The sequence below is a fragment of the Schistocerca piceifrons genome, chromosome 6 (assembly GCF_021461385.2).
Source record: "Schistocerca piceifrons isolate TAMUIC-IGC-003096 chromosome 6, iqSchPice1.1, whole genome shotgun sequence".
Classification (NCBI taxonomy): domain Eukaryota; kingdom Metazoa; phylum Arthropoda; class Insecta; order Orthoptera; family Acrididae; genus Schistocerca; species Schistocerca piceifrons.
The window spans coordinates 572,081,757-572,153,845 of NC_060143.1; positions in this window are offsets into that span (position 1 = coordinate 572,081,757).

Genomic DNA, 72,089 nt, shown 5'->3' on the forward strand with positions numbered 1-72,089 from the left:
CTGTGACTGGCGACCTGCCGCATCACATCAGCAACGACTCCTCACGATGCGGCAGGCCTGTGAATCGTTATCCAAGCCAAACACCACCGGCATTCACTACCATTGCTCGCCCGCCAATGGAGAACCTTTTTTCTAGTCGACACCGAGCAACGAGGCCGTGCGGGATTCGCGGGAAGGATTGCCATTTAGAGTTGGGTGAAGCTGATTTTAAAATTTTACACCAAGGTTAGAGCCGACCACCTTGGCTACTATAGGGGACCAGAACTATTTTAGACTTGGCGAATTATAAGAAAGGTTGCACTCCATATTTTACCTTTCAATCTGTTTCTTAACATTTTAGATTTTTAATGTTGCATACGCTGACTTTTTAAACAGGGGGATTCAATTGGTTGTTCAGTAATATTCCTCTACCGTGTCTTAAATATTCGGTTTCTTCGCGGATATACTGTATTTACTGCAGAGCTCCATGCGGTCCTGAACGCCCTGTAGAAGATGAGGTGTCTTCAGGGCAAACAGTTTATCGTTTGCTACTATTTCCTTAGTGCCCTACAATCTCTGCACCACACGTAGCCAGTAGAGAAAATGGTTCAGTTAATACATGACCGTATTTACTTCCTTCGGCAGTCGAGGAAGCAGGTTTCACTCTGCTGGGTACCGGGGCATATGGGAATTTGAAGAAACGTACAAGACGATCGAACTGCCAAGGCCGCCTGCAGGGAACCCGATGTGCCGTTCTCCTGCTGGCTGCCATTTCCTTGGTGAGTGAGAGATCCGTGCAAAGTATAGGAGGAAGAGTGGCTGGCAAGGACGGAAAGGAAGCTGCTGATGGTGAAGCCAACTGTCCGGCTGTGCCGTCCCCCTGCCGGTCACTAAGGCGGGCTGAAGTGAGCCTGACCCGCCTTCGAACTGCGCACTGTCCCATAACGCATGGCTTCTCATTCCACCGCGAGCACACCCTGGTCTGTGATGCGTGTGGGGTTGTCATCTTCTGACATAGGCGGGAGAGGGAAAAAGGGCTTACTGGTCAGTCTGCGTTCCCGAGCGGTACAGAGCAGAAGGCAGAAGGACAATTCACATTGAAGGCATTTGATTGTTTTCTTCTATCTGAGTCAACACTGGTGCAGGCCTTTACTAGAAATGCAGGTGGTGAGACTCGGTAGGGAACTCGTTGTGGCGACTCTTGGACAAAGAGGGTTTTGAAATAGTTGTTTATGCCAGACAGGACTAACTAATACACTGAAGGCTACTTCTAGGGTTAGAAAAAGCATGAATAACACTGTTACAACAGAAGCCAGTGCAGAAGTCCCAGGAGTGGATGCTAACCACAGTAGCAAACACTAGCAGCATCTTAAGGCAACAAATTAGTTGCAAAACAAAACATACTGAATGTGACACTGTTCACTGAGGCACTCCAAGTGAGAGACAGCAGACTTACGCGGAACTGGACCGAGGTTGGAGTCGACGGACTCGGATTCGACGTCCAGATCGTCTGACTGAGAACTCTGCCAAAATGCGGAATCTAGGGGTTTTAAATAGTCGTGTGGGGGCACTGTTTTTCCCACTTACAGCCACCCAGCCAATCCCGTAGGTCTCTTGCAGGTGCCTGCCAATCACGGTTTAGCTAGGTCTGCTCCTAAGGCGGGGATATTAATGCAATTGCACTAAGTCCGTATTTGGTACCAACATTGTTCAGCTGAAAGCTAAACTTACCTACTCTGCCAAATAAGGCTCGCAACATTATTGCTATACGTCGTTTAGCCCCGCCCCTCGGGCTCTCCGGAGTAGGAACTGCTAGGTCAACAATTTTTGGCGTTTTCGCTCTCTTTCTAACCCTTGTGAGCCTACTGACGTTGTTGTTCTCAGGGCTGGTATCAAGCTGGCTTTATACGCTAGTACGTGCCTGTTGGTTACAAAGTTCTACGGTGGCAACCTGCTACAGCGTCTAGACGACATATGAAGTTACATGTTAATTCCTTGAAGAGTAACTAACGCCCTGGGACCGCTTCTGGGGGCGCCTGCATTTTCGCAAGGCTCTCCCCTTACGGTTTGCTTCTCGTAACAATATCTCTCCTAGTTTCGTCTGCCCTCAGCATCGTCTCTGCTTCCGCGCCTTGGAACGCTTGTCCTCCTTTCTCACAGCTTCAAGATAACACCACAGTAGCAAGGAATAATCTATATATTACAGCGTGCCACATTTTAACTGGCTGCATTTCGTGTTATGATGAGTAGGCAAAAGCGAATTTCGGTGGGCATCTGCTCTCTGCTTTAGCTGTCCACGAGACGAGTGTGGTAAAGATTTCAAAGTTTTTTGATGTGCCTTGGTGAAATATGCCAGGGCGTAACAATTAGCAAATGCCAATCTTCATTTCTCGGCAATCTCCCATGCTGCAGTAGCTGCAAAAGAATTTTCAAGTATCTGTTCCATCAAAATTTTGCTGCTACTTGCTCAATTCTCGACAGTGTAGCTAGTGATTTCATAGTGCTAAGAGAGATTTCAAGTATTTCAGGTTGACACAAATCGTCTTTTTAAATCAAATGTTTATTGCGTAACTGGCTCACAAAAACTGTCGGAAAACTGATAGACAAATGGCTGATTCGCCATTTAGCTGCCATTCAGTAACAATTACTGCCTACGTCATCCGTTATTAGAAACAGAAAATTTGTTGACTACAATCAAAATCTTGCTAGTGTACACACTCTCGTCATTCAGTTACGCATTTTTTAATTCGTTCCTCTCACATCGCATCATAAAGAGGCTTTTAGTCTTGAAGTTCGTAAAACATATTCGCTATCAAATTTTTTTTTTTGGAGTTACTTATATCATGAAGATTATCGGTTGGAAAATGTTCCTAACATTTCTGTGAGTTTATGACACAAATACAAACGGAATGCTAATTTCACTCCTTGCAAAAGCTGTCCTGCAATTACAAGAAAAGAATTGTTTTCATGTTCAAGTACCGGTTAGTAACAGTCGAACCAGCGCAGAGCTATGTGTATGCTTGCTAAAGTCGGAATGAAATTAATGACAGAATATGAATCAATTTAATAAGTTGAATTCTAAATGACCAGATAACGGAAATAAAGTTGTTAGTAAATCTATATAAGCCTGCAAATGTGGCAGCCTGACACCTGAGGTCAACACTTCATGTCATACTTAGCCTAACGATCATATATTAGTACGTTTCATGGGCTTCCGACCTAAGCTTTTAGGTTGGAGATTTTAGTGTGCTGAAGAGTGGCTGGCCCATGCTTTGTGTCCCACTGATCAGCCAGCCAAAGCTCTTTCCTGTTTTACCTCAGTCCCCTCCCCTGATTTTACTTTTTATTATCTGTTCTGAGTCTGATCACGCACGTGATGCCCATTACACACTCGTCCCATACTATTTTAGTGGTGGCCCTAAGACCCTGCTGTACTGCACCAACACACCAATCATCATGAACATAGTCTTGAGCCTTTCCAAAGTTTTTGTGGGTAGACGGCCCACAGTTAATCAGAGGACCCAATTTCAATAAAATAGAACGTGGTGCAAATTCACTAGTAAATACAATGTTTAATTCCTTCCGCAAGAGCTTCTCATAGTCCTACATATCTTTCTGGAAGATTTTAAAATTTTAACCATTATAGTCCACCGAATGTACACTTCAGTGCCACCGGACCAGTCACGGTTGTTGTTGTGGTCTTTAGTCTGATTTTATGCTACTCTATCTTGTGCGAGCCTCTTAATCTCCGAATAACTATTGCAGCGTACATCGTTCAGGATCTGCTAAGTATATTCATCTCTTGGTCTCCCTCTATGATTTTTACCCCCGACACTTCCCTCCAGTACTAAACTGGTGATCCCTTGATGTCTCAGAATGTGTCCTACCAACCGATACCTTCTTTTGGTCAAATTGTGCCAAAAGCTTCTTGTCTCCCCAGTTCATTCGATACCTCTTCATTATCCTCATTAGTTACGTGATCTACCCACCTTATCTTCAGCAGTCTTCCGTAGCACCACATTTTGAAAGCTTCTATTCTCTTTTTGTCTAAACTTTGTATCGTCCACGTTCCACTTCCATATATGGTTATACTCCATACAAATACTTTAAGAAAGGACTTCTTAACACTTAAATCCGTATTCGATGTTAGCAAATTTCTCTTCTCCAGAAACACTTTTCTTGCCATTGACAGTCTACATTTTCTGTCCTCTAAACTTCGGCCACCATCAGTTATTTTGCTGCCCAAACTGCTAAACTAATCTGCAGTTTTCTTTCTTTATCTAGTTCCCTCAGTATCACCTGATTTATTTCGACTATATTCCATTATCCTTGTTTTGCTTTTATTGGTTTTCATCATATATCCTCCTTTCAAGACAAGAGGTTTTTTCTTTTTTTGGGCGGGGGGGGGGGGGGGGGGGGGCGCACGACAGCAAGGTCTTCAGCGCTTTCAAGACAATGCCCATTCTGTGCAACTGCTCTGCCTCTGACAGAATTACGGTGTAGTCGGAGGACCTCAGAGTTTTTATTTCTTCTCCCTGAACTTTAATTGCTCTTCCACGTTTTTCTTTGTTTCCTTTACAGCTTCCTCAGTGTACAGATTGAGTAACATCGGAGATAGGCTAGAACCCTGAAACCCTGCCTGCCTCACTCCCTTCTGAACCACAGCTTGCCTTTTATCCATTTCGATACTTAAGACTGCCGTCTGGTTTCTGTACAAGTTGTAAATAGCCTTTCGCTCTCTGTATTTTACCCCTTCTACCTTCAGAATTTTTTCTAAGTCTACAGATGCTATAAACGTCGGTTTGTCTTTGCTTAACATATCTTTTAAGATAATTCGGAGGATCATTATTGCCTCGCGTGTTCCTTCATTTATAAGGAATCCTAACTGATCTTCTCCGATGTCGGCTTCTACTACCTTTTCCATTCTTCTGTAAAGAATTCATATTAGTATTTTACAACCAGGACTTACTAAACGCATAGTTTGCTAATTCTGACACCTGTCAGCAACCATTTTCTTTGGAATTGCAATTATTACATTCTTCTTGAAGTTTGAGGATATTTAGCCTGTCTCATACATTTTTCATGCCAGATGGAAGAGTTTTGTCGTGGATGGCTCTCCCAAGGCTATCAGTAGTTCTGACGGAATATCGTTTATTCCCAGGGCCTTTATGTTACTTAGATGACACATTTCTTCAGTCTCTTCATCATCTGCGGAGCTAGTTGACATATAAACTATTACTACTGTGGTGGGCTTCGTATGTACGTTGGCTACAATAATGCTTTCGCTATGCTGTTCGTAGTAGCTTACCCGCATTTCTATTTTTTTCATTTTTAAATCTACTCCTGCCTTGTCCCTACTTAATTTTGTATTGATAGCCCATATTCACCTGACCAGAAGTCCTGTTCCTCCTGCCACCGAACTTCGCTAATTCCCACTATATCTAACTACAGGCGGTCCATTTCCCTTCTTAAATGTTCTAACCTACCTTCCCGGTTAGGGATCTAACATTCCATGATCCGATTCATAGAACGCTAGTTTTGCTTCTTCTGATAACGACATCCTCCTGAGTTGTCTCTGCCCATAAATCTGAATGGGGGACTACCTTACCTCCGGATGCTATCATCATTTAACTATACAGTAGAGCTGCATGCCCTCGGGAAAAATTCAGGCTGTAGTATCCCCTTGCTTTCAGCCGTTCGCAGTACCAGCACAGCAAGACCGTTTTGATGATGTTACAAGGCCAAATCAAGACTGTTACCCCTGCAATTACTGAAACGGCTGTTGCCCCTGTTCAGGAAAGACACATTTGTCTGGCTTCTCAGCATAGACCCCTCAGTTGTGGTTTCACCTACGGTACGGCTGTTTATATCACTGAGGCACTTAAGCCACTCAACCGACGGCAAGATCCCTGGTTCAATCAGACTAGCAATCGGAAAAGAAAAGCTATAGTTTCGACAGTAAAGCAATTCGTTACGATTATTTATATTCCTCTCCCCTACCACTCCCACAACCATCCCATTGCCGCTGTTACAGCTGCTAAGCCTTAAAATCAAACTTCGTCTCTATCCAAACAGTAAGTCGTAAGTGTGTAAATTTGTCTGAAATTTTCGGTGAACAGCACTGCACAGTGCAAGGCGAGGGTACTTTGTACCAATATTATCGATTGCTTTTCCTGTTCTATTCGCGTATTGAGGGACGGAAGAAAATCTGTCTACACAGCCCCGTGTGCCCTAATCTCTTACAACATTCTCATCATCCCTTCACTGGGTATGAGATGGTGGAACCAGAATAGCCACATAGTATTGACTGTGTATAGGTTCTTCAAATTTAACCAATACGGTTGGTGAGAACTACAGTCCAAGGATTCCAGTGGAAGTTGCACAAGCATTGCCCTTAATATTTCCATATGGAAAAGACAGGCCTTAATGGCTGTAGCAACGGCTCCATTTGCACTGTCCATTCACATTAACGTGACTACCTGTCAAAAACCTCAATAACCACCTCTCGCAGCGTGAGACGTTCAAGAAGTCAGTGAGGTTCTGGGAGGTACCGACAGGGATGTGGAGCCATGCCGATTCCGGTGCTGTGGCCAGGTTTGTCGGCTGAGTATCAGGGCCGCAAACAGGCCGATCGAGGTGGTCCCACAGATTCTCGATTGGATTCTAATCCGGAGAGTTTCGTGGCCAGTGGCATACGCTGGGCGACGTGTTGTATTGTCCTGCTGTTAGATGGCATCGTGCCGAGGAAAAACAAAGTGCATGTAGGGTTGGACATAGCCCCCACGGATAGATGGATACTTGTTGATTCATCGTACCTTCTAGAATGACGATATCGCCCAGGGAATACCACGTTAACATTCCCCAGACCATAATGCCCCCTCATCCAGCCTGGACACTTCTGACGATTGTTTCAATGTGTTTGCTTTCCGAGTTTTCACGCCATGAAGGTCAACAGCTATCTATTCTGTGCTGGCGTAAGCTGTCGCCAGTACACCGGTCGGCAAAGAGGTTGCAAGAAGATCGATAATAGGCCCTGAATAAAGCGCTCCTATCAGGAGAGAGGCCAATGACACTCATACAAAACGTGCCGCCAACGTCGTCTCGACCGCAAGTATTTAGATCGCCGCCGTGGGGCTCAGTCAGTCACAGACACCCAGCCCAGTCAGAGTTCCAGGCAGTCACCCAGTCAGTCGCAATCGCAGTCAGCTCAGCTACTAGCTCAGTCACTATTCTAGTTGGCGTCTGTCAGTTCACGTCATCGGCTACGAGAGTGTAGTGTGTGTAGTGGGATTTGTACTTCAGCAGCAGTGAGGCTATTACGGAAGAGCTTGTACCACAACAACTTGGGTAAAGGTAAGTAGCTTCCTGTTCTTATGAACAAAGAACCCTGTTAATACATGCGTGCCGTTGTGTTGTGGAAAGTGTATACCGGCCACCTAAGAACATGTTCTTCTTTGTTCCCATTGTGCAAGACTACAGTGGGAACGACGACACAAAATGTTCGGTGGAAGTCCAGCTGCGATAATGGCATGCAAATACCAACCTTCGTCGCTGGCGAACTTCAGTCAGCATGGGAGGACGAACCAAGTGCCTGCTGCTGAGGGCCAAACGCACCAACGCTCACTGAACGGCCGTCGAGGAGACACTGTTGGTAGCCCCTTGGTTCGTCTGTGCGGTCAGTTACTCGACAGCTGGACGTCTATTCGCCCGTACACATCTCGTCAGCCGTCATCCACCCCTGTCATATGTGGCCCGTGGTGCACCGTAGTCGTCTCGACGCCTTTTTGCCATGTGTGGTATGCTTTAACGACGGCGGCCAGCGAACAGTTTACGAACTTAACCGTTCCGGAAATGCTTCCATTCTAGACCTGAAATCCAATGATCATTCCCGACTGGACGTCAAAGAGCTCCGTTTTCGCATTGCGTCAACGACTGTAGTGTTTTCCTCCTTCCCCAGACACGCTTTGTATGCCCTCCACTTTAACTGCCGCAACCTGCCGTCTATGAGCGGTTATTGCACGTTGATGTCGAACGTATACGGTGGTCACATTAATATCACTGACCTATTTATTTTGTCACGCTCACTTGATAAGGACTTCAAACACTAGAACAATACTCTAGAACTGGTCGCACTAGCGTCTTCTATGAGGTATCCTTTACAGACGCACTGCACTTTCCTATAACCTTCCTAACAAGTCTGTTTTTCATATGCCTTCCCTAATGTTCGCGTTCGTCTCATTTCATAACGCATTTTAGTGGTACCCCAAAATACCTAAACGATTCGACGTGCTCAAGGCATTTCGTCACTAAATTGTCCGATACTGTCAAGTTCTTGCTCTTTGTCCAGCAAATATCGAACAGTGTTACTTGAAATGTGCTCAAACTTGAGCATGCGTACCTCACAAGCTTCGTCCTTCTTTCAGGCCCACATACTGTGGCTTTTCTGGGAGTTAAGAACTCCAAGTAGTAGAGTGGGCTGTTTGTGAGTCGCAGGCCTCCTCAGCCAATATTTCAGTAGGCTGGCACTGCGGCAGATGAAGTTGTAATACTTTGTATTTGGTATTCGCCTCTTCAAGGGGAACAGCCCAAAAACCTTGGTCGGAACCGGAGGATTAGAATTATTTTGTTATCCAACGTTCCAGACAAAACTGAAGTGTGTGTGTGTGTGTGTGTGTGTGTGTGTGTGTGTGTGTGTGTGTGTGTGTGTGTGTGTGAGAGAGAGAGAGAGAGAGAGAGAGAGAGAGAGAGAGAGAGAGAGTCACTGTATTTTTCAGTGAATAGTCTCTACCAACTTTGCTGCAAAAACATACGGATAGTTAATAAGACGCGCTGATGACCGCAGCCCACAATAAAAGAGAGCAATTGAGTCAACGCCAGCAGTAAAACAGATCGATATTGCATAGAACACAATGGGCAATAAAATGCAGATACTCAGCGTTAAGGGACTATGCCGTACAGCGTCCTCGCCCTACTGGCAACGTGACTTCTTTCCACAATTTAAACTGGCCAAGTCAGGCACACTCGCCCGAACGATGTAGGTTCGCCCTGAACGCAATCATCAAGACATCTTTTAACCGTCGTAGACAATCACGTGCCGCGGCTAATGACAGCTTGTGTTCTTGCAGCAGAGGTGTACAGATTCTCCTCCCAGCCAGCCTGCCTGCCCCAATCTCCACTGCAACCATTAAAGCAGCTCGACCTCGGCAACGGAGACACAATAGTACATGTGTACTGGAAAATGGAAATGAGCGTTTGGCGTCATTGGCCGGGAGGCCCCTCGCGGGGCAGGTCCGGCCGCCATATCGCAGGTCTTATTACATTCGGCGCCACATTGGGCGACCTGCACGCCGGATGGGGATGAAATGATGAGGAACACAACACAACACCCAGTCCCTGAGCGGAGAAAATCTCCGACCCAGCCGGGAATCGAACCCGGGCCCAGAGGACGGCAATCCGTCACGCTGACCACTCAGCTACTGGGGCGGACTACATGTGTACTGAAGCACAGTGGTTACAGCAGGCCAGCTTGGGTTTCCGCAGGCCTAGCGAGCCTCATCCAGCTGTATCTGACAGCAGGTTGGGTTATCAGGCGAACGTGAGTTAGCAGGTGTATGTCTGCGTAGGAATTCTCATTGCGTCATAGTGGTGAGAGCAGCAAAATAAACAAATCAAATTTAAAGGAGACTGAGAAGAAATTAAGATTTGGAGAATATATACCAGTCACGAAACAGAGCGCAAGTCTAGCAGGGGAAAAATTGTCGTGTGCTTGAGGCAGTTCCAAATAAATCCGTAGGTGCCCCGCAATGCAGATTGTGTAAAAAGTTGCTAAATACTCATTCGGGATCCTCAAGTAAGTTATAAAACGTTTGTAAATTTGAATAGCAGTTTCCTCATTCCAAAAGTATTTTGAAAGAGAACAAAACCTCAGTGGCTGAGAAGTGTGTGGAAAAGTGTGCTAGGGACTTGGAAACTTGTAGTAGTTTATTATCTTTCTAAATTTAGGGCAAACATTGACTGAAATAGGAAAAAAAAATGGTTCCGTAAATACTAAAAAAAAAAAAAAAAAAAAAAAAGTCCGTTGGTATGCAATCCAGTGCAAAGAAAGCTTAGTATGAAAAATAAGCTTCTTCTTTCAATCATCTACTTTGTAGGTTAACATGATATAGAGAACGAATTTCGTGTTTGCTAAAATGCATTTGAGGAATTTATAGTGAACTATTTTCGTCACTTAGAATCAATTCAGCTAACCTGCAACAAACATCCTGGAAAAAGGAATTAAAAATGTATAACTGATGTCATATTTGGGTAGAACAACTAAGGTTACAGAAACTACGCTTCCAAAAGCTTACTGTAGTTGGAGTTGTAGTACAATAGACTTCTTTAGGTTCTTACGTGTATAGGTTCTCTACTTTCAGAGATAGTTCTATCACTACAGACAATATGTCTTAGAGGTGATCTGATGATGGATCCAATTGAGAACAACCAGTGCTTGTCGAAAGAGAGTGAAGTTGCGGTGGAAACAGTTCATATCGTCCGATATACGCCGTAACGGAAAAAAGGGACAAATAAAATCCATCGTTTTCTGGCATTCAGTGACCCAAAATGAATATATATTTCATTAGGCCTCGTCTTGTGATACTCGGTTACTTTCACCAACTTCCGAACCCTACTTGTAACACTTCAGTGAAACCGTAGCGTAACACAACGGGAAGATGGGCAGGCAAGCGAGACTCCTATAGCCTGCTAGGGTTCGGCACACCTCGTCTTGCTTGGGAGTAAGGCGGCTTGCTGGCGGCCAGCACATCAATTGCAACTCGCCTTTGTTTCCGTCGAACCACTCCATCACACTCCTGGCCTTGTGACATGGCGCATTATCTTGTTGAAAGATGCCACTGCCGTCGGAAAATGTGATCGTCATGAAGGGTGTACGTGGTGTGCAACCAGTGTACGGTACTTCTTGGCCGTCATGGTGTCTTGCACGAGCTCCACTGGACCTAAGGATGCCCACGTCAATCTTCCCCAGAGCATAATGGAGCCGCCGCCAACTTGTCTCCGTCCTGGAGTACAAGTGTGATGTAACTGTTTCCCTGGAAGGCAAAGGATTGGCGCCCTCCCATCGGCGTGATGAAGAAGGTATCGGGATTCATTAGACACTGGAACGCTCTGTCACCGCGCCAACGTCCTGTGCCGATGATCACGTGGCCATTTCAGTCGTATCTGCCGAAGTCGTGGTGTCAACATTGGCACGTGGATGGGTCGTCGGCTGCACACAGTCGTCGTTAGGACGCACCCAGGGATGGAACGCACTGCCGCCTTGCTGTCTTCGGAGGTCCAAAGTGATTTTAAGCTTGACGCAGTACCCGAAACATTTTCGTCTATTTTAAGTATGTACCATAGTTTTATCGTTATTTATACAGATGCGTCCCAGCAGGGGAATGCTCTCGGTTGTTCTGTGGTTTTCCCTGATAGGGTTTTTAAAGTGCGCCTTCCAGAACAATTTACAAATTATGATGCGGAGTTATATGGCATTCTAATGGCACTGGAGAGGGTTCACAGACATCACCGTACGAGTCTTCTTGTCTGTTCCGACTCTCTTAGTGCACTGCAAGCGCTTCACCAAATGTATCCGGTAGACCCGCTGATTCAGCTGGTCCATGACTGTTTACAGCGGCTCCAACGCCGTGGCAAGGAGGTGATCTTCTGCTGGGTACCTGGCCACGTTGGGCTACAGGGTAGCGACATGGCTGATAAAGCTGCCAAGGAAGCGGTTTGGGGTGATGCTGTCCATCAGTGTCCCATCCCGTTGCACGCCATTATCTCATTTTCTGACAGATGCATCATGCTTCAGTGGGAATGGTTGCAGGTGTCGGACAACAAACTGTGGTCACTCAAACCGACCACAAAAGCTTGGCGGACTTCGTGTCAGCCTCACCGCTGGAAGGAGGTTTTGCTTACCAGACTGCGCATCGGACATAGCCCTTTCACACATGGCTTCCTCCTCCGGGGGGAGGATCCACATTTCTGTGAAGTTCGTGGCGTGCCTCTTGCGTGCATATTGCGGCTACGTGTCTCCTGTATACTGATAATAGGGCAGTCCTTGGTCTCGCTGGAGATCTGCCCACCGTCCTCGCAGATACCGATACCAGTGTTCAAAGAGTGGTGGAATTTTGTGAACTGTCAGGCCTCATCCCTAAACTGGTGGGGAAGGGCGGCAGACTTTAGTACGTTTTAAACTGCTCTGCGTGTGGGGACAGCCTTCGTCCCCACCCATGAGATTTCGTGTTGATTTTTCGTCAGGGCGCTGATGAGCGTGGTGTCGAGCACCCCCTCATTCTAACTCGTCATCATCATCGTTAGGAGTGTTCGGTGCACTGTGTGTTCAGACGCAACGTACTCTGCCCAGTATTAAAGTCTGATGATGTTAGTTCCGCCCTAGTTCGCTGCCTGTCCTTGTCTACCAGTCTGCCCAGCCTACGACGCCCGAAATCTGTCTTGAGGGGTGGCTGGCCAACCCCACGACGTCTGGACGTGGTTTCACCTCGATTTCGCCACGTGTTGAGGACATTCACCAAAGCACTTCTCTAGTACCCGGCAAGTCGTGCAGTTTCCGAAATGCTCGTACCTAGCCTCCGAGCCACCACAATCTGCCCTCACTCAAACTCAGACAAATGGTTCAAATGGCTCTGAGCACTATGGGACTCAACTTCGGAGGTCAGTAGTCCCCTAGAACTTAGAACTAGTTAAACCTAACTAACCTAAGGACATCACACACATCCATGCCCGAGGCAGGATTCGAACCTGCGACCGTAGCGGTCGCGCGGTTCCAGACTGAAGCGCATAGAACCGCTCGGCCACACCGGCCGGCAAACTCAGACAGATCGCGCGCCTTACCCATTCTACAGTCGAACAGCACGCTGACTGATACTATATGCGCCGTGCGTGTGCCTGATTTAGGAGACATTCCTCGCCGGGTGACGCTGCTATCACTTGGCCGGGTTTATATTGATAGTAGGTCGATGGTTATAATGTTCTTGCTGATCAGTGTACGTGTGCGTGAGGTTGAAATATTACGCACTGATATTACTATTTTCCGCATACAATAATCTATGTTCTCGAAGAAGTCTTCAAAATAAATGGGCAATGTGTCCACTTTTCCTTGTCTTCAACATCCCGCGAAAGGAGGACTCTTGTTTTCACTCCACGATACAGTACTTGGCGCTCGGGTATTAGGCGGCTGCAGTGGGGCAAGGTGAGTGACAGACAACCGGTGAGCTCAAGGATTTAAAAGCTATACTTTCAGGAGGTCGTAACTGCTTACTATCAGAATTATGGGCCACATGTTCTCCCGTGATGGATTACTGAATCTGATACCTTGCGAGTGTTGCTTTTTCTCCTTAAAATGTGAGGTGGACTTGGTGATGTTTGCTTGTTAGACACTCGCTAGCTGTCGTGTCATCTTGCTGGCTGTCCACTGCAGCGTCCCACTGGTGACGACAGCGGCCGTCCAGTCCTAACCCAACCGGCCGCTATTACCGGCTGACCCTACGGGCCAGCCACTCCTTCACGCGAATAAGACGGGACGGCGCTCGTCCCGTGGCCCGGCACCTCACGCGCAGCCTCGCCCGTTGCTGCCCACGGGCCCCGGCACTGCTCCAGGCTGATGTCGTCCGTACACCAGACTTATACTCTCTGTGGCAGCACGCGGCGGGGCGGCAAGCGAATAGGACTATGCCGTGAATCGTTAATTCGTGGCACACAGTTTCAGTGTACGAGGAGCCTTTGTAACACCCACAGAGTGAAAGAGTCACCGTTCAGACTGCACAAGTTCGTCTCTCGGTGGACGCAGGTGAGATCCGCAACCGGGAACCGAAGGGAAGGCTCGAGGTTGGTTCTAGTGGAGCACGGAGCTAGCTAGCTTCGGCCTGGAGCGGGCTGTCGGGGCCGGCGGCCGTGGCCTAGGTCGCGCTGAACGGCGCCGGCGGCCGGAGCAGGTGCCCGGCGTGTGCGTTGTTCTCCTTGTAGGGCGCGGCGCCGTCCCCCGTGTGGGGGTCGCGATGCCACCTTGAGGCGCTAGGCGAGCAGGCCACGTGGAATGCTGCCGCAACTGGGCCACGCGGCGCGCTGCGCTAACGTAACCGGATTTGCTTGCGTCACCGCTCGAGGATGGCCGCACCTGGCTCTGCTCGGCTAGGCTCTGAAACCGCGTGTGGCCGCACCGACGACGAAAGACTTCGTTCCGACCCATTTCACTCTGCCGACGCAATTCACATTTTGACTGAATAAACTGGCATTGCGGTAAAGGTGTGTATAATTCTAATCGAAGACACACTTTGACACTTGCTGACAGTTTCAAACTGACTGCCGGACTGGGTCACGAACCCAGAACATTGCTTTTCCTGACCAGTTGAGTTGTACGTGCACGCCTCGGGACACACTCGGACAGCTACATTTCTGCCAGTATTGCGCTGCTTCAGGAAGTTGTCAAGAGGTCTCCTCAAATACCTCTGTAAGAAAGGCTGTTCCCGAGAACTGGTTAACCCCCAACCTACGATTTTCTCCAGGAATAATCTCCTCCCAAATCAGAGCCAAGTGTCTCGGACAATGTGCAGCCTAACTCGGTCTCGACTCAGCCTAAAGGCGACGTTCCGCGTTCTGGTGCAACACGGGCTAATCGAGCCCGACCGACCGCCGTGTTCATCAGCGCACCAGTATTCCTGTCGCTGTCGGGTTTCTTGCAACCGCCACCAGTGGGTCGAGCAGCTCCTTAGTTGGCCTCACGAGGCTAAGTGAACCCCGTGGCAGTCGTTCCGTCAAGGAAAAATAGCTGGTGGTGCCGGGAGTCGAGCCGTGATCCCCCGTCACACTGATGGAGTCGGCGATGCAGAGTGAACCGTCAGTTCTGAAATCGCGTATCTTGTGCCTCGCAGCTTCACTCTTAAGAGGTTAAAGAAGCGTAACAGACTGACAGAAAAAATTTCGCAACTTCACGAAGGAGTTGTGCGACATAAACGGAAGTTCGTAGACGTTTTACTACGTATGAAAGATGTCCATTCAAATTTCGCGCCAGTCGCATAAGAGTGGCGCTGTTGGTGCCACTACGCGGATGCAAATCACGTTTGATTTTGTAACGTATTACTATCTTTGCGACGTTTCTCATCGAGCCATATATGTTATCTCTCATTTTTAGCTGCTTCTCTCACACAAATGATAAAGTTTCAGAAATTCAGGGTCGCCACCAGCCCAAGTCCTTTCTAACCATTTAGAAAAAAACGGAGCTGAAAAATTATTAGTTTAATTACTTTAATAATTTAATTACAAATATCCAAATTTCTTTAAGTAGCCAGATAAATAGGACTCCATGTCGTGCATGCAGGATTGGAAATCGGAGTAAGTGGGTAAGATCAACGCCACAGAATTTATCTTTCACGTAGATTATTTATTGTATCTAAGTATCTGGTTGCACATCCTAACTAAACATAACTGGTGCCTGAGTAGAAATATTTAAGTAAGAATTACGTGAGAATGTAACAGAGCACAATTGAACTACAGCAAGAAGAAACACAGAAAACGGGGATGGGAGACAATGATACTTGTGGTGTCACCGCCAGACACCACACTTGCTAGGTGGTAGCTTTAAATCGGCCGCGGTCCATTTAGTACATGTCGGACCCGCGTGTCGCCACTGTGTGATCGCAGACCTAGCGCCACCACAAGGCAGGTCTCGAGATACGGACGAGCACTCGCCCCAGTTGTACGGACGACATTGCTAGCGACTACACTGACGAAGCCTCGCTCCTTTGCCGAGCAGATAGTTAGAATAGCCTTCAGCTAAGTCAATGGCTACGACCTAGCAAGGCACCATTAGTAACATTGCATGTATCTAAAGAGTCTCACTTGTATCGCCACAATCTCCAGATGTACCAAAAGGATGGATTAAAGTTAAGTATTCCAGAAGCTACGTACTTTTCTTTATAGCATTCATTACGTATCCTGTTTCAGACCTCACGCCTTCCTGCTCTAGCTTATCGCGTGCCTTTCGGCTTCCTCTCATTGTGTCTAGGCTGTCTTGTCTAGACACAACAATACTATCATCTCCTTTGCATTCATACCATAAAAATATTGAGATTCGCATTACGATTCTACTCATGCACTGTTCTGGACAGAAGTTTAACCAATGCACGGGGTTGTGCGATAATTATTCAACATATTAACTGCGTCTGCTGCTTGCAAACGGCCGAACTAGAGCACGTGGTGCATTCCGAATCAAACTGTTGTGCTGCTTTGTAGAAAGCGCACGAGAGAACAGATATTCTTGCAGAAATTATAGCTCATTAAACAGAAAACTGTTGAAATAAACCCTATTGCGGTGCCGTGGTGGACCAGAAGGATCATTGATTACCAAACACGAGGCACAAAATCGACACACAAAGACAAAAGCAACTTCCACAAAATATAAGATTAAAAATCATACTCGCTTCGACACAGTATTACACTGACGTACGGTTGAAGCGATCCTAACTAGGTTTTCCTAATCAGATTTACCGTTTGAAATTCTACTTCATCGTTGAACTTCCACATTTTTAACTCAAACACCCAAAATCGCCTATTTAAAGCAATATAATTATGGCACATTCGTAAAAATAACTCGCTTCAGTTAAGTTGAAGTTCTTAAGTATTTTAACAGTTAAACATAACGAAGTCCTAACTCAACCTGCTTCGTATCACCTGAAACCCCCCCTTAAGAGCTACGATCCGTACTCACCAAGCGTTCACCGAAGAGTGCCGCTTTCTCTTTCGAGATTATCTAGCTCCCCGTGCAGCGGAAGCTACCACAGGGGTAGGCCTCCGTCACCAACCTCACACACAAAAACAGCCTTCGACACAGCCTTCGACTAAGATGGGTAAACCTCTGTGTTCAGGTATTGGAAACCTACGGAATTCGACAAGCGTCTTATGAAAAGACTTCAGAGACGTTTCACTTTAAACACACGCTGTAATGGTCGTCAGCCTTGTTTACCTTTAGATTAGACGTGATGCGTTGTTGTTAGTCAAGAATGCCTTTAAGGCGACAAACACGCCGTTATCAGCACTTCTCTGAATTTGAAAGAGATCTGTAATATAATAGGACTACAAGAAACTGCATATTCCTTTTGCGATACTCCAGAATGCATTGATAGGAATGTGACCACTGTGCACGATCGCTGACACCGGTGGCCACGGGAAGGTACGGTCGCAGGAAGACTGGGCTCCGGACGCCCACGTAACACTAGCGATAGGGAAGACCATCGCCATTGGTGTATGGCTCTGATGCATCGCACTACATCAGCAGCAGCAGTTCAAGCAGCAATTGGAAAAAAAATTGGAAATTTGTGGTAAGGACTATGGGACGAAACTGCTGAGGTCATCGGTCCCTAGGCTTACGCACTACTTAGTCCAATTTAAACTAACTTGCGCTAAGCACAACGCACCCACACCCATGCTCGAGGGAGCTCTCGAACCTCCGACAGGGGGAGCCGCGCGAATCGTGACACAACGCCCTAGACCGCACGGCTACCTCGCGCTGCACAGCAGTTGGCTGCAGTGGCACGACGGACTGTTACAGATCGGTTACTTCAAGACAGCCCTGTAGTGTGCATTCCACTGACCCCAAGTCACCACTGTTCTCGACCTGAGTAGCGTCAAGCCAGGGCTCACTGGAGGGCGGGAAGGAGATCTGTTATTTCCTAATGAAATGTGGTTGTGCCTCGGTGCCAGTGATAGCTTCGTGCTGTTGCTGTGTGCCTGTTATGACGAGGCCAGCTAAGGGCCTGCGGTCAACCCGTCTGCGTGCTGGACACACTGGACCTACATCTGGAGTTACGGCCTGCGGTGCGACATCGCTTGATAGCAGGAGCACTCTCGTAGTTACCCCAAGCGCTCTGACTGCAAATTTGTACGTCAGTCTGATGATTCGAACTGTTGTGCTGTCATTCATGAACTGCGTTCCGTGGTGCATTTTCGTACAGGATAACGCTCACCCACGTACCCCTGTTTTACCCCAACATGCTGTACTGAGTGCCGACAAGTTGCCTCGGCCTGCTCAATCACCAGATCTGCCACCGATCGAGCACGTGTGTGACGTCATCGGACGACAACTCCAGCGTCATCCACAACCAGCATTAACCGTCCCTGTACCGACCGACCAAGTCCAACAGTCGCCCCACAAACTGACATCCGGCAGCTGTGCAACACACTGCATTCCAAGTTTGCGTGCTTGTATGCAACATTCTGGTGGGCACACCGCTTATTATTGTAGCACCATTTCATATTTACAATGGCTTGTCTCGAGCTAACATTAACCTGTGATTTTGGACTGTTAATCTGAAGCGTTGTTGCTTTAATTTGTGTCGCCAGCGGTGCTGATAGCCAATAAAAGCGGGTTAAAAGCTGTAAGCTGTCTGGGGAAGTTAACCTTGCATTACTGAGCAACTGTTTTTTTTATCACGCATCCAGTATAGCTTACCGAATTCCCAACCAGACTATCATTAATTATAATTTTTTAATAGTCATACGACAACTGGTGATATATATATAAAAGAGAACTTAAACAAAAAGAAATAAATCAGTTTATATTTGGAAATTTATTTTAAGATTGATCATTGAAATTTCAGCATATTAAATTTGATTCATAAATAAACTGGTGCCTTATTTAGGATTGAGAAAATGTGAGATTGCAATCTTACGGAACACATCAAATATGGAGGCAAGATCGGGAGACTGCATACAACACTGCATTCATAAAACAACCCACAAAGAACGTTGAAACGTATACAAGAGAAAGTTAACTACTACCAACAGATTCAAATTTTCACCCAAAGAAGATACGTTCATAGCACAATCCTGTCCGTCATGTAATTACCACACACTGGTATACTAAATTCATATTAACTCTTTGTGAAATCTTCGCGAAAAGAATAGCTGAGGACCACTTTGATGATTACACCACATGCTTCACGTGGTCAACTTGGTTTACACAAAGAGTGTAACTCCACAATAATTTTGATAATTAAAATAAATTAGATCGAAAAGCAATTTACAAAAGAAAAACCTCGAACTGGTTACTAACGTCTTACTGTTAACCCGACGGGTCAAACAGTTATATAAGCACGTGGTACTGGTCTCGCAAAGTACACCCCACGTGGGTTGAACATAAAGAAAAGTTGCTATATTGAAAAATATTGTCAAGACGAAACGTTATAATCACACAAGCATTCGCATTTAAGATTGATCTTAGTTAGAGTTACTGATTAACACGTGGTTCCACTTTACTCATAAAGTAGTGACAAAGCAACTACCGGAAAATAATCTGAACTTCACACGAGAATTACACTGCGCTGTAATTTTAGATAACATTAGATATTTTAGAGCTAAACCTGAAATAAAGGTGATTAAATTTTCAGTTAGGCTGAACTTAAGAAATCCATTGTGCTACGGACTTACCAGACACGCGCTTAGCCGGAGATCTTACCACTTCAGACGCTCGCCACCGATCAACTGACCTGGTCCCTTTCTGAGGGTGGCTCACAAATACAAATGGAAGTGGACAGAGGGGCAGCTTCCTATACCAACATGACAACGGACGGACAGAACCATACTAAGGATAGAAACCTCTCTGCTTTTAGAAAGCGTAGCTACCTGTTCCGACGTTGGTCCTACTGTTCTCTAGCAGACAGCCTTGTCTGCTACCCTCAAGCATGCAACTAGAAATACATTTGCTCATTCATCCTCTCACACAGAAGGGAAGGGGGATGACAGTATCTTATCATATACAGTATATAAAAGAAAGCGGATGTAGGTTCCGTATGAGACTGTGTGGCATGAATTACATATAAACTGTGTTTTAAAGTGTAGTAGTGTGACAGATCGTTCTTGTTGATGTGTAAAAGTAACACGTTCCACTACTCAGTCTCCTCCCAGATAGTCAAAAACGCCACAGTAAATTTAGAAGAGGAATTTATTCCATAAATGACAACAGATTTAAGAAATCAAACATGAAAGGAATCCAACAGAGACCTTTGAAATCAATTAAATATGTTACCTAAAGAAATGTATTCTCGAAATTTGATTACTCTGCATTAATTATTTTTTGGTGTAGTGATTTTTTGCGTCAGTATAAAATTTCGGTAGCAAGCATTGTTTCATGTCGAAAGATTGCAAATCCATACTTTACGTACTAGAAATAAGTTTACAAATGGTACTTATTTCACGTGCGAGCCGTAAGAGTTTTTTAAAAGTGTGACTTTACTCACGATAATGGCAGGGGATCTGGCAAGGTGGTACGACGAGTAGCGTTTTACTGTCACGCTCGTTTCGATGGTGTCATAACCAGTCTTTCTACTTTCTGCTCCGGTGCATTATGCGAACCCATTTAACCCACTGAACTTCAACTTTTTTCACAGTGCAAACATTAATGTGTGATTATTTTAATTACGTCTTAGTAAAAAAATAACTATGTGAAAAAAATAATTCCCGCCATTTCGTTTCCAACGCGGGGAAGCGTGGTTAAGTACTCCATTATGAATAAGCTGCTTCGGGGTTTCAGAAGACGAGTGCGCAAGAATTAAGACTTACGGAAAACAGACAACATCTTTGGCTAAATCATCTCTCCAATTTTCTAATCCAAACTACGGGTGCCGTTCGTGCCTCGGCAAACGCAATACGTACGTGCATTACAACGGCACGTATTATTCGAGAAGGCCAGACAGTAGATCTGTTCAGTGGACTGCCTATCTGCAGGCGCCAACTAATTCCATGCGACAATATGAGGCGGACGATTTCTCTAAAAGTCCTGACATGCCTGCCCCCTTCATGCAACTACGCCACGGCGCATGGTACTACGAATCGAAACCTGCAGAGTTGCTGTACATAAGAGGTGAATGTTGGTGTCTTATGAGTCTGGTAGTTTCAGCACAGTCGTCTTATGAAATCACATACATACGAATATTTGATATTCAGTGTATTATTCTCAATGACAGACTGTTCAGCATTACGTGCACATTCTAGCTTCTCGTGTGATTGTCGCATCAATACTTGTCATGGATGTGAAACAGTTTTTACACAAAGCAATTTCACACGAGGTATATAAGATCTTTGCTCTAGTTTTCTTCTTTCTTTTAGCACATCCTGCCCATCTCGTTTCACCTGCAGTCGGCATATGGTTCGCAACGTTCATTATAGGTTTGTACGCAGCAGTGCTGTGCCCAGTAGCGCTTTTCCATTTGACAATCGCGTCTTTCTTTCCTAAAGCAATCGTTTATTCTGTATCTGGGTTAAGAAAGTCCATCAAGGGCATTGTGTTTTTATGACGAGGCATCTAGTGAGGAGAGAGTTAACAATGAAACTTGAATACAGCACAACCTACAGGCGCAATCTGTAATTATGAGGGGTCAGCAAACCATTATCGGGATTCCAGAATGAGATTTTCACTCTGCAGCGGAGTGTGAGCTGATATGAAACTTTCTGGCAGATTAAAACTGTGTGCCGGACCGAGACTCGAACTTGGGACCTTTGCCTTTCACGGGCAAGTGCTCTACCAACTGAGCTACCCAAGCACGACTCACGCCCCGTCCTCACAGCTTTACTTCTGCCAGTACCTCGTCTCCTACCTTCAAAACTTTACAGAAGCTCTCCTGCGAACCGCACACAGTTTTAATCTGCCAGAAAGTTTCATTATCGTGATTCCCTTTACCAGAGGGACATTAACACACAGCAATAACATAGAGCCAATTCTCACTGGTTCTCTGATAACTTGCTCTGGGACACGTACGTCCCAACGGCAGTGCTATGGTTAAGCCATTGAAACTCATACAACAAGTAAATAGTCTACTTTTTAGGGTCAGAAATTTTAAATGTATAAATTATGATTTTGTAATAACATAACAGTGAATACAGTGACTTCCGATCTCACGGTCCCGTCAAACCTGAGGAGAAAATTGAATAGAACTGCAAACAGCAACGGGCTAATTGCAGCGACCTGATCCCTGAACGAAACGGGGCGCTTAATGCCCATAGCGTTTCCCATCAGTCGAGACGAGGCGGCCTGATTTCAGCCCACAGCCGAGTGCGCGCTCTCTACAGTCAGACGAGAACCTTCATCCACAGAAGCAGTGGCTGTTTGAAGGTCCTAGTTGAGGTTCGGGGAGTAGAGTGGTAGGGTAGCATTTTCAGGAGCATTGCCTCTCAGAAAGATTCTGGCAGAGATACCTGACCTGTTCCTGCCTGGCATTCTGCGGGAAGATTGGAAAGAGAGAGAGAGAGAGAGAGAGAGAGAGAGAGAGAGAGAGAGAGAAGAGCTACAAGATTCGTTACAGGTTTGTCAGAAAGGAACACAGATTACTGTTTAATATCCCGTCGGCAACGAAATCATTACAGTCGGAGCACAAACTCGAATTAAGGACGGGGAAGGAAGTCGGCCCTGCCCTTTTCACAGGAACCACCCCGACATTTATCATAAAGAGATTCAGGGAAATCACGGGAGACCCAAATCTGGATGACCGGACGAGGATTTCAGCCGTTCGTCCTCCCGAATGAGAATCCAGTGTGCTGAGCACTACGCCTCTTCACTCGGTAAAGTTTCTTGGGTTTCTCTGGCCAGCGTAACGGCGGCACAGAACTGTTGAATCTTGCCAGTAGGCTCTGCTTCTGGAAGAAAGCTGCCCACCAGTTACCTGCATTTAAAATTCAGAGGGTGTTCTGTACCAAACGAAACATTCTTTACACCCACACACATGTCATGTAATGTCAATAAAATTGGAAACTGAAAAATAATGGAAAAAATATTTCCCGCAGTTTTGTTTCCAACGCGGGGAAGCGTGGTAAGTACTCATTATGAATAGGTTGCTTCAGGGTTTCAGAAGACGACTGCCCAAAAAGTATCTGCCACCCTAGCACAGGTATAGTGATTGTTTTAAATTAGTTGGATTTTGCTGTAGTGGTCTAGCGATCATTCATTGCTACTACGGAACGGAATATAAATGATACAGAATTCACGCGGGTCATCCCGTACTAGTCGTCATTGTCTGGAAACGGCGCACGACGGAGGAGCAAGAGGGAGACTGCGTAAAGGGTTAGAACACGAGAATTTCTCTTGTTTGGTATCCCAAACGAAGCTCACAGAGGTTTACTTAAGAAGTGAGCGCTTTGCAGTTACAATAAGCCTCAGAATTTTTCACATGCACGTGTTTTCCTGCTGTCTCTAAAATATATGTATTTGACGTGTACTTCATGCGTACATGAATATTTTCTTATTGACGATTCTTAGCGTTTTCCAACCGCACTCACGCTACACAGATTTAGCATGAGCACGGAAAACCCCGCTGGCGCACGTGCAGACCGTCTTTTGTCAGAGCATTTCCGTGGTCCACTGGTAAGCGTTCCTAGCCAGCGGCGCGGAGATTCCGGGTTCGGTATCCGATGGACACTCTTCATTTTACTGAACTCGGATTATTTTAGCCGCGTAAGAAAAGAAGAGAAGCCGCTTGAACAAATATACGAAATTGCAAGGCAAGCCACCGAAATGCCGTGAAACAGAAGGGCACGCAATCTGCGAGGAGCTGCACGTCATTAATTTATTTACCTTGGTCGCCTTTGTAGCATGCGGTTTTGGCACTGTATTCGCACTGGTGTAGTTTCGTACGGAAATGTTTTTCTAGAATTACGTGTTGGCTTTCAGACTACCATTTAGTGCAATTCGACCAAAATCTCTGGTTCATCAATTCATTAAATTTTCATATTTTCTCAAATTGTCAAGCGAACCTCGCGTAGCATGTTGTGTCGTCTGAAGGCATGAGCTTCCCGTCGCTCCTGCTCTCGTGCTAAGAGATGGATCTCCACACTTCAAAAAACGCCCTTTTGTGTGTGTGTGTGTGTGTGTGGGGGGGGGGGGGTGGATATTCTCCTCTGCCCGCAACATATCTTGACACGAATTCTCCGTTTCCTCTGCCTCGCTCATTCATTCTGCTGGCTTTGTTCGACAGAACAATGAATGTACCGCCAAGCCAGACATTGTCGGTGTGCGCACGGCTTCTCTGTAATGAAAGCGCCACAGTCCTCACCATCCAACCCCACTCACGAGACTACACGTCAGTATGCACCACGCTCCTATTACTCTCTTCCCACTTCGTTTCCAAGAAAGTATTGTCCCTAAATTTAAAACAAATTGAATATAAGTACTGAAACTTCCTGAAAGGTTAATGCATACCTGTCAGACACAACCTCGACAGAAAGCGGTCTGGCGGAGCGGTTCAAACCGCGGCGGCTGGCAGCATCTTCGAGCGGCGAGGAACCGATTCTCACAGAGCAGCTGATAGCGGTACACGAAAAAAACGCTTTCCGAATTTCATCATCTAAAAACAATACTGTGTGTAAATGAAGGAAAGCTGCGTACACTCCTGTAGTTAGTTTTTTGGTAGGAATTCTCTTCTTTTAAAAATTAGAAACTACAGCTTTCCGTTTTACGTGTTTTCGTCGCTGTAAAATAGTTCTCATTCAATTCTCAAGAAACTAATTGGCACAAAAGTTAATATTTGCAGATATTATAGTTCCACCTTTTAGCTTGATGATGAAGTCTCTATTCTGTCGATGTTGGATATAGTTACTCTGATACCTACTTTCCAGGTATTATGTAGCATACATTTTGAACGGTTTGCAGCGAAGAAGGTGGTCACTGGCTGTTTTACGTTTCGTTCGTTTTAGGTGATACGTTGCTGCGAACGAAATGTACCTAATATATCGAAATAGTTTTTAAATTTGAAATCAAAGCCATATGTCAGTACACGGCCAAGTACCGTGGCCTCCATCGCAGTCGTCAACATTTCGTGGAAATAGACGCACGTTTTTCACATTAGTGATGTAGAATTATTATTGTACTTACTGCTGGGAGAAAATGACGACCATGAAGATGAAGAAGAAAGAACAAGGAAAAGAAGACGTTCTACTTCAACAGTTGCTTAATGGAAAAGTTAAAACATGTCCTCCCTTTTATAACACAAGGCTTGACAAAAATTTCGTTTTCGAGACTTACCAATCGTCATTTATTAAACGAGAACAAAGTCCTGTGAGTTCTTCACGTTAAATATTTCCCTGTTTAACTATTCCGTAGGTCGGGTCAAAGAAGCTTTCGTGAAGAATTCATCAAAAAGCTATTTGTATCTGATAACACATGACGCGAAATTAGTCGTAACACAAAAGCAAGAAAACTCGAAGTTCATTGAACACTACAGTAGTTTATTTACCGTTAATTCTGTTGCAAATGGTGTTTCTCCGTATACCTCGCAAATACGAACTAAAAAACAGTCGCGTCTTCACTTCAAGTACAACACTCCACAATTTTCAAGACAGTAAAGTAAGTTTTCTTTAAAATGTGGCATGTTTTGCACAACTACATAGCAAAAAATAAGTTTCACCGCCTCTCTGCCTGCTGTAATTAGTCTAACCTTGTCCACACGATCCACATGGGAGAGATACGTAGGGGGTTATGGTGTATTGCTACAGCCATCATTTAAATCCGGTTCTTGAAACTTCGTAAGTAGGCTTCCTCGGGCTAGTTTACGTGTGCCTTCAGTTATGTGTCGGTTCAGTTCTTTCAACACCTCAGTGACACTCTCCCGCAGGTGACCATTCGTGCTGCCCTTCTCTGTATATTTTCGATATCATCTGTTAGTCCTGCACTTGAGCAATATTTTATGATGCATGAGACGAGTGATTTCTAACCAGTCGTCTTTGTAGACTGATTACATTTTCCCGGAATTCTCCCAATAAACCGAAGCATCATACCCGAGCTGCCCTACCCGTGACTGGGCCTATGTGATCCTTTCATTTCATATCCCTACAAGGTATTATAATCTGGTATTTGTACTACTTGGTTGCTTACAACTGTGACTCTTTGATTTTGCAGTCCTATGATACTTCGTTTTTTCATTTTGTGGAGAGCACAATTTTTCATTTCTGAACATTTAAAGCTAGCTGCTAATGTTTGCACCAAACTGAAATTTCAGCATTACCTCAATTAATATGACGTGGCCAAACAAATGCGATAACAGTTTCAGAAACAAGGCCAAGGGAACCTTGGAACGAATAGGCAAGGTTCGGGGAAAACACCTTTCACCCTTTTGTCTTGTTTAAATAAAGTGTGTAAACTAAAGATTTTTCAATTAAAAACATTCCCAGTATTTTAAGAGATATAAATAAAAACACGTAGCATAACGCACAGACCAAGTCAAGCGGTTGAGGAAGGTTCACAATTACGCATTTCTTAAGAGAAATGTCAACCATCAAATTTAAACTTTGTTCTCAGTTAATAGCAATAGCTTTTTTTTTTTAAAAAAAAGGGTTTCACCATTTAAGAAAAACAACCATTTAAGGGACACCGACAACATATACTTGCAAGGCAAGCTTTGAATTATGTATGATTCCTTTAAAATATTAAAGTCTATATGATTTCACCACACTTCATAAAATCTCACAATTTCTTTCAGTTAAGAAACAACAGAAAACTCTTCACGTATTAATCATTTAATAAAAAGCGAGAAAAGAACATTTGAGAGCCCCCATCCAAAGTACACCTTCCAGGCAAACTCTCAGTTGTGTATAATTGCTTTATATAACTCTTGATTCGGTGAGCCGTCTGCCGAGCCGCCGTCGCCCGGTTGTCGCAGGTGCGGGCTTCAGGCAGGCGGCGTCTTCTACAAGGCGCGGCCCCTCACACCGGCAAAACTACGACCCACCAAGGCGTGTGTTAACGGACGTTTCAGGATCACTAGTCGAGAAGTAGTCAATAAACAAACACGGGAGAGAAATATGTCTGATGCGAAATAGGACAATGCGTTCGTAAAACTAGTACAGAAACACCGAACTATCAGGGGCTGAAAACGTAACTGCAGAATCAAAGGCCCGCAACTTCACGAGGCGGTATCGAACCAAAATACCAAAGAGATGTTACAGATATCCAGAACAACTCAAGAGGTGGCCGACAAATGCAAAGGTTGAAGCAAACAACCGCCCAACTTATGTCCTTCGGAGGAGGCAGCAACATCCACAGTTCAATTTTGGAGTTAATGATACATACACATTACCCAGAAGATGACGGCAAGTATGGAGAATAGAACACTGGGTACTCCTTTAAGATTAAATGGATAAATACAACGAAACCGCCAGCAAGGGGACACTGTCCAGGCTCATTCTTTCAGGAATTCACATAAACAAACAGCTAAGTCATAAGTGAGGGTTTGTAAGTAGGATCAGAATTTGTCCGGAATCACAGCACTATAGTCACTCCACCAGATATCGGAAGTAAAGGAAGGTCCCTAAATAGTGGAAAAACTACCGGAGCTGGTGACGATCCCATTCAATTGGACGCAAACACCTGTGACCCTCTCGTTCTGAAAGACAATGGGGCGGTCTCCAGTCTATTATGGAGGTCGCGTCCTAACTCCTGCTGCCATCTCCGTCCGGCCAGACTAGAGTCGCTCCATCCGACTGCCCTGCATCGATCGGCCCGTCCTCCGTACTGTAGATCGCGCCCTTTCGCGACCACCACGCTGAAATCGAGATGCCGCCGCGAAGCGAGAGCTTCCACCAGAACAGGAACATCTCAGAAGCGAACAAACAAAGAACATAAATTCGAAGGAAGCTCAGAACATTAATGCTGATTCTTTCATCAGCATTCACAACAGATAATTACATGAAATGCAAAAATCTGAGGCTATTATTGATACTATCCGTAACGCTATAAACACACTTCCAGAGGTACACCTGAATTTACGTCAGCATCCCTTGATGACACTCCTTCCTAGGTAGCTCGCTGCGTCTTCGCTAGCCAGTCACAAATTTCACTTGATACTCCTTCAATCATACTTCTGATAATAAGCATAGGTGTGGTGCTGAGTCAAATGCTTTTCGGAAATTGAGAAATACTACATATAACTGACTGCCTTCAGTTATGGCATTCAGTATGTCATGTGAGAAAAGTGAGATTTAGATTTTACGTGATCGATATTTTCGATATCCGTGCTGGTTGGCATGGAGGAGGTCATTCCCTTCGAGGTACCCCTTATGTTTGAGCTAAGAATGTGTTCCAAGATCCAACAAATTTACGTGAAGGATATTGGACAGCAGTTTTGTGGATCACTTCTGCTACCCTCCTTGTAGATGGATGTGATCTATGCTTCCTTCAAATTAATAGGCACGGTCTTTTGTTAGAGGGATGTACGACAGGCCATAGATAGGAGGTATTGCTTGAAATTGTGTTATGAAACAAGAATACGGAATAATATCTTCGGCTGTTAGTGTTAGAAACAAACTCGGAAATAATTCGTTTTGACATCAGAAATACCATGTGAGGCTAGACAATTATTTTCGTTTAAATGTGACATGTAACTGTCTTACATGAAGTTAGATTGTGCACGTGTTGCTTTCCGTTTTGATCACATAGTTGCTTACTTACGTTCTGTAATATCTTTCAAATGCCTTAAGAGTAGTACACACTGATCTCCAGTAGTTAACATTGTACTGTACGTCATTTTATGTAACTCACTGCATGTGTGAAAACTAAGACTTTTGCAAAATATTTACCATTTTGCATCAGTTTAGCAGCTGCATCCCTCCATGCTTCGGGATACTTCAAAACGTTCTTATAATCTGCATCGCCTGTATCATACAAGAAGTCGTATTTGGTCACCTGTTCAATGAGTTTTTCTGTTTACCTGATTTCCACTGAGTGCACTGCACGTTCACCGATATGCCAGACCTGCTGCCTCACCGTGTGTGTGAAAATAGGGCAGAAAATACTGTAGCATGCGCTCACAGCCACCGACCGCGGCGGTGAATGTGTATTTTGAGACAGACCCGCCGCGGCGCAAGACCGCCCTCTTTGTGACCGACACGACGCAACGACGCGGCCTGCCCGCCGCGGCTCGACGTCGCAGACCGCGCCCTGTGTCACCAGACACTGCTCTGTGTTCGAATTCCGATCCGGCAAATTGCGTCAGTTTGTTTCGTAGTGCTTAAAAAATGATGGATCTCTGCGTGCTACAGAGTGAAACCTTAATTCTCCAATGATACTGCCGTTTTACTGGAGGAATAAATGTTGCCCATTTTTTAATGCAGTTGTACTCTTCAAAAAACACACATTCGTCAGGTGTTATGTTTTTAGACTGAAGCGCCAAACAAACTGGTATAGGCAAGCGTATTCAAATACAGCGATATGTAAAGTGGCAGAATACGTCGCTGCGGTCAGCAACGCCTATACAAGACAACAGCTGTCTGGCGCAGTTTTTAGGTCGGTTACTGCTGCTACAATGGCAGGTTATCAAGATTTAAATTTGTCTGTACGTGGTTTTATAGTCGGCGCACGAGCGATGGGACACAACATCTCCGAGGTTGCGATGAAGCGAGGATTTTCCCGTAGGACCATTTCACGAGTGTACCTTGAATATCAGGAATCCGGTAAAATATCAAATCTTCGACATCGCTGCTGCCAGAAAAAGATCCTGCAAGAAAGGGACCAACGACGACTGAAGAGAATCGTTCGACGTGACAGAAATGCAACACTTCCGCATATTGCTGCAGATTTAAATGCTGAGCCGTCAACAAGTTTCAGCGTGCGAACCATCCCACGAAACATCATCGATGTAGGCTTTCGGAGCCAAAGGCCTTTTCGTGTATCCATGATGAATGCAAGATACTAAGCTTTACTCCACGCCTGGGCCCGTCAACATCGACATCGGACTATTGATGAATGGAAACACGTTGCGTGGTCGGAAGAGTCTCGTTTCAAATTGTGTCTGACGGTTGGACGTGTACGTGTATGGAGACAACCTCATGAATCCATGGATTCCGTATGTCAGCAGGTGGAGGCTCTGTAATGGTGTGGTGCATGTGCAGCTGGAGTGATATGGGACCCCTGATACGCCTGGGTACCAGTCTGACAGGTCAAACGTACGTAAGCATCTTCTCTGATCACCTACATCCATTAACGTCCATTGCGCATTCCGATGGACTTAGGCAGTTCCAGCAAGACAATGCGACACCCCACGCATCCAGAAATGGTACAGAGTGGCTCCAGGAACAGTCTTCTGAGTTCACTTCCGCTGACCGCCAAACTCCCCAGACATGAACATTTATTGAGCATGTCTGGGAAGCCTTGCAACGTGCTGTTCAGAAGAGATCTCCACCGCCTCGTACTCTTACGGATTTATGGACAGCCGTGCAGGATCCATGGTGTCAGTTCCCGCCAGCATTACGTCAGACATTAGTCGAGTCCAAGCCAAGTCGTGTTGCGGCATTTCTGCGTGCTCGTGGGGGCCGTATACGACATGTGCCAGGTGTACTAGTTTATTTGGATTTTAAGTGTATACAGATAGCTAATTTTTTCTTATTGCCCTGTTGCAGTGAAATGTAACCCTCCGATTTGTTACGAAATATTAACGTAGTTTCATAGCTGCTACGCATCCTTTCTGCGTATTTTGTTTTTAGGAAGAAAATGGTAAGATGGTAAATATGCGAAATTGGTACGAGGCCGCCCTATGAGTGTTTTCTAGAAACGCTGCCCTCGCACTCAACTACATCTGCAAGTAAGTGCCTGGCAGACGTTTCATCGAACCACTTTCACTCTGCCGTTCCACTGTCGAGCATGGCGCGGGAAAAACGAACAATTAAATCTTCTTGTACGAGTTCTGATGTCTCTTATTTTATTGTCTTTTTTCGCTTTGTAGGTGTCAACAAAATAGTTAACTAAACCTTACGTCGCAGGCCCAGCGATTCTGCCAATGAAAACAGATGTTGGATCTGATTGGTGTAAGGCTGTAGCTACTACCAGTAACAAAACTGGCGCAACACGCAGAGATATTAGGTAGAAAACAGTATTTCCTGTTGCTAACTCATTTCAGGTATGGAACTGACTCAGTTCTGGATGCTGTTTCAGATCATAAATATTGTATATTCACGGATAACAACAGATTTCCAAGTGGAGCTGCTGCAGCCCGCACATATACGTAGAATACTGGAGCTGAACTCAAAGCTGTGAAAGTTCGGTGGTAGCGCTGTTGTTGAGCACTCCATTACTTTTGTTTCCATCTGTATGACAGATTCCGACAAGCTTTTTAATGGGTGAGTGGTATTTAAATTTTACGTACTTCGGTCTTTATTCTGAAAGAATACAGTACACTGAAAAAGAGTTTGATCAATATTAACGAGTTATCACAACGAAAAAATCTCCCACGTTGGTTGGCGCTTTCTTCAGTGCTCGTTATTGGAAGTTAGTGGTAATTTCCATTGCGCAGAAAATTAGTTACATTTAGAAGAGCTGCTTTCTTTTTAGAAGTTCGCACTTGATTCCCTGTATTACATTTGAAACGTATACATAGTTGCTTTGACCCCTGCCATGTAGGTAGCACAAATAGCTTCTGCGCTGAGGTGTTGCCTCTACTCGCAGGCGTACCGAAATACGCGAGATGGCTAACGTCCGTCGCTCCTGTATCAGAACGGAGGTTTAATCGAATTTTGTAAACAAAGGAATAATAGTAACAACATTCCTTTGTCACTTTACGTAAAATATGACATTTCTCTAAGGAACCTACTTTAAGCTAATCTGCAAGACGAATATCCATGCGTAATAAGTTTCAGTAGGTGCTGAGCCACTGTCATAAAGCATTTTTTGAAGGAATGCACCGCCATCTGACTGTATATTTGTGTATATTTTCTTTCTACAATCTAGAGTGCGGCTTTCACCCCGTTATCGAGTTCAATGTTGTGGTCTAAGACCACTGTAATCGATAATGACGTGAAAGCTGAAATGTAGATTCTACAAAGGAAATATACAGAAATGCAGTCCTTGCGTAATATTGCCTACTCTTCCGCCATTTCAAAACGTTTAGAGACAGGATTTATGAAAATTAGAGAAAAGTTAAGATGATGGTTTTAATGCTTCAGGTGGGGGCAGTCTGCTTTCAGTCGAGTGCGATGCACAGAACTTTTATGCAATCATGTGAAACTATCAGAAAAATCCTTCTTTGGGATGCTATTCAACTCGTGCGTCTCATTGCCTTGAATGTCGGTTATGTCTTCAAAGCGTTGACCCTTCGTATGAGTTTTTGCACTTAGCCCTTTTGTGATAGGTTCTTATTGACAACACCACGTATCGTCACCTGTGATGGGTTTTACGAGAAAAGAATTGTCTGCGTTTTACATTTCAGTCAAGGTGTGCAGGTTACACTGAGCGAGGTGGCTCAGTGGTTAGCACACTGGCCTCGCATTCGGGACGACGACGTTTCAAACCCGCGTCCGGCCATCCTGATTTAGGTTTTCCGTGAGATCCCTAAATCGTTTCAGGCAAAGGCCGAGATGGTTCCTTTGAAAGGGCACGGCCGACTTCCTTCCCCATATATCCCAAGTCCGACGGGACCGATGACATCGCTCTTTGGTCCCTCTCCCAAATCAACCAACCAAGTCGTTCGGGACAACCTTTGCAGACACTTTCCTTGAAAACATTCTGGAGAGTGCCTTGAACACTTGATGTGGTGTTTAGAGTAGTCAGTTCAAGCTGACGCCGCAGGTACTGCGCTGACGTCGCTTTGGTTTGAGAGTCATTATCTATATGAAACTGCGAACAGTTCAGGCAGCCTTCGTCATGGTAGATTCTAGCGTACGTCCTGCCGCATCTCCTCCATTTGCCACATGACGGGAACACCACGACATTCCACGTGTTGAGCGGAAGAGAGGATCAAGTGGGAGGGAGATGGAACGCTGATTGCTGGCAGTGTGTGACTTTGTAGCCGTTGGCTGACGTCGAGGAGGGCCGTGGAGTGCTGCTTACCAGTGGCTCCTGTACCTGCTGGTGCGGTGTTCACAGCCGGCAATCTGGCGCTGGCGGAGACAAACTGGACCTGTGAAGACGGTGGCGTGCATAACGGCGGCGAATGCGCCTCCAGCCTCACTTACGTCGTGTCGATTTCCCTGAAACAGACTGTCGCCATCAGAGTCTTCCTTCGAATACGAGAAGGAGACATCAGGCAGCGTTACCCCGTAAGATTCATTTTTGCAGTAACAACTGTTGAACTGTCACTCTACGAAATTGTTAGTCTTCGCGTATTGATACCAGTCGGGGAGGGAAGGAATGTAGTTACATTCGGGTCCATAGTATAGATAGCAGTTACCATATCAAATGAAGATGTGAAGAAAGGCTGGACAAAATAATTGCGGATAAATTGTCGCACGTAGACGCACCTGTTCAAGCATTTGTTTTGAGAAATAAAGGCTTTTACTTTTTTAATTACTTGAATGCCTGTCTTCCTCCGCTTGTTTAATCCATTCATAACTGACTTTTCAGTCTGTCCCTCCCCCTTACTCGGGTTCGCCACCAATTTTGCTCCTTCGAAATGATCCATTCTAGTGTATCTTAACACTTGCACCAATCTGCTTTTATTCCGAAAGCAAACTTTTAGAGTCGTATAAAAAAATTCCTTTTTACTCACTTAGTAAACGTTTCCACCGTTTCTAAGGCTTTAAAGTTTGTGGACCTCCCTACTGTGTTTCCACCTCGCCCCTAGTGCTCCCAGGTCCACTTCTGCTTGTCGTTCTCTACCACAAAAATCTTCTTCCGCTCCACCTCCCGTGTGTTCGTCTCTAATGTGTGGGCCCCCGTCCACCTACAGCTCGTGCCCGGGTTCCCCCAGCCCCTCCTGTCATGTGCTCGCCTGGGGCGCTGTTCTGTCTGTGCCTCCCTCGGCGCCGGCCACAGTCGCGTTGGCTCGTGTCCAGCAGGGCGGAGGGCGGAGTGGGTGACTGCCAGCCACCCCGTCTGCTCCCCCCCCCCCCCTCCCCTGGACCAGACACAGTGCGGCCTTGACCCCGCTGTGCTGCAGACCGCCCCCAGACGGGCACTGCGCAAATGAGGCGCCTAGCCCTCCCAACAGGGTGCCTCTGACAGATGGCGGGACCTGTACAGTACTGCTGAGAACAAGCTGCCGGTCTTCCAGCACAGTAGCAGGTGCATTTGGACGTCACAAGCTCCACCTTCTTCTGGTGCAGAGATATCGTGCACATTGTGATCGCCTCCCCCATCTGGATGCGGTCGTCGACGTTCTCTGGATGGGATCACCAGGCTGAGGCCGCAAGGTTCCACGCAGAGTTCCACTGGTAGCCCTCAACTCTGTTGACGGGATCGTCAATCTTCATTTGTAATGAGGCCTGTCCGTAGCCTCTGTACTGGAGCGTCAACGAATTCCCGCGGTCAGAATTTGTCGAGGTTTTCTCCTGTAAGTTTAGCGCCCGCGCATCCAATGTGCTCGGACCGCGCGGGGTGGCCACCCGGTTAGAGGCGCCATGTCACGGATTGCGCGGCCCCTCCCGCCGGACACTCCAGTCCTACTTCGGGCATGGGTGTGCGTGGTGTTATTAGCATAAGTTAGTTTAAGGGGACATTGCATGTCCTATGCCGCCAATGTTAAATTGTCGAGTTTTGTGACCCATTATCTTGGAAATATTTTAAGACAGCAACTTAGAATTTTCCACAATTATTGAATGCACCTTTCTAGATACACTGAACTAGAATTATTACTAAAATTATATTGTGAGGCACGTTATCCTTTTTTTTTTTCAAACACTCAATTTTTTGACAGAATTTTGTAAATAAGTGAACATAAAAACAAAACAACTCCGGATATTTTAATTAAGCTAGCTTCATATGTGTTGAATAACACACTTGGCACGCTGTGAAAATTTCATGTGTCTACCATCAGTACTTTTCTAGAAAACGGGTCATTTATTACAAAATACACTCCTGGAAATTGAAATAAGAACACCGTGAATTCATTGTCCCAGGAAGGGGAAACTTTATTGACACATTCCTGGGGTCAGATACATCACATGATCACACTGACAGAACCACAGGCACATAGACACAGGCAACAGAGCATGCACAATGTCGGCACTAGTACAGTGTATATCCACCTTTCGCAGCAATGCAGGCTGCTATTCTCCCATGGAGACGATCGTAGAGATGCTGGATGTAGTCCTGTGGAACGGCTTGCCATGCCATTTCCACCTGGCGCCTCAGTTGGACCAGCGTTCGTGCTGGACGTGCAGACCGCGTGAGACGACGCTTCATCCAGTCCCAAACATGCTCAATGGGGGACAGATCCGGAGATCTTGCTGGCCAGGGTAGTTGACTTACACCTTCTAGAGCACGTTGGGTGGCACGGGATACATGCGGACGTGCATTGTCCTGTTGGAACAGCAAGTTCCCTTGCCGGTCTAGGAATGGTAGAACGATGGGTTCGATGACGGTTTGGATGTACCGTGCACTATTCAGTGTCCCCTCGACGATCACCAGTGGTGTACGGCCAGTGTAGGAGATCGCTCCCCACACCATGATGCCGGGTGTTGGCCCTGTGTGCCTCGGCCGTATGCAGTCCTGATTGTGGCGCTCACCTGCACGGCGCCAAACACGCATACGACCATCATTGGCACCAAGGCAGAAGCGACTCTCATCGCTGAAGACGACACGTCTCCATTCGTCCCTCCATTCACGCCTGTCGCGACACCACTGGAGGCGGGCTGCACGATGTTGGGGCGTGAGCGGAAGACGGCCTAACGGTGTGCGGGACCGTAGCCCAGCTTCATGGAGACGGTTGCGAATGGTCCTCGCCGATACCCCAGGAGCAACAGTGTCCCTAATTTGCTGGGAAGTGGCGGTGCGGTCCCCTACGGCACTGCGTAGGATCCTACGGTCTTGGCGTGCATCCGTGCGTCGCTGCGGTCCGGTCCCAGGTCGACGGGCACGTGCACCTTCCGCCGACCACTGGCGACAACATCGATGTACTGTGGAGACCTCACGCCCCACGTGTTGAGCAATTCGGCGGTACGTCCACCCGGCCTCCCGCATGCCCACTATACGCCCTCGCTCAAAGTCCGTCAACTGCACATACGGTTCACGTCCACGCTGTCGCGGCATGCTACCAGTGTTAAAGACTGTGATGGAGCTCCGTATGCCACGGCAAACTGGCTGACACTGACGGCGGCGGTGCACAAATGCTGCGCAGCTAGCGCCATTCGACGACCAACACCGCGGTTCCTGGTGTGTCCGCTGTGCCGTGCGTGTGATCATTGCTTGTACAGCCCTCTCGCAGTGTGCGGAGCAAGTATGGTGGGTCTGACACACCGGTGTCAATGTGTTCTTTTTTCCGTTTCCAGGGGTGTATGTAGTTAAGAGATATTGAGTTTTAAAACATTTTTATTACAAATTCTTTTACAGAATTACAAATACTTCAGTAGATACTGCTACTAGATTAACTGTAGCCTGAAGACTTTCTACATGTTGTTGTCTCAAGTTCGAAGGGTGGTTTGGTGCAGCTCTCCACAATCAACCGTCATGTGCAAATTCCTTCATCTCTACATAACTACCAGAACCTATTGAACATGTTCATTGTAGTAAAGGCTTGGTCTTCCTCAGCAATTTTTGTATCCCCTCCCATGCCCCTCTTCCAACCGTCACCGATTTAACGATTCCTTTATTTTCAGAATGTCTGCCATCAAAAACTACGCTGAGAGATGTAGCAGTAGCAGCAGCAGCCACAGCCAACACAAGCATATTGTTCTTGTCAATTATTTCCTCTTAATTTATACTGTGTACGTGGGTGTATTACATCAACGCTCATGTCTGTAGCTGTGCTGACTGTGAATGCACGATACTTGTCAGTTTCTAAGTCATTGCGCTCAGAGCACATTGTCTTCAAATAACTTCTTTGTTGTGTTAGATACTTTTTTGATTATAAGATCGTATCGAAAACTGAAATCGGTAATGGGTAAGGTAAAGGTACACTTTCCACCTTTTCCGTGTGGGCAACTATTTCCAAGCGGATACTTTGTTTCCGACGAGACACGCGGCCTTGATAGATGTTGCGTTATTAAAAGGTGATTTTATCCGGAGATGTCCTTGCGTGTTATTACTTGGTACCAAGAAGTCCGAACAGTGATAGACTGTTGTTGGAGATGAAATTCCAGATCGCCTCTAGCGAGAATTTCCAATCACAGTTCAATTTAACGAGGTGGACTGAGGCGGGGATAGCCGGATGGAGGGGGGGGGGGGGGGGTTTAGCTCCCTCATTTCCATATGCACGATCGCCGGCGCGGGCTCAGAGATAAGCGGCAGGCGGAAGACGCTCTCCGTAAATAAGAGGCGGCGGCAGCTGCCGGCGACCAAGGCCGCGCCCGGTAGGTCTAGACACGTCCCGTATAAGGAAACCTCCCGCCCGTGGCGTTCCGATCTGTCACGTGTTGACATCATCGGCACCAATAAGTCCGCCCAACGAGAGGTCCAAGGTCCCCCTGTTGGTTTTTTTTCCTGGAAAGTCCGCCACTTTCGCTTAGCGACTGTGGCGACGTGTAAGATATTCATTGCTGACTCGTGTCTAGGACACTCGTAGTTGATGTTGCTGTCGTAGATATCTGTGTAGCAGTATTAAGTTGCTATTGGCTAGAGCAGCTGTCGTCTGAATCTATCGATATCTGATATCAGCTCTGGCGCATTGTGCCATTTCCGTATGGTTCCATTCTTCGGTCGTTTTATTAAAGCTTTGTGCGTTGCGATAAATCTCTCAGTCCATCCGTGCGTATTGTTTAAAGCGGTGCATTGGACGAGCTGGCAACTCGGTGCCTCGCCAATTAGCAGAAAGGCACTGCACTTCAGCCGCTGTAGCGCCAAATGGCCAGAGTGGCGGGATTATTTCGGAGAAGAAAGAGCCGCCTCCGAACGCAAACTCAGGGAAAATGTGAATGTTAATACAAAGATGTTGCAGTGATACAAAAATAATACCACAGACAGTGTTACGTTAGTAGGAGGAGACCTGATTGTAAAACCAATCAGCACAGAACGAACAAAAATTGAAAGTCGCAGCAACGGTACTGATCCTGGACTCAGTCGGATAATGGCTGCTAGAGGTGGACGCCGTGGAATGGTAACTCAGCTCTGCCAGTGCAGACGTCCGTGCTCAGTGATTTAGTATTACAGTAATACTGAGTTTTGTGTAGTTTGAGAGATCGAGGAAACTGAAATGGCATCAGCACAGGATGCGACGCAGAATACAAGCGTGTGCGCTATCAATTGTCCTTTACATTTCATATAGTTGCTCAGCCGCTTATCGACCAGACACGTCCATTACGGGTCACGCAACTGTGAAACAGATGCCGCACGTCGTCAAGAACTGTAGGAGGTAAGAACTTTAGTAGAGCGCGTCAGAAGGTACGTAGCCTGCGTAAGCATATAAACTGCCCTATCGTATTGCCATTAACGGACATGGAATTCAGGAATGATAGACGCGGACTGTAAGTCGTGTTTGGCACCTGCAGTACAACAGTGGTTTATACGTAATCATGGCACCAGCTGGTTATACTTGTAATCGCTTGACCAGCCGCTAGCCAAAACAGCATGAAAATTAGGTACCTTATAGCTTATACCGTGGCATTTGGCGCCGTCCGTGAGCAGAGATAGAAAAGAATACTGACCCTGTTTATTTTTTACTTATGTTTTATTCTTTTGAATGTGAGTTACGTGTGGGTAATCCCGAGAAAGTGGTTCTACAACCACATCTGAATCCCACAAGACACCTTGCCGTACCGCTTGTTAGTTAGTTTCCCCCTACCCCCCGTCCCCTCCCCCTCCCCCTCTTGTTCCTGTCACGAATACCTCTGAAGGACCTATGTTAGTCATCCTCCGAGTTAACTCGAAATTTCAGATTTTACCTTCATGTTGACTCTTGTAGGAACGTATGCACTGGGAATTCTGACAGTAAGTCATACTGTGACCGGCAACGGCTCTCCTGCAGCGTCTGACTGTTGGGTTTGGGCGAGCTTCTTCGTGACTTCGCACTTGCTAGACGAGTCCGTGATGAGACGCGCCGCCCTCCTTGGGACTTCAGTCCCCCCCATCAGTGGTACCTGGCGAGGATCGCAGGCTGAGCAGAAATGCTAAAGTATCGTTCGGAGCATCGTTTTCTAACGTTAGGTTGGAAGTTGACAGCTTGGTTGAGAGTTGACAGACTCAAGGAATGTGATGTCTTGAGAATAAATATAATTCTTGTTATGGGCTTATTCTACAAATATTTCATTTTGAAGAGTAATTTGTTGTCCACAGTTTCTGTAATGCCATCGGCCGGTGGTATCGATAGGCTCAATATTTCCAACTTTCTTAAGGAATGTGTAATTCTTCGTACACGAATTAACTTCGGTTTCTGGCTACTGTCAGTACTCCAGCGAACTGAGGCGGAATGCATTCGGTGTAGACGGAAAACTGTTTACCATATGGATACCCAACTTTACAGGAATGATGATCAGGTTGTGCGCTGCAGGATCTGCGTTTTTAGTAATGTGTCATGACTTGCCGTTAGGCGCCGGTGCCGTGTAGGGAGGAACATTGACCCCAACGACCAAGGACATGCAGCGTGGACGGCACACGTTACTGTGATCCGCTGCTCTGCGTTAGACAGGTTCTTTGGACTCAGCTGTTTCGATGCACGGTGGAGCTCCACCTCACACTGCTCGTGAGGTCACTCTGTTACTCCGTAACACATTTGGAGAAACCCGAATCATTGGCCGATCGTTCAAACTGCACCAGATTTCACCCGTGTGATTTCTGGCTGTGGGGTTACTTGAAGGGCAGGGTTTATCAGTGCGACATCGACACGCCTTGGAGGCTGAAGACAAGCGAGAAAAGCAGCCATCGTCCAACTGAGGTGTAGACCAGTCTCCAGTGTAATTCCATGCTGTCGTGGACGCAGATGGTCGTCACACTGAACAACGTGTGTAACCGGGAACGTAAACGTCGTACGCAGTTAACAAATGTTACACTGTCAAGTGGAAACTAAAACGTATTTCTTTCAATGGTTTACTCCTTATTTCCCTCCTGCATGTGTTAACTTTTTCCAAAAAGTTTCATTGTCCTACCACCACTCTCAAGTAAGGAAGGTTTAATTATAAACACCCAGTGTGTTTGCACTATGACTAAAAGACAATTGCAAGCTGCAGGAACACGTGCTACCAGAAGAAAGATATATCCCACGTCTACAAAAACGAGCCCTTTGGAGAAAAGAGAAGCTACTGTATGAATATAAACAACATAGGTGGCATGCCACTATTAAGCAAAGAACGGAAAGCTGAAAGATTGAAGCAACATATAGAAAACCTATGAAACGGAAATGAACTTGAAGACAGTATTACAGAAACGGTCGAGGTAGTATATCAAAATGCGTTGGAAGATATTATACTGCGAAAAGAATTTGAAGAACATTTAAAGACCTTAGCATAATTAAGAACCCTGCGGTAGACGACGTTCCTTCAGAATTATTCCATCTGGTGTAAAAAGTACGTTGACAGGTGAGATACTCTGAGATTTCAAGAAAAATGTAATAATTCAAATTCCCAAAAAGGCACGTGCAGAAATGTTTGTTTTTAATAACTCACGGTTCCAAAATACTGACATGAAGTATTTACAGAAATGCAGAAAAACTGGAGAAGCCGACGTCAGGGAAGGTCAGTTTTCGTTCCGCAGAAATATAGGAACATGCGAGGCAATATTGTCTCCACGACTTACCCTAGTAGATAGGTTGAAGGAAGACAAACCTACATTGAAAGCGTTTGTAGATTTAATAGAAGCGTTTCACACTGTATTGTTATTGTTGGCTGAAATACACTCTTTGAAATTTTGAAGTGGATTGGATAAAAAAAATGGAAGGAAAAGTTATTTACTCCTTGTACAGAAACCAGACTGCAATTATTATCAGCCTAAGGATATAAAAAGGAAGCAGTGAGTGAGGGAAGTAGGGAGGGCGTGAGAGAGAAGGGGTTGTACTCTGTCGCCAAAATTATGCAGTCTTTACACTGAGGAAGCAGTGAAGGAAACCAAGAAGAAATTTGGAAACGAAAGTAAAGAAGGGAGAAGAAATAAAAACTTAGAGATTTGGTGACGGTATTGTAATTCTGTGAGACGCCAAAGGACTTGAAACAGCAGCTGAAAGGAATGAACAGTGTCTTAAAAAGATGAACATAAACAAAAGTAAAACAACGGTAATGGAATGTAGTCGAATTAAATCAGGAGTTGTCTAAGGAATTATATTTTGAAATGGGACACTAAAAGCAGTAGATAAGTTTTGCTATTTGGGCAGTTAAGTAACTTTTAATGGCCGGAGTAGAATATATAAAAGGCAGGCTGACAATAACCTGAAAAGCAGTTTTTAAAAAGAACACGTTAACATCTAGTATGGAAGTCTTTTGTGAAGAGATTTTATGGCCTGTAGCCTTCTACGGAGTGACACATGGACTATAACCAGTTCAGACGTCAAGATAATGGAAGCTCTTGAAATGTGGTGCTACGGAAGAATGGTGAAGAGTAGATGCATAGATCGAAGTAATAATGAGGAGGTATTGAATCGACTTGGTGAACAAGAAATTTGTCACAACCTGAGTAAAAGAAGTGACGCACCCTGAGACATCATGAAATTCAATTTGGTCTTGGAGGAAAGTGAGAGGGGTAAAAATTATAGTAGTAGACCAGGGGGGTGAGAAAGACTTGGGCTGACGAACATAACAAACATTGTTTGATGGTGAAGGTCACAAGCTGTGGTAGTAACAGCAAGCACTCTGGAAAAAAGAAATGTTGCTCTGGAAGATGAAGAAACATTATAGTGCAAGGTCTTTTCTGGTGCACATCCAGAACGAGAGAATGTAAGTAAGTAAATCCAAAACAAAGAAAATTCGTAACTCTAAGAGTGAGCCCAAAAGATTCCTTGTATGTAAAAAACATCATTCATAACAAAATTATAAATGTATCTACAAAAAGTAAGTCACCACATTCCTGGACTCCTTGGAGAATGTCTCGGCAAGCAAGTCGCGGACCCCAATAGTCAATAGGCTGTTGCGACCGCAGAACTGTGCTTAAAACGCTCCAATCAACGTGCGCTGTTCCTCCCAGCCGATCTTCCATTACATTTATTACCTGAACAAGCTACAACTGACGTGAAACTGAGGTTACCGTCTTACTGCGGCGATTTAGTTGGTTATGCGGGGACCGTATTTTCATGCATTGCGATCTACAGTCAGTTCTACAAGAAAATGTACGCTGTTATCTGTATGAAATAGAAGACACTATTATAAATATGTTTACATGAAAATACATGTTATTATTACTTGCACAATTATGTACTATTTAAATCAATCGCCGCCATTATGGATTATAGTTTGTCACCTTTTTGTCATGCTTTTACGAGATTTTCTGCATATTCTCTCGGCAACGATCTCCATATCGTCCTGGTTTTATATGACAGCTTCTGCAAGGCGTACACTGGCTTTCCTTTAAGCTTCATGTTAATATACTACCAAACATTTTTGAACGGATTTGCATTCGGAGACATTGCAGGCCGATCCATCGTGGACCCTCCCTTGTGTTGTTTCCACGCTGTACAGAGACGGCTGCGATGTTTCGGATCATTACCCTCTTGCAGCACCCAGTGAAAATAGCCAAAACTGCAACCTACAAAACAAAACATTCAACTGTCATACTGTTTATCTAGGCACCGTGCAAAAGCGCATTGAGTGCAGATTCGAGACCAGTACCAGAGACGTAGCAGCGGACGTTATATTTAACACTACGGCGTATACTTCTTTGTGGAATCGACTCTAATTTCGTGTATGTATTGTTAACAGCATTCAAGTGGGTGTGATCTCTTACCCAGTCGCGGATTACTCACTACCGCTGTATTTCAAGGTGGTTTTGTAAGAGGGGGATGAAAACTAGGAGTCAAACGTCACTTCGACAGGAGGTGCAGGCTGTCTTCACCTGCGGGATACGATAAGTTCTGACGGTTTTTGGAGAGACTGACTTCCACCGGGCCGTTCCTTGGTTCTTAGCAGAAATTGTTTACTATACCGGGTCTCTCTCCTACGGGTCGCGAGGCGCATGTTCCTGGTGTTCCGGCTGAAGTTTGGAATTTTGTTTTTGCAATGTGCTGCTAGATTCAGCCCAAACAAAGCCTACTCATCTCGTCTTTTATACATCGCCCAGTGTCTGTTTGTTACCCATTACAGACAAAAAATTATTTTTAAAGCGAAATTTTATGTGCCCATTCGATAGCGCTATCCGTAGTTAGTCTAGTGCGGGATTCGTTTTATCGATACGTATTAACAAGGGCAGCAAGACACGAAGAATAACGTGTACTCCAGCAGCGAGTGAGCAGCGCTCCTGCAGGGCGGTAGCAACCAGTCAGGGCGGGCCGGCGCGGTGCTGTCGCTGCTGGAGAACACGTGTTCTACTGTCCCTGATAATACGTACCGATAAAACGAATAACGCACTAGACTAATTAATGATGGCTGTATCGAATGGGCACGTAAAATTACACTTAAAAATAATTTTGTTTGTAATGGAAAACGATGGTGTTATTGAGCGGGCGATTATGGGTGGAAGTGCCAACGGCACACGCCCCCCCCCCTCCCCCCCCCCCTCCCCCCCCCCCACACACAGACTAACACAGTCTCCTTGTTTATGTATGTCGCATGAAAGACGTGATACGCTACATTTGTCGTGTTTTGAACGTGCAGCTGGAACCAGCCCAGCTAAATAATTGCAGATATCTGCCGAAACACCACAGAAACAAGGACTTCAGCACGTGTTGCATATAACTGTATTTTTAAAAGCCACAGAACACTGTCGCAATAAAGCCATCGGGATTTCTTCACTTACGCTATCGCAAAACAAACGTGTTGTCAGACTGAAGCACCGAACGAGGTGGCGCAATGGTTAGCACACTGAACCTGCATTCGGGAGGACGACGGTTCAAACCCGCGTCCGGCCATACTGATTTACGTTTTCCGTTATTTCCCTAAATCGCTTCAGGCAAATGCCTGGATGGTTCGTTTGAAAGGGCACGGCCGATTTCCTTCTCCATCCTTCTCACATCCTATAGGACCGATGACCTCGCTGTTTGGTCCCCTCACCCAAATCAACCAAGCAACAAACCATTAGAATAAAGCTTAGAGTCACTTTGTTCGAATATCTTCGTCGGTACAACTAAATGAAATGAAAATATCAGAGTTACGGTTCCGATTTGAGACAGTTGTAAATCCACCAGTACGCACCGCGAGTTTCAGCGGTCTTACACTTTGTCTGCCATCAGTTCCCTGGCTGGTTTGATGAGACCCACCACGGCTCCCTCTCGTGTGCCAACCTCTCCATCTGACAAGGAAGCCACAGCCCAATCGCAGTCTTGCAGTTCGTTGATGTTTATGGTGCGTGAAATATCAATCGAAAAAATCTGTTCGATGCAAGTTCCAAAGATTCTCGAGAAAATCGACTTCGAAGTTTCGTTTTCCGAGCGACTTTAACATCCTAAATTCGGGTTCACTTTTCGACAGGCAGGGTGGCTTTGTGGTAGATTGCTCCCCTGCCACGTAGATGCCTAGGGGAAGTGTAAAATATATAAAACAAGGAGACTGTGCGTGTGCGTGTGCGTGTGCGTGTTTGCGCGTGCGGTTGGCACTCTCACCCATGGTCGCCCGCTCAATCACACTAGTTACAACATGGAAAAGAACATGAAAGATGGAAGGGAGTTCGAAAACTGTCATTTAGAGCAAACTAAAAGAGATTCACAGGCGAATGTAGCAGTAGCAGGCCGGTCACTTACAAGAAACACGAATGAGCCAGCCATCCTGAAATCACATTAAAGTTGTCGCCCTAGAATTTTAGTCAACAAGTCTGACGATGTAGAAAAATTAAGACGTACCACATTTGTGTCACTGTCATTTAAAATTGAGAACGAATCGGTTGACAAATGAGCTGCTCCCCTCTTGTCTGAAAACAATCTACTAAAATGTGGCGCACAGTGATCGGTACGCCTCGAGCACTCCATATTGGACGGTCCTCTCGCCTGAACAAGAATCACGAGTAGGAGGGCTGTGTACTATGCGGAGACGAGTGAAGAGGACCCCATCCGGTCTGCGGGGCTGGAAGGAGGTACGCCATGGCGGAGCGGCGATCTTTGACAGACGCAGTTTGTTGTCTGTCTTGTCGAGCCCCTCGTCATCCCATTGGCGCGTAACTCTGTAAATAAAAACAGCGAGAAGAAAGAACTGAGCATCACAACACACCTCTTCGGTTGCTACATGCATCCTCCCTTTCGTTCCCCGCAATACCCATGTGTCCTGGCACCCGGCGCAAGGACTCGTCCTTCCCCAGTCGTTGTAAGCTGAGGAGGACATGCTGGATATCCTTGACCGCTTTATCAGCTGGATGCAAGCGTTGCAGAGACTGAAGGGCACTCAGGGAGTCGAAAAACATGAGGAATTTAGCAGGCATGGCACATCTCATCTGCTCCAGCGTCCTCAAGATCGCGAATAATTCGGCATCAAATACAGTGAACTCTGGAGGCAACTGAAACCTGAGGACACGATCTAGGAAATCAAAAGAGCGACCACTGGGGCCCTCTTATTTAGACCAGTCGGTAAGACAGTTACATAGCTGTGGTGCTCATTTAAATTGTCGGAAAATATCGTATTGAGAACATCAGCTGCAGTGAAAACTCCTCTGTACTGCGCTAAATTTAAAATGACTCTGGTCCTCTGCAGTAACCAGTGTGAGCCTGTGCGTGCCCCTTACCAAGGGCTCCAGTTCAAACTTCATGCGCAAAATAATCAGTAGTGGACAAGTCTGGTAACGAAAGGTTCGAATATCATTTTGATCATTCTTTTATGTTTTTCATTCAGTCCGAACATATAAGTTGTGCAAATATAAAATTGATTAAATACATGCTAATTAACATATATCTAGTTGTCCTTTTTATGAAATACACAAAAATTCCTGTTTATAATTACATGTTGTTGTTGTGGTCTTTAGTCCTGAGACTTGTTTGATGCAGCTCTCCATGCTACTCTATCCTGTGCAAGCTTCTTCATCTCCCAGTACTTACTGCAACCCACATCCTTCTGAATCTGCTTAGTGTATTCGTCTCTTGGTCTCCCTCTACGATTTTTACCCTCCTCGCTGCCCTCCAATGCTAAATTTGTGATCCCTTGATGCCTCAGAACATGTCCTACCAACCGGTCCCACAGGACTCTAGTAGCAAGCAGGCGACGCTCAGCTGACGTGCTACAGAGACAGATGGATGAATCCGCGTTGAGAACAAACGCTACAGCAACCGACCACAAGGCAAACATAGCGATGTGGTCGCTGTAGGCATCGAAGTACCGCGTGGTTATAATTAAGTGCAGCCACTAACGGAGGTCCAGTGTGGGCTGCAGTTATCGTACGACAGCGAAGCTTCGCGGATATGCAAACGCGTTAATGCGGAATCGACTTAAGCTGGAAAAAATTTAGTTCCAATTTTGGCCACCAGGTGCTCATATTGAACGAACTGTGTAAACGGTGGTTAATAATTAAATCAGCAAAATGCCATTCTCAGTTGTCTGATCTTTTCTGCCCAGGTTCCGTTTACATAAGAAAACATTTCTAAACGTCTTTCTTGCATTTATAGCGCCAGATTTGCACCCGGTGGCCGAAATTGGAACTATTTTTTTCCAGCGTAAATCGATTTCGTATTAACGCATTAGCATACTAGTAAGTTCCGCTGCCATACGATAATTACAATCCTCAGTGGACCTCTGCGATTGACTACAGTCTGATTATAACCAGTTGGTATTTAAGGTAAGATTTGCGGTACTGGATTTTGCCGCTCTGGCTCGGGCCCGAGGACAGCCAGCGGAAGAAAAGGCGCGCTGAGAAATGGAGCTGCATAATGTGCCACAAACTCCTCTTCTCCCCAATTCTATTCAATACCTCCTCATTAGTTATGTGATCTACCCATCTAATCTTCGGCATTGATCTGTAGCACCACATTTCGAAAGCTTCTATTCTTTTCTCGTCAAACTATCGTCCATGTTGCACTTCCATACATGGCTACACTCCATACAAATACTTTCAGAAACGACTTCCTGACACTCAAATCTATACTCGATTTTAACAAATTTCTCTTCTTCAGTAACGCTTTCCTTCCCATTGCCAGTCTACATTTTATATCCTCTCTACTTCGACCATCATCAGTTATTTTGCTCCCCAAATAGCAAATCTCCGTTACTACTTCAAGTGTCTTATTTCCTTATATAATTCCCTCAGCATCACCCGAATTAATTCGACTATATTCCATTGTCCTTGTTTTGCTTTTGTTGATGTTCATCTTATACCCTCCTTTCAAGACACCGTCCATTCCGTTCAACTGCTCTTCCAAGTCCTTTGCTGTCTCTGACAGAATTACAATGTCATCGGCGAACCTCGAAGTTTTTATTTCTTCTCCATGGATTTTAATACCTACTCCGAATTTTTCTTCTGTTTCCTTTACTGCTTGCTCAATATACAGATTGAATAACACCGGGGAGAGGCTACAACCCTGTCTTACTCCCTTCCCAACCGCTGCTTCCCTTTCATGCCCCTCGACTCTTATAACTGCCATCTGGTTTCTGTACAAATTGTAAATAGCCTTTCGCTCCCTGTATTTTCCCCTGCCACCTTTAGAATTTGAAAGTGAGTATTCCAGTCAACATTGTCAAAAGCTTTCTCTAAGTCTACAAATGCTAGAAACGTAGGTTTGCCTTTTCTTACTCTAGCTTCTAAGACAAGCCGTAGGGTCAGTATTGCCTCACGTGTTCCAACATTTCTACGGAATCCGAACTGATCTTCCCCGAGGTCGGCTTCTACCAGTTTTTGCATTCGTCTGTAAAGAATTCGTGTTAGTATTTTGCAGCCGTGACTTATTAAACTGATAGTTCGGTAATTTTCACATCTGTCAACACCTGCTTTCTTTAGGATTGGAATTATTATATTCTTCTTAAAGTCTGAGGGTATTTCGCCTGTCTCGTACATCTTGCTCACCAGATGGTAGAGTTTAGTCAGGACTGGCTCTCCCAAGGCCGTCAGTAGTTCCAATGTAATGTTGTCTGTTCCCGGGGCCTTGTTTCGACTCAGGTCTTTCAGTGCTCTATCAAACTCTTCACGCAGTATCGTATCTCCCATTTCATCTTCATCTACATCCTCTTCCATTTCCATAAAATTGTCCTCAAGTACATCGCCCTTGTATGAACCCTCTATATACTCCTTCCACCTTTCTGCCTTCCCTTCTTTGCTTAGAACTGGGTTGCCATCTGAGTTCTTGATATTCATACAAGTGGTTCTCTTCTCTCCAAAGGTCTCTTTAATTTTCCTGTAGGCAGTATCTATCTTACCCCTAGTGAGATAAGCCTCAACATCCTTACATTTGTCCTCTAGCCATCCCTGTTTAGCCATTTTGCGCTTCCTGTCGATCTCATTTTTGAGACGTTTGTATTCCTTTTTTCCTGCTTCATTTACTGCGTTTTTATATTTTCTCCTTTCATCAATTAAATTCAATATTTCTTCTGTTACCAAAGGATTTCTACTAGCCCTCGTCATGTTTCCTACTTGATCCTGTGTTGCCTTTATTACTTCATCCCTCAGAGCTACCCATTCTTCTTCTACTGTATTTCTTTTCCCCGTTCTTGTCAATTGTTCCCTTATGCTCTCCCTGAAACTTTCTACAACCTCTGGTTCTTTCAGTTTATCCAGGTCCCATCTCCTCAAATTCCCAGCTTTTTGCAGTTTTAATCTAAAGTTCATAACCAATAGTCCACATCTGCCCCTGGAAATGTCTTACAATTTAAATCCTGGTGCCTAAATATCCGTCTTACCATTATATAATCTGTCTGATACCTTCTAGTGTCTCCAGGATTCTTCCATGTATACAACCTTCTTTTATGATTATCGAACCATGTGTCAGCTATGATTAAGTTATGATCTGTGCAAAATTCTACCAGACGGCTTCCTCTTTCATTTCTTACCCCCAATCATTATTCACCTACTATGTTTCCTTCTCTCCCTTTTCCTACTCTCGAATCCGTCACCCATGACTATTAAATTTTCGTCTCCCTTCACTACCCGAATAATTTCTTTTATCTCATCATAATTACGTATCTCATCGTAATTACATATCTCATCGTAATTACATATCAGGCAAAAAACCAGTTTTTTTTGTTGTTGTTGCAAATTTCAATTCCTAAATATCAATCTCTCATAAAAGATTGGTAGTTAACTACCACTCTCTTTTAAAAGATTGGTATTAAACAAAAGACTGGTAACGAAAATTGTTTGAATTTTTAAAAAAAGTAGAATTTTTTTCATTTTTGCGTATTCTATCCTTGACGGGAATGTCCGTGGATCATGTACCTTCGTTTAAAAATTTACCACTCCAGGCAATCGAACCCAGGTCACTCACGTGGGAGGCGAGTCTTGTACCACAGATACAAGGGGTGCATTGAACTCGCGACCTTGTTTTGGGATATTAAAGACGCAGGGAATAGTTCGGAGTGTATTGTCTAGAGAACTTCTGATTGTTGCATCAAATTGCTGTGGGGATTCATATTAGATCTGAACTATACATACCATAAATCTAAAAGAATTACAAAAATCCAATTGCATGGTCTCGTCATAAATGCAACAGCGGTTGCACCCAAAGTCCGCAGCTTGTAATGCGCACATTCCAGTCTCTGTCTTCCGCTGCAGTTCCCACGTCCTTTTTTGTACCATGCAAGTAATTCCTTGGCGTCTTAACAAATGTCCTATCATTATGTCCATTCTCCTCGTGTATGTTTTGCACATGGTCGTCTCCTCGAAGGTTCTGCAGAGAACCTGCCCATTTCTTCTCACTTCACTCAGTTTTCAGCAACCTTCTATAGCAGCACATCTCAAACGGTTCAAGTGTGTGTTCTCCGTTTTACCCACAGTCCATGATTCCATTCCATACAATGTTGTGCCCCACTCGTAGATACTCAGTTACATCTTTCTCAAATTAACATCGATGTGCCAAGGTAGCAGAATTCGTTGACTTGGTGTGCTTCGTGGCCATAATTTCAATGTTATGCATATCACTAATCGCTTCTGCTACTCCTTACGTTCATTTTCTTGAGTTTACTCTCGGACAGCAGTCTATGCTCATTAGAGGTGGCGAGTGGCAACAGGTATTGCTACGACTTTTTAGATTTAAATACGCCCTATACTTGAAAATAAACACATTTTTGAAGTAGTCTGTGATGTTCAGACGAGTTCGTTGGACAGTAGCCGGCCCGAGTCGCCGAGAGGTTCTAGGCGCTTCAGTCTGGAACCGCGCGACCGCTGCGGTCGCAGGCTCGAATCCTGCCTCGGGCATGGATGTGTGTAATGTCGTTAGGTTAGTTAGGTTTAAGTAGTTCTAAGTTCTAGGGGACTGATGACCTCAGATGTTAAGTCCCATAGTGCTCAGAGCCATTTGAACCATTGGACAGTCGTGTAACTGTTCTCCGTTTTCGCAGAGAAGAGTAACATCAGCCAATCTAAACACTGCTATCTTTTCACCTGATGAAGCTTCAATTTGTTTCCATCATTGCAAGACTACAAATCTGGAAAAAGTTTGTTGGGTTTTGACGGGATGAACTTTTCGATAAAGCGTGTCTCAAGATCCTAGAGCGTCTTTTGAAGGATACCCGAACGCCTCCAGCCAACTTCGCATTGCTCCAGAATGAATGTCCTGTTCTAGGGCAGCTGCGCCACAGACGGAGCACCGGATAGTGACACACCACAGGGTCGCCTTCCATACGTACTAATACTCACGCTGGCGCTTGCGATCTACACTCTGGGATGCGACGCCCGGGGGCTCGGATGTTTGGCGGGGCCTTTGCCGCCGAGCCTGTCGGCGCCGCCGCGCCTCGTCTGGCAGCTACTAGCACATTATGCAAGTCGTGTGAAGTTAGCTCCCCTTTTTCGAGAAATATACATTTTTTTCAGAGTTCTTGATAGATATAGCATAGTTCTAGAGTTCTTTGTACAAAATTTCAATAGTTCTGCAAAATTTAGCGACGTAAACAATATTCGAAAAAATTTTCGTATCGAAAACATTCTTCGTCAATTTTCGCAAATTGTAAATAAGTACAACAGTTCTGAGCACAGTTCTGAACAGAACTCCAAGAGTTCTATCGAAAACCCAATTAACATTTTTTTGTGCAGCTAATAGTTTACGAGATAATTGCAATTTAAGGAGAAAATCTTTTCATTTACTGTGAAGTTGGCACCCTTTTCTTCAGAAATGTATATTTCTTTCACAGTTCTTGACAGGTATGCCATAGTTCTAGAGTTCTTTGTACAAAATTTCAATAGTTCTGCAGAATTTAGGGAAGAAAACAAGAATACTCGAAAAAACTTTTCTATCGAAATCATTTTTTGTCAATTTTCGCAAAAATTAAACTGGTACAACAGTTCTGAGGACAGTTCTGAACAGAACCCCAAGAGCTCTATCGAAAATCCTAATAACATTTTTCTATGGCGATAATAGTTTGTGATAAACTGATTTAATGTGGGACACACTTTCTCTACAGAAAATATAAATATATTCGTACAACAGTTCTGATGACAGTTCTGGACACCACGTGAAGAGTTCTATCGAAATTCCTAGTAGAATTTTTTAGTGCAGGTAATACACTCCTGGAAATGGAAAAAAGAACACATTGACACCGGTGTGTCAGACCCACCATACTTGCTCCGGAGGGCTCCGAGAGGGCTGTACAAGCAATGATCACACGCACGGCACAGCGGACACACCAGGAACCGCGGTGTTGGCCGTCGAATGGCGCTAGCTGCGCGGCATTTGTGCACCGCCGCCGTCAATGTCAGCCTGTTTGCCGTGGCATACGGAGCTCCATCACAGTCTTTAACACTGGTAGCATGCCGCGACAGCGTGGACGTGAACCGTATGTGCAGTTGACGGACTTTGAGCGAGGGCGTATAGTGGGCATGCGGGAGGCCGGGTGGACGTACCGCCGAATTGCTCAACACGTGGGGCGTGAGGTCTCCACAGTACATCGATGTTGTCGCCAGTGGTCGGCGGAAGGTGCACGTGCCCGTCGACCTGGGACCGGACCGCAGCGACGCACGGATGCACGCCAAGACCGTAGGATTCTACGCAGTGCCGTAGGGGACCGCACCGCCACTTCCCAGCAAATTAGGGACACTGTTGCTCCTGGGGTATCGGCGAGGACCATTCGCAACCGTCTCCATGAAGCTGGGCTACGGTCCCGCACACCGTTAGGCCGCCTTCCGCTCACGTCCCAACATCGTGCAGCCTGCCTCCAATGGTGTCGCGACAGGCGTGTATGGAGGGACGAATGGAGACGTGTCGTCTTCAGCGATGAGAGTCGCTTCTGCCTTGGTGCCAATGATGGTCGTATGTGTGTTTGGCGCCGTGCAGGTGAGTGCCACAATCAGGACTGCATACGACTGAGGCACACAGGGCCAACACCCGGCATCATGGTGTGGGGAGCGATCTCCTACACTGGCCGTACACCACTGGTGTTCGTCGAGGGGACACTGAATAGTGCACGGTACATCCAAACCGTCATCGAACCCATCGTTCTACCATTCCTAGACCGGCAAGGGAACTTGCTGTTCCAACAGGACAATGCACGTCCGCATGTATCCCGTGCCACCCAACGTGCTCTAGAAGGTGTAAGTCAACTACCCTGGCCAGCAAGATTTCCGGATCTGTCCCCCATTGAGCATGTTTGGGACTGGATGAAGCGTCGTCTCACGCGGTCTGCACGTCCAGCACGAACGCTGGTCCAACTGAGGCGCCAGGTGGAAATGGCATGGCAAGCCGTTCCACAGGACTACATCCAGCATCTCTACGATCGTCTCCATGGGAGAATAGCAGCCTGCATTGCTGCAAAAGGTGGATATACACTGTACTAGTGCCGACATTGTGCATGCTCTGTTGCCTGTGTCTATGTGCCTGTGGTTCTGTCAGTGTGATCATGTGATGTATCTGACCCCAGGAATGTGTCAATAAAGTTTCCCCTTCCTGGGACAATGAATTCACGGTGTTCTTATTTCAATTTCCAGGAGTGTAGTTTAAGAGGTAATCGCAACTTAATTAAGAACCCCATAAGAGCTCCTACTGTGAAACTGGCACCCTTTTTCTCAGAAATATATATTTTTTTCAGAGTTCTTGATAGATAAGTCATAGTTATAGAGTTCTCGGTACAAAATTTCAATAGTTATGCAGAATTTAGCGAAGAAAACAACATTGTATAACAAAGCTGATTCAGGAACCCTTTCCTTTTGATACAATTCTTCCTATTGCCACAATAAATCACTTGTGCATAGATTCCAACTGTACTGATCATTGCAAAAATACAACCATTGACCAGCGGCGCACATTTCTTGCAGCGTTGTACAAAGCATTCGGCTTATCCGCTGTGAAAATACTACACTTAACGCTATTTTAAAATTTACGGTGGATGGCTTCCGTTTATCTACAATGTCAGCATCTATCGAATTATCTTCATGCAAACGTGATGCCTGGATCACTCACTTCCCCTTTTAGGTACGGAGGAAACTAGAGTTCAGTCTTGTGGAAGTCAAAAAAGGAAATGTGGGCAGCCCTTCTTTTACTGATAGCAAACTCTAGAGAAATCTCCACACTTGTTTTTCTTCATCATGCCAACAAAAGAAAAACTCTCCCTTCATAGCTCTATTATCATTCCAGTACTAGTAAACCAGTTGTCCGCTTTCACATTTCGACCTGACTGATATATAGGTTTACACAGTCACAGAACATCAAATTGTTTATTGCTCAGTTGGTAAATCCTTCTGGTTGCAACACAGCGTATATTTCCAAATTGTACAGGTAAAATACTTAAGAATCCACACTTAAGAATCCATACTCGTTTGTTTTGATTGATACATATTGGCGAAAACTGTACCTTCCACAGAATCCTTCCAGCTTCTTGCCTACTGTAACATTTTCTCCAAGGGTGTAAGATTTGTGGTAGTTGCGTACAAACACAGTAAATATTTCCCGAATAGCTGTTAGTTTGTCTAATTGTCTCCTTTCATCACGAATAGCGCGACTGTAAAATCTAAGGCTCTCCAGAATAAATTTGAAACGTTTTATGTTCGTTTGCGAGGTGAAATTTTTCAATGCCATCACCATCAGTTCCACACAGATCTTCCAGGCTTTATCTGTTACTTTTGTTAACAACAATTAAAAACAAGAGACTGATGAAGGCTTTCAATTCAATATCATCTATTGATTTTACCCCTCTCTCACGCTGAAATGAGGCTTTGATGCTCTCAAAATTCTGATTGGAATACAAAACTACAATAGACAAATATCGTTATCTATGAGGTAATTACAGCATCACAAATGCTGCTTTGGCTGCACCTATTGGTACAGGTAAATTTCGAATAATATTATGCTCTTCGAACAATATGCTTCGAATTTCTTCAACATTATCTAGTACTTCACGCTTAAAATAATAAAATTCCTATAAAATAACGCAACCAGGCGCAGTGTATTAATCTGATATTTGACGTTCAGACAGCGGACACTGACTATTAAACAGTTCAAACAGAATTTAAGTGCAGTTTACATTCTGGATTAGCTTTGTACTACTTACTACGTTGATGAACAAATAAACTAATCGCTGAAATGAAATACGAAAGGGCACAGTGGATAAAAACGAGCAATCGGCTCATATCTCATCAAGAGAGCATTAGCGTCGATACTGAATCATACATACAACAATGAAAGGCACACATGAAGTGTATATTTTTAGAATCAGGAAGAACCAGATGAATTTTATCACGTAAAACAGTAATTGTTTTGAACTCTCATGACATCCAGGACCCACTAACAGCTAAAAATATGCCCAGGACCCTCATGGATGAAAGTTATATTGCAACATCACCAGCCGTTAGGATACATAAAAACATGTGCTGTGTGTAACGAATAAATTTGAAATTGATGTCGTTAATATTGTTGCAAACATTTGTTCTAGTTAGAAAGGAAGTGTGGAAGTTTGATGAGTTACACTACAGCGAGAGTTAAAAGTCTTTACAATGTATAGAAATGTAAGTATATTTACTGAATATATCGTACAAACGAACTAAGTAGTATGTTTAAATCCTAATTCAATACATGACTGATAGAGGTGTTATAATGTTGAGGGGATACAGTATTAAAGTTAATAAGAAGTTCGAAATTTGTAAATAAGAACCTCGTTTATTTGGTCCTCAATAATCCGGATTTCCGGTTTATCCGGATTCATATTTTGTGTCCCTTGGTATTTTTCTCTTTTTTTTCTTATAACACGAAGATGTGTAGTCGGTGAGGTACATAGGCTGCTTATCACCAGGCCGGTAATTTAGTCTAGTACTGAGTGATAAGGAACTCGGAGTGTGTGAATGACATTGTTTCTCAAGTATTGTACATTAATATAACGGTGTATTGATGCCCATCAAGTAAGTTGCATAGTAACCACGCCAACAGCACTCCACCACAGCTCATTGTACCTCTGGTGCGATTCTCGACAGGTGTGACACCATCTGGTTAGTGGCGCGTGTGAATGTATCTGCTCTCTCAGCCATCTGTTTGTTTTGCACTGACGAGCCTTCTCTCCTTGAATCATCTAAGCGTGCACATCCCACGCTTCCACCTACAGTTACTACAGTCAGTCTTAAGAAGGTGTACTGGCATTTGTATAGTGCTGAACGTTTAGACTTTTTGTATTTAGTAGAATATACATCCGGTTTTCGATTTTCGGTTTTCCAAAATAAAAGTGAGAATTTCGTAGTTGTCCTACGAAAATTGCAGAAGAAGCACTCCTGGACGAAAGGATATTGTGACGATATTCTTTGGTCACAGCCTGGGGTTAGAGACCCGGTCCGGCACACAGTTTTTATCTGCCAGTAAGTTTCACATCAGCGCACACCCACTGCAGAGTGAACACACAATCTATTTCATAATCTACTGGCACCATAAAAATGTTATGAGGGTTTTTAAAAGAACTCTTTCGGTGCTATCCAGAACTGGCAGCAAAAGGGTTGTGCCAATTTATTATAATGTAGACCAATTGGGTCTCTCGAAAATGCTATTATCTCATTAACTGTTATCCCCACAAAAAATGTTATTACAGTTGTCGGTAGAACTCTTAGGGTCGTATTAAGAAATGCCGTCAGATCTTTTGTACGAATTTATTACTTTTACATGACAAAAGTAAGTCCCACATTAATTATCTCATATAATGTCATCGTCACAAATAATGTTATTATAGTTTTTGGTAGAACTCTGTGGGTGATATTCAGAACTGTCATCAGAACTATTCTACGAATTTTGCTATATTAGATAAAGTGAGTATCAGATTAAAACAATTATTGTATAAACTATTATCGCCACAAAAATGTTCTTATCATTTTCAATGCAACTCTTCCGGTGCTATCCAGAACTGCCAACAGAACTGTTATACAAATTTATTTTTTCCAAACTGACAAATAATTTTTTACCATACCAAAATTTTGCCGTGTTATTGTTTTCTTCCCGAAATTCTGTAGAACTATTCGTGTTTTGAGCAGGGAAATCTAGAACTATTGCATATATATCAAGAACTGTGAAAAAAATTTATATTTATCGTAAAAGGGGTTCAAACTTCACGGGAAATGCTCATAAGCATTCCTTAATAATGGCAGTTACTACGTAAACAATTACCTGCACAGAATATGTTACTAGTTTTTTCGATAGAACTCTTACAGTGCTATCCAGAGCTGGCATCAGAGCATACGAACAGACATAATTTTTTTTTTTTGAGTAAGAGTGCCCCACAATTAATCAATTACCATACAAACTATTACAGCCACAAAAAATGTTATTGTGATTATAGATAGAAGTCTTGACGTGTTAACCAGAACTGTTCATCAAAACTGTTGAACGAATTTACTTTTTCTGTGGAGAAAGTAGGTCTAACATCAAAGCAGTTACCGTATAAACTATCATCGCCACAAAGAGATGTTATTAGGATTTTCGATAGAGCTCTTGGTGTTCTGTTCAGAACTGTTGTACGAATTTACTTTTTGCGAAAATTGACAAAGAATGTATTCGATACGAAAAATTTTTCGAGTATTGTTGTTTTTTCGCTAAATTATGCAGGACTATTCAAATTTTGTACAAATAACTCTAGAACTATGACATTTCTATCAAGAACTCTGAAAAAATATATATATATATATTTCTGAAGAAAAGGATTCCAACTTCACAGTAAGTGAAGAGGTTCCCTAATTAAATTGCAATTATATCGTAACGTGTTAGCTGCACAAAAAATTGTAATTAGGATATTCTATAGAACTATTGGGGTTCTGTTCAGAACTGCCCTCAGAATTGTTGTCCGAATTTACTTTTTGCGAAAATTAATAACGAATGTTTGCTATACGAAATTTTTTTCGAGTATTGTTGTTTTCTTCCTTAAATTCTGCAGAACTATTGAAATTTTGTACAAAGAACTCTAGAACTATGCCATATCTATCAAGAACTCTGAAAATAATATACATTTCTGAAAAAAAGGGTGCCAACTTCACAGTAAGTGAAAAGATTTTCTCCTTAAATCGCAATTATCTCGTAAACTATTAGCTGCACAAAAAAATGTTAATTGGGTTTTCGATAGAACTCTTGGAGTTCTGTTCAGAACTGTGCTCAGAACTGTTGTACTTATTTACAATTTGCGAAAATTGACGAAGAATGTTTTCGATACGAAATTTTTTTCGAATATTGTTTTCGTCGCTAAATTCTGCAGAACTATTGAAATTTTGTACAAAGAACTCTAGAACTATGCCATATCTATCAAGAACTCTGAAAAAAATATATATTTCTAAAAAAAAGGGTGCCAACTTCACAGTAAGTGAAAAGATTTTCTCATTAAAATGTAATTATCTCGTAAACTATTAGCTGCACAAAAAAATGTTACTTGGCTTTTCGATAGAACTCTTGGGGTTCTGTTCAGAATTGTGCTCAGAACTGTTGTACTTATTTACAATTTGCGAAAATTGACGAAGAATGTTTTCGATACGAAAATTTTTTCGAATATTGTTTTCGTCGCTAAATTCTGTAGAACTATTAAAATTTTTTACAAAGAACTCTAGAACTATGGCATATCTATCAAGAAATCTGAAAAAAGTATACATTTCTGAAAAAAAGGGTGCTTCACAGTAAGTGAAAAGATTTTCTCCTTAAATTGCAATTATCTCGTAAACTATTAGCTGCGCAAAAAAATGTTACTTGGATTTTCGATAGAACTCTTGGAGTTCTGTTCAGAACTGTGCTCAGAACTGTTGTACTTATTTACAATTTGCGAAAATTGACAAAGAATATTTTCGATACGAAAATTTTTTCGAATATTGTTTTCGTCGCTAAATTCTGTAGAACTATTGAAATTTTTTATAAAGAACTCTAGAACTATGGCATATCTATCAAGAAATCTGAAAAAAGTATACATTTGTGAAAAAAAGGGTGCCAGCTTCACAGTAGGAGCTCTTATGGAATTCTTAATTAAGTTGCAATTACCTCTTAAACTATTACCTGCACAAAAAAATTTCACTAGGATTTTCGATAGAACTCTTCACGTGGTGTCCAGAACTGTCATCAGAACTGTTGTACGAATATATTTATATTTTCCGTAAAGAAAGTGTGTCCCATATTAAATCAATTTATCTCAAACCATTATCGCCATAGAAAAATGTTGTTGGGATTTTCAATAGAGCTCTTGGGGTTCTGTTCAGAACTGTCCTCAGAACTGTTGTACAAGTTTAATTTTTACGAAAATTGACAAAAAATGTTTTCGATACGAAAATTTTTTCGAATTTTGTTGTTTTCTTCGCTAAATTCTGCAGAACTATTGAAATTTTGTACAAAGAACTCCAGAACTATGCCATATCTATCAAGAACTCTGAAAAAAATATATATTTCTAAAAAAAAGGGTGCCAACTTCACAGTAAGTGAAAAGATTTTCTCATTAAAATGCAATTATCTCGTAAACTATTAGCTGCACAAAAAAATGTTACTTGGATTTTCGAAAGAACTCTTGGAGCTCTGTTCAGAACTGTGCTCAGAACTCTTGTACTTATTTACATTTTGCGGAAATTGCCAAAGAACGTTTTCGATACGAAAATTTTTTCGAATTTTGTTGCTTTCTTCGCTAAATTCTGCAGAACTATTGAAATTTTGTACAAAGAACTCTAGAACTATGCCATATCTATCAAGAACCCTGAAAAAAATATATATTTCTGAAGAAAAGGGTGCCAACTTCACAGTAAGTGAAAAGATTTTCTCATTAAAATGCAATTATCTCGTAAACTATTAGCTGCACAAAAAAATGTTACTTGGAATTTCGAAAGAACTCTTGGAGCTCTGTTCAGAACTGTGCTCAGAACTCTTGTACTTATTTACATTTTGCGGAAATTGCCAAAGAACGTTTTCGATACGAAAATTTTTTCGAATTTTGTTGCTTTCTTCGCTAAATTCTGCAGAACTATTGAAATTTTGTACAAAGAACTCTAGAACTATGCCATATCTATCAAGAACTCTGAAAAAAATGTATATTTCTCGAAAAAGGGGTGCTAACTTCACACGACTCATTATGCAGCTCCATTTCTCAGCGCGCCTTTTCTTCCGCTGGCTGACCTCGGGCCGGAGCCAGAGCGGCAAAATCCAGTATCGCAAATCTTACCTTAAATACCAACTGGTTATAATCAGACTGTAGTCAATCGCAGAGGTCCACTGAGGATTGTAATTATCGTATGGCAGCGGAACTTACTAGTATGCTAATGCGTTAATACGAAATCGATTTACGCTGGAAAAAAATAGTTCCAATTTCGGCCACCGGGTGCAAATCTGGCGCTATAAATGCAAGAAAGACGTTTAGAAATGTTTTCTTATGTAAACGGAACCTGGGCAGAAAAGATCAGACAACTGAAAATGGCATTTTGCTGATTTAATTATTAACCACCGTTTACACAGTTCGTTCAATATGAGCACCTGGTGGCCAAAATTGGAACTAAATTTTTTCCAGCTTAAGTCGATTCCGCATTAACGCGTTTGCATATCCGCGAAGCTTCGCTGTCGTACGATAACTGCAGCCCACACTGGACCTCCGTTAGTGGCTGCACTTAATTATAACCACGCGGTACTTCGATGCCTACAGCGACCACATCGCTATGTTTGCCTTGTGGTCGGTTGCTGTAGCGTTTGTTCTCAACGCGGATTCATCCATCTGTCTCTGTAGCACGTCAGCTGAGCGTCGCCTGCTTGCTACTAGAGTCCTGTTTGCCTACAGCACAGCCCTGTACGAGTCCTTAAATAAAACTTTCCTGTTACACTGAGGGCGATTTCTTCCGATACAAAGTAAATTCGGTAGTGTAGAAGTGCGGATTCCGGAAGAATGGTTAGAGGCTCCTCGCTCTTTCACCAACCAAGTGGACGCCCTTTTTTCTCTCTCTTTTTTTTTTTTAAAGAAAAAGAAAGAAAAGGAGGCTGTAAAACACTTTCAGTATCAATTGACAGCTGTCTCACGTCATTCGTTTGGATCAGGATACAAACTCTTCAACATAGTGAATCATTATAAAAAGAACTTTTACCAGTTTTACAATTCAAAAAAACACACGTTTATCATGACTTAAATACCACCGACATTTATACCGTACTGCTTCGAAGAGGAGACTGTGGGCAAAAAAAGGAAATCCTTTTGCTTTTTCGTTTGATTGAAATCTACGGAATCTGCTGAACATCTTGTCAGTAACGAGGCTATAGGGCATTTTATCATCTTTTTGGTGAACTCCTGTATTCTCACTGTCAAATTACATTGACCCAGTTGGCCGGCCAGAATTCCAAAACAGTGCACCGTAGAAGTTTGTGGTTTCTGTTTCGTAGCGAACAGCTCGCTCAGCCCAGCGTTTTATTCTAGAATTTTTGTGTTTGATTAACGCTTCCTGTCTCACAAAAACTTCATCTTTAGCGTTTTTGGTTAGCGACTACATGTTCACGGTGGCAGAATAAAGACGAATCTTTAAAAAGCGTACAAACGAAAACAAAAAGTTTTGTCGCAGATAGATAGTTGATGTTTAAAAAAACTTGTTTATGAGTCCAACTCAAGAAAAAATGTGAACGGTAGCTGTGATTACACTAACGCATGGAGGAGTGTTACCTCGTCTGCGCTCTACTAAGACAGTAAGGCGACGTAAGCAGCTGTTTGGCACCTCGTGCAGTACCGTTTCAATATTTTCTCAAAAATATAACTATACTGATACGATCGGGACTTTCAGATAGAGACGGGAATGAGTCAGGTCCACGTTGAACACACAATCAAATTGTCACTTGGTAGTTAAACTGATGTAAAACTACACCCCAATGGTGCGAGGTTCAGTTCTTGCTCCTGCGCTATTTTCTCGCGTTATCACTTTTTCTGGCCTGTCAATGATTTGTTTATGTGAAACCTGTCTAAGTCCCACTGTAGTTGGAAGTTCACTTCAAGGTGCAGGGCCCCCCTGCAACTGCCTGAGGCAGTCAGCCCAAATGTAGACTGAAGGCACTCTGCGCCTAGTAAATCATTAACGTTCAAACCAACTTTGGGTTTGAGGAAATCTTTTCTTTCACAGTTTCGATGGGAGTTGCTCTTGCTGAAAATCCTGTTAATGGTGATAGCGGTTGCTACTTTTTCGATTTAATGGATCTCGTTAATGATAAGGTACCAGCGAATTCCTGGAAAATTAAAGTTTTGATCTACGGCGTGACTGTCCAGTTCCGAAGGAAGAATACAGGGAACGAAAGTACAAGGCGTTGCTTGCAGTCTGAATTTTAAACTTGCACAAGTTTCCTGTCAATCATTGGGAGCTGTCTACGAAGAGTACTTGTCAGATCTGCAGCAAATCGATATCAAATAGAAATTAGTGATCTTTCAGAATATCTGTGAATCTGCGAAAGAATGAGGCCTTTACGTGTATTTGACACCGCTTTGAAGGCGTTATTGTCTGCGGCGTTACCGAGCGAGGTGGCGCAGTGGTTAGCACACTGGACTCGCATTCGGGAGGACGACGGTTCAATCCCGCGTCCGGCCATCCTGATTTAGGTTTTCCGTGATTTCCCTAAATCTCTCCAGGCAAATGCCGGGATGGTTCCTTTGAAAGGGCACGGCCGACTTCCTTCCCCGTTCTTCCCTAATCCGATGAGACCGATGACCTCGTAGTTTGGTCTCTTCCACCAAAACAACCAACCAATCTGCGGCGTTCCTTTATCAAACCCAGTTCCTCGTTGGTTATAATGGGAGAAGTAGATTCCTACATAAATATTAAACCCAGCGTCGCCATAGATCACATTCGGGACATTCAAGCTAGCAGCAAGCCAGTCTGCCCACTCAACCAAGAAAGGAAGACAGAACGCAGGAAATTATTGTATGGTCTGCAAATGGAGGATAGGCTTGTGTTGAACCCTTTCAAGCACCAGCTCTGATGCCCCGACTTCTCTTATAGTTGTAATCAGCAGCAGTGGACTGACGCACTGGTATGCGCATGGAAGTCTCGTCCCACCCACGCGGTACACGTGTGTCTCGGTCCGCTTTCTACGTCGCGTTGAGACCACCCGGTGCAACTAACCGGTGTGACGGCTCTGATGTCCATCAGGGTCGCCCTGCGCCCGGATGACTTACGTCACGACTGCTCATCGCCAAGACAGAGAGGATCCACCCACGAGTTCTGGGAACCAGCCGCTTGTACACGACACAGAGGCTTCACCCGTCTACAGTTACGTAAGATTCCGAAATGGATTTAAGCCACGACTCCCTAGGAACGGTAGCAAGGTAGACTACTGCAGCACTTTGTTCTTTTCAGCCAAGTGAATGACTTCTTTGTGTTTCGACCTCTAAACGTACACCGGTCCGCTTGGGATGTTCCATTACAGATCTCAGTTATTTACAGCACATGTCCCAATGAGTTGTGAGAGAGTCAGGGGACTACCAATTGGGGATATTTGGGAGGCATATGACTTGTAATCAAAGGAAAGTCAGAAGACATATTTCGCAGTAGCGAAGATGGACAAGTGTACATAGATCTTCAGTTACGCACTTTAGAACGTTGTTTACTGGCCATCACTACTGTACCACCTTCATAAGTATGGAGAGGAAGGAGCTTGCATTGGAAGAGATTTATTTCAAAGTACTGAAGATGAAGTACTCATAGGTGGTAAGGTTTGCATCTTAGAGCCCATCTTTACTAGAATTTTTGCTTCGAATGATCGTTCCTGTCACATTCTTGAATAGTGTCCATTCCTCCTAGGGTACCCTATATACACCAGAAAATATTAGTGCTCCTGGAAGAACGATGTAGGTTTTGATGCCATGACGACATATGCCACCTGCAGGATAGTGTGGTACTGACATTGGTTCCTACGTCGTCCGCCAACAGGCAGCGTAGTGGCATAGCTAACAGAGCGCCATCTGTGGTTATCCTTTAATAGGGAATGTTCACATCCGTTAGGCTCAGTGCGGCGCAAACGTGTGAAGCAAGCAGGCAACCGTGTTATGGAGACGTACTCGTCCTTCCTACAGCCAACTGAGAGGGTTCGAAAGTGTCAAATTGTAGCCTTCCGAGTGGCGGGATGGTCCTTTCAGAGAATTGTCAAGCAAGTTGGACATGGTGCGTCACTTGAATATTCTCACACCCCAAGACGAGGCTCTGGTCGTCCACGCAGCACAGACGCCCGCCAGGATCGTCGTATTGTAAAGGCACCAGTGGTAGATCGTACAGCTACCACAGCACAGATAAGAGAGCTTGTGAGACCAGAAGTGTCAACACGAACCGTTGCGAACCGGTTATTAGTGGTGGCACTACGGGCACGCACACCTCTAGCCCATCTTCCACTCACGCCACAGCACCGACGTGCACGGCTGTTGCCGTCAGAGGATCAATTGGAAGATGGAGTGGCGCGCTGTGGTCTTCAGCGATGAAACCAGATTCTGCCTGCACGCATGTGATGGTCGTTCGCGCGTACGACTTAGACCTGATGAGCGCTGTCTCGTAGAGTGCATTCGACCGAGACACACGCCGACCCCACTCCAGGCCTTACGGTCTGGGATGCGATAAGCTACAACTCTCGTTAACCTTCGGTGTTTCTCGAGGGGACGCTAACCAGTGCTCGATACTTGCAGCATGTTGTTAGACCAGTTTTATTGACGTTCTTGCAACAGGAAGGCGATGTGTTGTTTCTACAGGATGATGCTCACCTACACACCGCCCATGAAACTCAACGGGCTCTCCGAGACGAGCAGCAACTTTCCGGGCCAGAACGATCTCCGGACTTGTCTCCGATCGAGCACATGTGGGATGTGATGGGACACGAAGTGACTCGTGTGACTCGTCAGCCAACAACTGTTACAGAACTCCGTGAGCAGGTCGAGCGGGCGTCGAACAACGTGTCGCAGGACGGTATTCGCCATATGAGTGATTGACAGGATGTCAGAGTCAGCAATGCCGCCCGTGGAGGCTACACCACGTACTACAATATGGGTGTTTCGGCATGGGTCGATAGCTGGTACCTCCGAACCACTTGTGCAATTGATATGTAAGTGTAATCATTTCAAGTACTCCATATGCACGTTTGCAGCAATAAATTTTTAGTGAATTGGAAACCTGTAAATGGGTGTACTGATTTTTTTCCTGCAGTATATACACTCCTGGAAATTGAAATAAGAACACCGTGAATTCATTGTCCCAGGAAGGGGAAACTTTATTGACACGTTCCTGGCGTCAGATACATCACATGATCACACTGACAGAACCACAGGCACATAGACACAGGCAACAGAGCATGCACAATGTCGGCAATAGTACAGTGTATATCCACCTTTCGCAGCAATGCAGGCTGCTATTCTCGCATGGAGACGATCGTAGAGATGCTGGATGTAGTCCTGTGGAACGGCTTGCCATGCCATTTCCACCTGGCGCCTCAGTTGGACCAGCGTTCGTGCTGGACGTGCAGACCGCGTGAGACGACGCTTCATCCAGTCCCAAACATGCTCAATGGGGGACAGATCCGGAGATCTTGCTGGCCAGGGTAGTTGACTTACACCTTCTAGAGCACGTTGGGTGGCACGGGATACATGCGGACGTGCATTGTCCTGTTGGAACAGCAAGTTCCCTTGCCGATCTAGGAATGGTAGAACGATGGGTTCGATGACGGTTTGGATGTACCGTGCACTATTCAGTGTCCCCTCGACGATCACCAGTGGTGTACGGCCAGTGTAGGAGATCGCTCCCCACACCATGATGCCGGGTGTTGGCCCTGTGTGCCTCGGTCGTATGCAGTCCTGATTGTGGCGCTCACCTGCACGGCGCCAAACACGCATACGACCATCATTGGCACCAAGGCAGAAGCGACTCTCATCGCTGAAGACGACACGTCTCCATTCGTCCCTCCATTCACGCCTGTCGCGACACCACTGGAGGCGGGCTGCACGATGTTGAGGCTTGAGCGGAAGACGGCCTAACGGTGTGCGGGACCGTAGCCCAGCTTCATGGAGACGGTTGCGAATGGTCCTCGCTGATACCCCAGGAGCAACAGTGTCCCTAATTTGCTGGGAAGTGGCGGTGCGGTCCCCTACGGCACTGCGTAGGATCCTACGGTCTTGGCGTGCATCCGTGCGTCGCTGCGGTCCGGTCCCAGGTCGACGGGCACGTGCACCTTCCGCCGACCACTGGCGACAACATCGATGTACTGTGGAGACCTCACGCCCCACGTGTTGAGCAATTCGGCGGTACGTCCACCCGGCCCACTATACGCCCTCGCTCAAAGTCCGTCAACTGCACATACGGTTCACGTCCACGCTGTCGCGGCATGCTACCAGTGTTAAAGACTGCGATGGAGCTCCGTATGCCACGGCAAACTGGCTGACACTGACGGCGGCGGTGCACAAATGCTGCGCAGCTAGCGCCATTCGACAGCCAACACCGCGGTTCCTGGTGCGTCCGCTGTGCCGTGCGTGTGATCATTGCTTGTACAGCCCTCTCGCAGTGTCCGGAGCAAGTATGGTGGGTCTGACACACCGGTGTCAATGTGTTCTTTTTTCCATTTCCAGGAGTGTATTCAGATAAACTGCTAGCTGAGCAAAAATGTTATGCACTACGCGTGTCCGTTGTACAGATGAAGTATTATAAAATGTCAGGCTCATTCTATGATTGTTGTTTTATGATACCTGGTGATCCGTGCAATCTAAACGTAGAAAAGAATTTTTTTTTTCTTTTTTGTTCAACCAGCTCCTCATCTTGGTGAATGGCTTTCTTTAAAGACAAAAAAAGACTGTTTTAGAATCTACTTAAGGTAAACGCAGTCGATGCGGACACAAAGCTCTAGTGGCAAGATAAGTGCAGTGCAGATGAATCGAACAGAACGTAAAAAAAAAAGGGTTCAAATGGCTCTGAGCACTACGGGACTTAACAGCTGAGGTCATCAGTCCCCTAGAACTTAGAACTACTGAAACCTAACTAACCTAAGGACATCACACACATCCATGCCCGAGGCAGGATTGGAACCTGCGACCGTAGCGGTTGCGCGCTTCCAGACTGAAGCGCCTAGAACCGCTCGGCCACTCCTGCCGGCCAGAACGTAACACGAGGAGTAAGTCCACCATGAGAATACTGTACAGAGACTTCCTGTACTTACATAAAATCTGTTTATATTTTGAGAACGTGGTTCTCCACAGCTCGTAAATATTTGAAGATCATCATAATTACGGTAATGGTGGCGTTCTTCAAATAGTCTTTTTTTTCTGCTAATACAGCCATACAGTCAGTTCCACAAGAAAGTTTTCGCCGATATCTGTATGAAATAAGACGCTGTTATAGATATATCTTTACATGAAAATACATGTTATTACTAAATGCGCAATTATCTTATAATTACTCAAATCGCCGCCATTATCTATTATACCTTGGCAACTTTTTGGCATGCGTTTCACAAGATTTTTCTGTATGTTCTCTCGGTAACGATCTCCATATCGTCCTCTTTTTGTATGACAGCTGCTTCAAAAGTGTATATTGGCTTTCCTTTAAGCTTCATCTTAATATATAGCCAAACATTCCGATCGGATTTGCATCCGGAGACATTGCAGGCCAATCCATCGTGGACACCCCATTGTCTTGTTTCGACGCTCTACAGAGACCGCAGCTCGTGATCTAGCGGCTAGCTGAATCGCGGGGTCCCGGGTTCCATTCCCGACCGGGTTGGGGGTTTTTTCTGCCCAGGGACTGGGTGCTTGTGTTGTCCTCGTCATTTCATCATCATCACCATCATTCGTGACAGTGACTAGATTGGGCTGTGTAAAAATTGGGACTTTGTACTGGCGCTGATGGCCGCGCAGTTGAGCGTCCCACAAACCAAAAATCACCATCACGCTGTACAGAGACGGCTGCGATGTTTCGGTTCATTATCCTCTTGAAGCGCCCAGTTTGCTTCTTATCGGACCTCAGAAGGTATTATTGATAAATATTGCACATTTTTGCGGCGTTTAAATTGGCTGTAAATAAGTGCAAATAGCCAAAACTGCAATCTACGAAACAAAACTTTCAACTCTCACACTGTTTATCTGTACACTGGGGAAAAGCACACTGAGTGCAGATTCGAGACCACTACCAGAGACGTCGTTACATTTAACATTATGGCGTACACCTTCTTGTGGTACTGACTGCATTTCAAACATGATCCTCAAGGTGTTCTTGTACAAGAAAAAGAAGAAGAAGAAGAAGAAGAAGAAGAAAACAGATGCCGATTATATCAGAATTTGAAAACAAAAAGAACAGATCAGAGGTAACAGTTGGCGATAGCTGTTGCGTTTGGTGAGGACGACAAACAGAAACAAAACCGCCGCTCTGACACTGTCATACAGGACTCAAAATGTTGCACGCTAAGGAAAAGGTATAGAGTATAACCTCCCTCTGCATAAAAAAAAAGCTACGGTTTGTAATTTCCGTATTAAGAGGAGCCCTGATGAGGAAATAATTAAAACAAATCGTTTCATTTACTTCAGTGGCAGCAACTGCAAACCTTCGGTGTCAGCCAGTGGCAAAAGTGTCACATCTGTTACGCGCTTTCCGGACGTGTATTTACGGGAGCTTCAAACGAGCAGTTCCCGGTACGATTTCCAGACTCTCTCTGAAGAGCAGCTCTGAACGCAGCAGCTGTCTGTGTGGCGCACGCCTCAAAGTAACCGTAGTGCAGGTTTCAAAAGGAGCCACAAATAGCTCTGCCTCAAGTTTTGCCGAAGAGGGTACGTACCGAACAACACTTCCATGCTGCACACCATTCTACATATGCGTACCTAATAGTTCAGTGGGAATCACCTGGTATCAAAGTTAAAAACAGATCATTTTAACAGTATAAAGGTAGTAGCGTTTCCATTTTCATAAAAAAGAAAGACATTGTTCTTTCAGCAGCGAATTACAAAAAATACTCACCAAACAGCTGACTCTGCTGTGGTCCTGGAGCTGCTGTCGCTCGACATTGAAACATTTTTGCTGAGAGGTACAAACTGGGAATCTGGGTGTTAAATAAGCTGTGAACGAAGGAGACGCTCTTCTCACTGAAGGAAGCCCAAAGGCGCACAGATACTAACCGTACGACAGACTAACTAATAGTGGTGGTAACGGACCGGATTTTCCGAAGCCGGACGTTTCCCGCCATTTCACTCGGGAAATTCCAACTTGCTACGGTAATACTAGTGCGGGAGGTTCAAGTAGGCGGAGAGAGCGGACTACGTCCTGTTTTCGTTAGACGTTTCTAATTCGTTTCTACAGAAAATAATTTATTTGTGTCTGCTTATGAGGCATTACAAATACAGAGAAGAAGAAAATTGTTTAAAATCTATTGTTACTTTTGTATACATGGCAATGAAATGTCCAAGTTCATAATGGTGAAGTATGTGTAATACTGGCTTCATGTTTGGTAAGGTATAAGTAGGGATATAGGATGAAACTGTTAGGATTTGAACGTCGCAACTGAATTTAAAGTAGGAGGAATACTGTTAATTTCATCTTGCAGTGATGCATAAATAATAATAATGATAGAACTTTTTTCTTATCCACTTTTCAAAATTGTTGCTGGCTATCTGATCTTCATTTTGACGTAAGGCAAAGCAAAGCTTTCGGTTTGAACGCGCAGTGTTTCACAAAACAGGATCCTGTTGTCCCTGTTATGCTGTAGCCTTCTTCCGACCTCAGAACTGATGTGTGCCTGAAATTAAAGTAAATGTCGTGTAACATTGTTGGCTGGGAAATTCCACGAGACTGCTTGAAGTCCCCAGTCGGAGAGGGCGGCTTTCCCACGTGCTCACTGGCTTCTTTCCTTGCGGATGTCTAAAAGCTGTGTGGTATGTATATTTGTGGTGTGTAGATGAGTGTAACGGATGCATGTGTAGTGCAGTTTTATTTTCGTCGTGGTGGTGGTGGTGATATGAGGGTGGTAACTCTGTGCTGGCAAATAGCCCACTCACTTCGAATAGCACCAAGCGAGCCGCCAAGCTTAATGTCCACCCATAAGACATGCCACCACTTCATCAGACACTGCGGAAAGGTTTGGAATCTCATCCAGGACATGAATGCGAAGATTGGTGATCAGCGACTTCCCGCCACCGGTCCTCCTTCCCTTGCTGCTGGCGACACCTCCTCAGGTCTTCAATCGCATCTGGCTCACGGGTGCTTTTCCGTCACAATGATGAGTCAGTATAGTTATCCCTGTTCTTACGCCTGGGAAGAACCCAACGTCTCTCTACAGCTACCTCCTGATTAGCCTGACGAATGTACTTTGTAAACTGCTCGAGAGGACTGTTAGTATTCGAATCTCGGGGACTTTTGTCCCCGTATCAGTGTGGCTTCCGGGCAGGACGGTCTCCAACTGACCATTTATCTCCGATTGGAAACAGACATCCGACACGCTTTACTCACCGCCGGCATCTTGTCGTGGTCTTTTTTGACCTACGTAAGGCATACGACAAGGCTTGGCCCATCACGTTTTAGCTACCATTTGGCACTTCACTCAGCGCCCCTCAGGAAAACTGTATCCCAAAGGGTTCTGTGTGCTGTGTCACACAATTTCTCATCGCCATCAGTGGGCTTATGACCTCTGCTGGCCTTCTGGTTACCCCGGTGTTGTATGTCGACGACTTTTGCGTCTGGTGCAGCTCCCACTCGGAAGCTTGGGCTGACCGCCGGCTCCAAGGCGCCATCCGACAGGCCTCTGCCTGGACCACCTCCATGGCTTCCTGGTTTCTCCCTCCAAAATGCACGGTATACAGAACTTCATTTAGGGCATCACCTCCACGATGTTGTAGCGTAGTCCCCATTCTTGGGCCTCATTTTTGATAACAAGCTGACATGGCTCCTCCCCCCCTCCCCCATTCACCACCTAAAGACTACATGTATGTGGAAGCTTAATGCTCTCTGCCTCCTGGCCCACAGACCTAGGGGGTCCAGACTGTACCACTCTTCTCCATTTTCACTGTGCTCTGGTCTTGTCCAGACTAGATTATGGTAGTCAGGTTTATGGCTCAACAGCTCCTTCCAATTTGAAACTTCTTGACCCTGTTCACCATTGTGGGGTGCGTCTGGCTATTGGTGCCTTTCGCACTAGTCCCATCGACAGTCTCGTCGCAGAAGGGGGAGTCCCCCGCTACAAATGCGACGGATCCAACTTCTGGCTTCTTACGCAATCGCCATTCACCAATTCCCTGACCATGCCATGCACCCTGTGCTCTTTTCCAACGAGGGATTTCTCCCTCCTGACACACGCCCAGGGGTGGGGTTGCCAGTTGGCATGCGTCTCACTTCCCTCTGTCGAGATCTACATCTCCACTCCCTGGAATGCAACCCGTGTCTTTCCTCCCATACCACCCCCGCCCCCCTCGCCCTCCTTGGATGGTCCCTAGACCACAGATTAGGACCGATCTACTCCAGGGTCCTAAGATCTCTGTCGCCCCTGTGGTGCTTTTCTGGCATCTTGTATGTGCCATCCTTTCAGAGTTCCAGAGTGCATTTACACTGATGGTTCTAAGACAATCGATAAGGTGGGCTACGCTTTCATGTCTCCTACTGGCTCAGAACTGCAGTTATTACCATGATAATGTAGTGTGATCACAGCAGAGCTTCTAGCCATTCACAGAGGCCTCCCTCCTTTTTGTTTCTCAGGCCCCCCTCCACAGTGTTGTATTCAGACTCAATAAGCAGCCTGCAGACTATCGACCGATGCTACTCTCGTCACCCTTTTGTCACTGCTATCCATGACCTTCTCGCTGCCCTTGGTCCCGTCACCTGTCTTTCTCTGGGTTCCAAGTCATGTGGGCATCCCAGAGAATAAACTGGCTGGCTGTTTGGCTAGCAAAACACATACTTACTCCCCATTTCCTTCCATTATTCCAGCTGCGGATATACTGATCTACTTCAGACCTCTCTTTGCACAAAAATGGAATGACATCTGGTGCGGTACTGCTCACAGTAATAAATTCCGCACAGTCAAGGAGTCTACTGCAGTTTGGCGCTCTTCGTTCCGCTACTCTCGGAAGGAGTCCACTGTTTTATGCCGTCTACACATTGGTCATACCAGGCTGACCCATTGTTTCTTCCTATGTAACGACCCACCCCCACAATGTGGTTGTGGAGCCAGACTGATGGTATCCCACATGTTGGTGGAATGTCCCCTTCTTTTGGCCCTTCGTGCTAAGTATAGTCTTCTCGATTCCTTAAATTTAATATTAGCAGACGATTCACGGATAGTTGAACTGGTCCTCAGTTTCCTCCGTGAAAGTGGTTTCTGTTTCCAGATATAAGGTTCTCCTTTAGTCTTGGAGCAGGGACCGAATGGTTGTGGTTGGGACCTCTTTCCCAGTCTTCTCGGTCTGGGATCCCATGATCACTCCCCTATGGAAAGACCGCCCATTTTTTTCCAGTCTCTAAATCTGGTCTCACCTTTTACTGTGTGTGTTTTAACTTCATTGTTTTATGATTTGACTCCCCTAACTGGATCTGTCCACTTCTAGCGGACGCTCCTTCTTCTGTGACCTCGCCGTCTGGTCCCATAACCGCTCTCAGTTACGTAATTATCCCTTGCTGCTAAAATACTGGCAGTGAAAATTTCGTACATCGCCAGAGTTGGTCG